The sequence below is a fragment of the Myotis daubentonii genome, chromosome 2 (assembly GCF_963259705.1).
Source record: "Myotis daubentonii chromosome 2, mMyoDau2.1, whole genome shotgun sequence".
In the NCBI taxonomy this organism is placed as follows: domain Eukaryota; kingdom Metazoa; phylum Chordata; class Mammalia; order Chiroptera; family Vespertilionidae; genus Myotis; species Myotis daubentonii.
This window is the reverse complement of record NC_081841.1, coordinates 161,838,174-161,910,262: the sequence shown is the minus strand read 5'-3', so window position 1 is coordinate 161,910,262 and position 72,089 is coordinate 161,838,174. Positions and strand designations below refer to the sequence as shown.

At 38.8% G+C, this 72,089-nt stretch overlaps 1 protein-coding gene across 3 annotated transcripts; it reads right to left on the bottom strand.

The window, feature by feature from the left end:
• Positions 1–17,367: 17,367 nt before the first annotated feature.
• On the bottom strand, positions 17,368–71,317 carry UCHL3 (ubiquitin C-terminal hydrolase L3). Of its 3 annotated transcripts, XM_059684844.1 has the most exons (9): positions 71,263–71,317; positions 53,044–53,172; positions 48,571–48,727; positions 47,807–47,892; positions 45,885–45,932; positions 27,753–27,941; positions 23,611–23,686; positions 18,414–18,472; positions 17,368–17,579 (listed from the first exon to the last, which is right to left on the bottom strand). In XM_059684844.1, the coding sequence occupies exons 2-9, from the start codon at positions 53,116–53,118 to the stop codon at positions 17,496–17,498; spliced, it is 774 nt and encodes a 257-aa protein (XP_059540827.1). In that variant the 5' UTR covers positions 53,119–53,172; positions 71,263–71,317; the 3' UTR covers positions 17,368–17,495. The 3 variants fall into 3 exon arrangements, 2 of the variants coding, with proteins under 2 accessions (XP_059540827.1, XP_059540826.1); XR_009451349.1 differs by lacking the exons at positions 17,368–17,579; positions 71,263–71,317 and adding an exon at positions 26,585–26,737 and having other exon boundaries at positions 18,413–18,472; XM_059684843.1 differs by lacking the exons at positions 27,753–27,941; positions 71,263–71,317.
• Positions 71,318–72,089: the final 772 nt, after the last annotated feature.

Sequence of the window (72,089 nt, the reverse complement as noted above, 5' to 3'; positions counted from 1 at the left end):
TCCTTTATTTATTTTGCCCCTAAGCCATATTTTCTACAGTTCTTAAAATAAAATCAATACTTGTCCTGAATACTTCATATATACCTGATTATTAAGCTACTAGAGGCCCAGTGCACAAAATTTGTGCACGGGTTGGGTCTCTAGGCCAGGCCGGTGATCAGGGCCAATCAGGTTCCCCGCCTCCCCATCTACCCCCCTCCTTCCCTCACCACTAATCAGGCCTGCCGGCCAGGGGGAGAGGCCATGGGAGGTTTTGATCCCCAGTTTGGAATGTGCAGGAAGTAGCCGATCAATGATTCTCTATCATCATTGATGTTTCTATCTCTATTTCCCTCTTCAAAATCAATCAAATAGTGCGACGTTGGTGGTATAGTGGTAAGCATAGCTGCCTTCCAAAATCAATCAAATATATATTTTTAAAATGCAAGGTTTTTAGAGGAAGAAAGTTAGGGTAAGGGAGCTATTGGGGGGAAAAAAGACAGGGGCTGGCATTTGAGATCTTGCTCACATTTCAAATAGGATAACATAAGGTGGTCCTCAGGGGGTGACAGGTGAGGAGTGGCAGTGGGTGGAGCAGGGCACTGTGGGCTGAGGAACAGGCTGTAATGACTGGGAATGTCTGTGACAGTGACACCAAGTGTGAGTTGGGGCCATGGCTGGGATTATTCATCCCCAAGAGGTTTTGATCCTGGCGGGAGGAGAAAAACGGAGATCAGCAGGCCTTTCTTAGCCTAGAAGGTGAGGCGGGGGGCAGGAGCGGGCTGCCCTACTTCCCTACAAATGTAAACAGTGTAACTGGACATGGATGTCAGTCACGTGGCCAAATCAATGCCCAGCCAGCCCTGGTGGCTGTGTCCTGCCGCTCTCTGGCTGTGCTGTGGTGCTATTGGCCAGAAAGGCCGAAGCCATGCCCCCGAGCGCACATAGTATACAAAGGGGCGGGCAGGAAGCCGGAAGCCGGAAGCCGGAAGCCAGAGCTGACCTGGTTTGGCCCGGCAGCACTGAGTCAGCCATGGAGAGGGATGGGGAACAGCTGTTGGCATGACTGGCTTTGGAGTCACCATGAGCCTCAGGACCAAGGGGCCATGGGGTGGGGGTCACTACCATGCTCCGTGCGTGGTTCTTCACAGCATGCCAGCCGGGCTGGGCGGGGCCTGGGGCGGCTTTTCCCTCCTGGAGCCACTCTTCCCAGGGCTGCGGCATCCGGCCGCTTTTTTAAATTCCTTTTTAATGGAAAGCAAGCTCTGGGCTTGCGGTTCCTGGGATCCCTGGGCCATAGCGTGGGCATCCAAGCCTCAGTGCGTCCCCCTCCCCCTCCTTCTGTGTTGAGCGTCAGCCTGGCCTGGGCCTTCTCACAGTCTGTGACCCCTCGGGGGATGTCCGACTACCAGTTTAGGCCTGATGGTGGGGATCAAGCCTAAACCGGCAGTTGGACATCCCCCAAGGGGATGTAGCAGTGTGCCAAGTGGCAGGCAGCCAGGGTAAAGCCCAAACCAGGGCTGGGCACCAAGCATCTCACGCTCATTCTGGCCGCTGTGCCTTCTGCCGCCACTTGGTAGTGCTGCGGTGGATCACCAGCCATGAGCCCGGCTTCTGGTTGAGTGAGCTCCCCTGTGGGAGCACACTGACCATCAGGGGGCAGCTCCTACATTGAGCGTCTGCCCCCTGGTGGTCAGTGCACATCATAGCAAATGGTGGACTGGTCTTTCTGGGCATTCTGCCATAACAGTCGCTGGACTTTTATATATATAGATACCAGAATATGGCCATAAGTGCAGTTATTTTTATCATATTAAATTGAAGAAATATTTACGCCATTTGCCGTTTTCTTATAAAACACATCAATTTATCAAAAGAATGCATTTTTTAAATTATGAGCAGACTAGGAAATATGCTTTGGTCTCAATGGCAAAAAAATATGAATAATGTAACAGCATTAATTCTACACTGTTATCAAATGTGCATACTTCTATGCTGGTGGTGGAAAGGAGGAACTTCTGGATTCAAATATTTAGTATTCAGGGCAGAATAAAGAAAAGTAACTAACACTTAGCCCTAAAGGAAAATTCAAATGTAGTCTTTTGTCATTGTGTACCACTGGTAGTTAAATTCTCAATAGGCAACTTTCCATCAGACAGGTTTTACAACATTCTTTAAGAATAATCTAATTTACAACCTTTGCATGCATGTACTTTGTCTTTCGTGTTTAGGATACAAATAAAGCCTCAAGCAATTTATTTTCATCTTATCCTCCAGAACATGTGTAGGACACAGAGATCTTATCCTTTAAGCTCTTAAAGGATACAATATTGAACATAACTTGAATACCAATTTCGTTTATCTATATATATATAAAAGCCTAAGCAACCATTATGAACAGTCATCTGAATGACCGGTTGACTGGCCACTATGACGCACACTGACCATCAAGGAGCAGACGCTCAACACAGGAGCTGCTCCCTGGTGATCAGTGCACTCCCACAGCCAACCTCCCACAGCTGGACAACCTCCTGTGGTTCCTCCCCCAGCTGGCAGGCCCCGATTTGCCCTGATGGGGACTGGGCAAGATGGCCCCTATTAGCCCCCATTGCTGGACAGGCTGAGGAACCCCACCCGTGCATAAATTCGTGCACCGAGCCTCTAGCATACTGATAAAGGACACAGACAATCAAATGTGTCATCCATATCATTTGGGATTTGTTCTTGATCATGTGGATTTTTATTTCAAGTTATTCAATTTATACACATACCTGTTTTATAGATTAAAATGTTTTTTATATATTTCTAAGCATTTTAAATTATTTTAAGTAATCCATTTTGCAAAATAGCTTTCAGTAGAGGTTATGTAAATGTAATGCCTCTAAACCAAAGATTACCAACCACCTTATCAATTAGAATATAAGATAATGCTCACAATATATATAGCTGTTATTGTCTACATAACCTCCTACAGAATATCTAGGTGTGGAATGTGGAAATGTCAAACTTGGGACTCTCCCCTATCAATTAGGTGGAAGCAACAAACAGGTTCAGGATCATCATCCTAAACAAAGAAGTCAAGAGAAAGATTTAGAATAACTTTTATTGAAAAACAAAACAAGTAAAAACATAACCATAAACTAAGGCATGGTATGCTTATCTGATCCACTGATATCATTGACATCAAAAAAATAAATGCCCTTCATGACATGGAACCTTCAACACCACAATATTTTATGCACTTAAGAGGTCAAAAATTTGAAATCAAAAGAAGCAAAGTAAATGATAAAACTCAATTTCTGCGATCTGAAAAATTCAGCATATGCTACACCTGGTTTTCAGTTGTTCTGTAATTTTGTTGAGAGCACAAGGGACTTCGTTTTAAGATTTTACAGCAGACTTTTATAAGCAAAAAACATTAACTATTGTGCTGCATAATTTTAGTAATTAGCTTATGTGTGCCACGAGATGAAAAAGGTTGAAAATCGCTGTTCTGGGACAACCAAGATGGCGGCATAGGTTAACGCCGGAGATTTCTGCCTCAAACAACCACTTCAAAAAACAACTAAAAGACGGAACGGACATCATTCAGAACCACAGGAAGGCTGGCTGAGTAGAAATTCTACAACTAGGAGGAAAGAGAATATCATACCCAGACTCAGAGGAGGCGCAGTGCTGAAGTGAAATACTCAGGTGCGGAGTGCGCGAGGAGCGGGCTGGCGGCGGAGGGCGCGGTTGTTGTTTTTAATCGGGAGGGAGTTTCAGACTCTGAGCTCCAGATCCGGGTGAGTCTCTAGGGACCCAGACTCAAATAGGAGAAGCGGGACTGTCTGGCTTCGGTCGGAACTCGAAGGCAGCTTTCTCTCCGAGGTTTGCAGCGGTTGCCGGGACTCTGTGAGGCAGAGCCCCTAAGGATGGAACTGAGAGCAGCCATAACTGCTCGCTCAGCCCGCCCTGTTTGATCCCGTTCGACCCTCCCCGCCCAAGCCCTGCACAGAGCCATTTTCCAGATAGCCTCGGGCAAAGGATAGATTAGCACCTCCCCAGAGGACAGAAGTTTTCCCACAACAGACACAGCTGACTCTCACAGCCAGTTGGCCTGGAGGTCAAATCCCCCCAGTATTAACTACAACAATCAAGGCTTAACTACAACAAGACTATGCACAAAGACCACTAGGGGGTGCACCAAGAAAGCATAAAAAAAATGCGGAGACAACGAAACAGGACAAAATTGTCAATGGAAGATATAGAGTTCAGAACCACACTTTTAAGGTCTCTCAAGAACTGTCTTGCTGAAACTGGTTTGGCTCAGTGGATAGAGCGTCGGCCTGCGGACTGAAGGGTCCCGGGTTCGATTCCGGTCAAGGGCATGTTCCCGGGTTGCGGGAACATCCCCAGTGGGAGATGTGCAGGAGGCAGCTGATCGATGTTTCTCTCTCATCGATGTTTCCAACTCTCTATCTCTCTCCCTTCCTCTCTGTAAAAAATCAATACAAATATATTAAAAAAAGAACTGTCTAGAAGCTGCCGATAAACTTAATGAGATCTACAAGAAATCTAATGAGACCCTCGATGTTATGATAAAGAACCAACTAGAAATTAAGCATACACTGACTGAAATAAAGAATACTATACAGACCCCCAACAGCAGACCAGAGGAGCGCAAGAATCAAGTCAAAGATTTGAAATGGGAAGAAGCAAAAAACACCCAACTGGAAAAGCAAAATGAAAAAAGAATCTGAAAATACGAAGATAGTGTAAGGAGCCTCTGGGACAGCTTCAAGCGTACCAACATCAGAATTACAGGGGTGCCAGAAGATGAGAGAGACCAAGATATTGAAAACCTATTTGAAGAAATAATGACAGAAAACTTCCCCCACCTGGTGAAAGAAATGGACTTACAGGTCCAGGAAGCGCAGAGAACCCCAAACAAAAGGAATTCAAAGAGGACCACACCAAGACACATCATCATTAAAATGCTAAGAGCAAAAGACAAAGAGAAAATCCTAAAAGCAGCAAGAGAAAGAAACCCAGTTACCTACAAGGGAATACCCATACGACTGTCAGCTGATTTCTCAACAGAAACTTTGCAGGCCAGAAGGGAATGGCAAGAAATATTCAAAGTGATGAATACCAAGAACCTACAACCAAGATTACTTTATCCAGCAAAGCTATCATTCAGAACTGAAGGTCAGATAAAGAGCTTCACAGATAAGGAAAAGCTAAAGGAGTTCATCACCACCAAACCAGTATTATATGAAGTGCTGAAAGGTATCCTTTAAGAAGAGGAAGAAGAAGAAAAAGGTAAAGATACAAATTATGAACAACAAACATGCATCTATCAACAAGTGAATCTAAGAATCAAGTGAACAAATAATCTGGTGATCATAATAGAATCAGGGACATAGAAAGGGAATGGACTGACTATTCTTGGGGGGGAAAGGGGTGTGGGAGATGCGGGAAGAGACTGGACAAAAATCGTGCACCTATGGATGAGGACAGTGGGTGGGGAGTGAGGGCGGAGGTTGGGGTGGGAACTGGGAGGAGGGGAGTTATGGGGGGGAAAAAAGAGGAACAAATGTAATAATCTGAACAATAAAGATTTAATTAAAAAGAAAAGAAAATTGCTGTTCTAGACACTTGACCTTTATCACATATATTATTTTCAAGTGTTTTATGTCATTCAGAGAATCTTTCATCTTCTTGATGTATTGTCTTTTGAAGCATAAAGATTTAAAATTAAAAAAATTAACTATTAAGGTTAATGTATGTGTGTACAAAGCCTACTAAGTTAGCTCTAAAAACCATTTAAAATGATGACACAGTTTTCAAAGTGATTTTACTTTAACTTCAGTCAGGGATTTTTTTTTTTTTTAATTTTTACAAGAGGCCCAGTGTACAAGAATTTGTGCACTCAGGTGGGGGTGGGGGTCCCTCAGCCCGGCCTGTGCCCTCTCAGGGGATGACCCCTGAGTTTGGGACCCCTCAGGGGATAACCAGCTGCTGGCTTAGGCCTGCTCCCCAGGGGATTGGGCCTAAGATGGCAATCAGACATCCCTTTGGCAGTCTGGCAGCCCAGCAGCCCTCGGGGGATGTCCACTTGCCAGCCGGCAGCAGGCCTAAACTGCAGTCGGACATCCTTAGCGCTGCTGAGGCAGGAGAGGCACCCACCACCACCGCTGTACTGGCAGCCATCAACCTGGCTTGTGGCTGAGCAGAGCTCCACCCATGTGAGAGGAACCTGACCACCAGAGGGCAGCTCCTGCATTGAGCATCTGCCCCCTGGTGGTCAGTGTGTGTCATAGTGACCAGTCATTCCCAGTCCTTCTGCTGTTAGGGTCAGTTTGCATATTACCCTTTTACTATATAGGATAGAGGCCTGGTGCACGGGTGGGGACCGGCTGGTTTGCCCTGAAGGGTGTCCTGGATCAGGGTGGGGGTCCCGCTTGGGTGCCTGGCCAGCCTGGATGAGGGGATGATGGCTGTTTGCAGCTAGTCACACCCCCTTCAGGGTGGGGATCCCCACTGGGGTGCCTGGCCAGTCTGGGTGAGGGGCTGAGGGCCGTTTTCAGGCTGGCGGGTCACTGAAGCTCCCAACCTCTCCTTTTTTTCTTTTTTTTTTATTCTGGGATTTATTTACCTTCTATGGCCGTCACTGGAGCTGAGATCCGGCTTTGGCTCTGAGGCTCGGCTCCAGCTCTGAGACCTCAGCTGCTGAAAGCAGGTATCTGGGTTTGTTTGGGTTCTATAATTGTAACACTGTTGCAGTCCTGCTGGCTCCAGCTCTGACAGCTGAAAGCAGGTTTCTGGAGCTTGTTTACCTTCTATAATTGCAACATAGTTGCTTAGAGTGCAAGCTCAGAGGCCGGCAGCGGCAGGCGGGGAACCTTGGCTTCCTCCATTGCTGGAGCAAGCAAGCCTCCTGTTCACTTCAGCTGCCTGGCTGCCGGCCGCCATCTTGGTTGGCATTTAATTTACATATCTTGCTGATTAGCCAATGGGAAGGGTAGCAAAGTTATGGTTAATTACCATGTTTCTCTATTATTAGATAGGATTGTAAAGAGCACCTGGGAAAGGTCCCTGAGCTGACTGTCGTCTGAGTCCAGTGGCGCCTGGCAGAGCCATGCCCTGAAAACATACCTTGCCAGAGGCAGGTGTGTTGTCAGTCTGAACTTTAGCTCAGGTGCCAGGGGGTGGATTTCATTATCTAAATCCAGCCAGGCACCAGGAACAAACACAATTATCCGGGCTCACCCAGAAGTGACTATTACAAATGAGCCACAAGAATGCACATATTTTCTTTATCTTAAACTTTAGTAAAACTTCCTGGCATCTTATTGTATAAAATAAACATGCTGTATCGGCTCTGGGTCCCTGTCTCTCCATCAGAGGACAGCTGTCCCACCTGGTCCCAGCTTTCCCTACTGTCTTTGTGTCTGTCTCTTTCATTTTCCCAATCCCCCGTTGCCCCTACTCAGGACTCCTGTCTGCTCTCTAGCTGTGCTGGTCGTGGAAAAGAGAGAAATATTTATAATTTATTTTTTCATATCACCAATTTTTAATTGGTTTTTCCTTTACAAATACACCGGAGAATCATGCAATGCTGCCACCAATGGATGCAATCCTGGGCCACAAATCTGCACACTTCTTTGCAACTGGTCCTGTGTTGGCAGAACCTTTCATTTCCTCTTTTTTTTTTCTTTCTTTCTTTTTTTTAATTAAATCTTTATTGTTCAGATTATTACATCTGTTCCTCTTCCCCCCCCCCCCCATAACTCCCCTCCTCCCAGTTCCCGCCCCACCCTCCGCCCTCACTCCCCACCCACTGTCCTCATCCATAGGTGCACGATTTTTGTCCAGTCTCTTCCCGCATCTCCCACACCCCTTTCCCCCCCAAGAATAGTCAGTCCATTCCCTTTCTATGTCCCTGATTCTATTATAATCAACAGTTCATTCTGTTCATCAGATTATTTATTCATTTGATTCTTAGATTCACTTGTTGATAGATGCATATTTGTTGTTCATAATTTGTATCTTTACCTTTTTCTTCCTCTTCCTCTTCTTAAAGGATACCTTTCAGCACTTCATATAATACTGGTTTGGTGGTGATGAACTCCTTTAGCTTTTCCTTATCTGTGAAGCTCTTTATGTGACCTTCAATTCTGAATGATAGCTTTGCTGGATAAAGTAATCTTGGTTGTAGGTTCTTGGTATTCATCACTTTGAATATTTCTTGCCATTCCCTTCTGGCCTGCAAAGTTTCTGTTGAGAAATCAGCTGACAGTCGTATGGGTATTCCCTTGTAGGTAACTGGGTTTCTTTCTCTTGCTGCTTTTAAGATTCTCTCTTTATCTTTTGCTCTTGGCATTTTAATTATGATGTGTCTTGGTGTGGTCCTCTTTGGATTCCTTTTGTTTGGGGCTCTCCGCGCTTCTTGGACCTGTAAGTCCATTTCTTTCACCAGGTGGGGGAAGTTTTCTGTCATTATTTCTTCAAATAGGTTTTCAATATCTTGGTCTCTCTCATCTTCTGGCACCCCTATAATTCTGATGTTGGTACGCTTGAAGCTGTCCCAGAGGCTCCTTACACTATCCTCGTATTTTTGGATTCTTTTTTCATTTTGCTTTTTCCGTTGGGTGTTTTTTGCTTCCTCGCATTTCAAATCATTGGCTTGATTCTTGCGCTCCTCTGGTCTGCTGTCGGGAGTCTGTATAATATTCGTTATTTCAGTCCGTGTATGCTTAATTTCTAGTTGGTTCCCCAACATAACATCGAGGGTCTCATTAGTTTTCTTGTAGATCTCATTAAGTTTATCGGCGGCTTCTAAACAGTTCTTGAGAGACCTTAAAAGTGTGGTTCTGAACTCTATATCTTCCATTGACAATTTTGTCCTGTTTCTTTGTCTCCGCATTTTGTTATGCTTCCTTGGTGCACCCCCTAGTGGTCTTTGTTCGCAGTCTTATAGTTAAACCTTGATTGTTGTAGCTAATCCCAGGGAGGGTTTGACCTCCAGGCCAAGTGGCTATGAGAATCAGCTGTGTCAGCAGTGAGAGAACTTCTGTCCTCTAGGGAGGTGCTAATCTAGCCTTTGCCTGAGGCTATCTGGCAAATGCCTCTGTGCAGGGCTTGGGCAGGGCGGGTCGCACAGGATCAACAGGGTGGGCTGGAGAGAGCAGTTATGGCGGCTCTCAGTCCTGTCCCCAGGGGCTCTGCCTCTCTGAGTTCCAGCACCCGCTGCAAAGCTGCGAGAGAAAGCTGCACTCGCTCTGACCGAAGCCAGACAGTCCCGCTTCTCCCGTTTGAGTCTGGGTCCCTAAAGACTCGCCTGTATCTGGAGCTCAGAGTCTGCGACTCCCTCCTGATTGAAAACAACAACCGCACCCTCCGCCGCCAGCCCGCTCCGTTCCGCGCACTCCGCACCTCAGAATTTGACTTCGGCACTGCGCCTCCTCTGAGTGTCCACATGCGTTTCTCTTTCCTCCTAGTTGTAGGACTTCCACTCAGCCAGCGTTCCTGTGGTTCTGGGTGATGTCCCTTCCGTCTTTTAGTTTTACTTTTGAAGTAGTTGTTCAAAGCAGCAAACTCCGGCATTAACCTATGCCGCCATCTTGGTTCTCCCCTCATTTCCTCTTTGTTTACTATGACCCCCGCATTATCTTCAAAATAAAGAAACGCGCCATTTTTTCTCCGGTATGACTTTCGTTGTTGAATTACCACCACTGGATGTACCTCCTTTCTGAGCTCTGGTTTGCCTTTTTTGACTGTGGCCATCACCATGCCACCCACACCGGCAGCAGGAAGTCTGTTCAGTCGTCCCTTGATCCCCTTCACAGAAATAATATACAAATTTTTGGCTCCTGTGTTGTCAGCACAGTTGATCACAGCTCCTACCGGAAGACCCAGGGAAATCGGAATTTCACCCTGGAGGACCCACCACATCCCTCTCCGGCTGGAAGGAGAGCAAAGCGCCCCAGCTGTCCATGGCCACTGTTCCCTGCGAGGCCAGCAGCCACTACACAGCAGATGGAGAACGATCACCCAGAGCCAAAACCTCACCTCCTCAGTCAGGGATTTAAATGATATACAGAAAATTGGGACTAAAGTTATTTGCCTATTCAAAGTATGAATGTATGTGAGCATGAGTGTACATATATATACACTAGTACATACACATATGTACACATGCACATGTTATTTCCCAGGTAATGTGTGTGTGTGTGTATATATATATATATATATAGGCTTTCTCTAGAAGAAATACATTTCTATAAATAGAAAAGCTTAGGCCCTGGCCAGGTAGCTCAGTTGGTTAGAGCGCTGTCCTGATACACCAAGGTTATGGGCTTGATCTCCAGTCATAGCACATACAAGAAGCAATCAAATGTGTAAATAAGTGGAACAACAAATTAATGTTTCTCTCTCTCTCTTCCTCTCTGATTTGATTTATAAAATCAATAAATTTTTTAAAAATGTAAAAAGTGATGAAACTCTCTGTGTCCCCACCTGTTGCTGATGGAAGTGGGCTTCTTGCAATGTAACGAGGAATTTTTTGAGACTTGCATGAGAGAATGAGTGATATTTATATACATGGAATTAAATCTCTGAGTCTCCAAGATCTCATGTCTCTGTCCTGCCAAGGAAAAAGTCCCATTTCGTCTTTAGCAAAGCTAGGATTAAAGCCATTGCCCAGAGTTTCCATCCCATATTTGCAGGGTATGAAAGGTTTAACATGGTGGTGCATGGGTAGGCTATATAGCCATCTCAGACGGTGATTTAAGAAAAATTGAATTTAAGGAAAAGGGGATGGGGGATAGGATGGCCGAAGGGAACGGCTGAACAGTACAGAGCCAAGGGAACACTGGGTTGATGACAGGAGCTGGAGTTTCATCCTTATATGCAGTCAATGGCGGGAGGCTGAGTCGGTGAGCTTGGTGTGGATGGAATGCAGGTGTGCAATCAGGTGTCTTTAGGACAGTTTAATTCTTTATATGGTCTGATTTCTGGTCTTTGTTCTCCTGTGGTGGGAAGCTACAAATGGTGACTAAGAATCATACTGCCCTATAGTCCTAACCCAGTCCTGTCCAGCATCTGGCTAGGTTAACTTATGTTCCCAGATGTGGTCATTGCATGTGGGGTCCACATGGCCATGGGCCATACATCCTCTAGGACTATGAAGAGTACATAGGTGAGAGCATGGAAGCAGGAGCAAAGCCAGATGAACGAGAGAGAGAGAATTCCTTTGTCTAGGGATTATGTATTCCCAAATTTTCATGGGCCCCCACCCCTCTAGCCAATGACCTTTGCTCCCAGGTTAGACTGACAGACACGTATTTTCCCTGCATCAGTCCAACTTTACTTTGTATACACCCATCTTCCCCTTTGTCCAGTCCCTTCCCCTATTGATTTGCAGGGAATGGGCCCTTGGTTCCCTGGGGAGAGTGAAATTGCAGCTTCCTAGTGAAGATGCCCAGATGACCATGCTTATAATGTCTGGCCTCCTTTTGCTCCCTATTATTAAGGCAACAAAACTATCCCCCTTTACAATTTTCTTGCAAGTACCAGTATAAGAATTTTTTTAAAAAATGTTGATTTTAGAGAAATAGGGAGAAACATAAATGTGAGAGAGAAATATCGATCAGTTGCCTTTCACACGTGCCCCAACCAGAGATCCAACTCATAACCTGGTATGTGCCCTAACCGAGAATCGAACTCACAATCCTTTGATGGGCCTGAGGATGCTCCAACCAACTGAACCACACCAGCAGGGCAAGAATCTTAAGCTTATAGATGCTTTATTTTGAAAGACAATTAATGGCTAAAAATCTCTCTTAAACTGTTTAAAGTAAACAAGCAGGTTGTATTTCATATACAACCCAATGATAAAGCTTACTTAATAAGTACTATACACAAATAAAATTTCTTTAAATAATTTTTATATATTAATGATGGTTTCCATTTAAGATATATTAGTTTGAACTTTGGTTTTAATCACAAATGAACATGGAAAATATTAGGGGTTAAATATTGTGGAGTTCACAAACGCTCCTGTTTCAATAATATAAAGCAAACCATTACATCTGATGAAAGGTGATGTTTAGTCAATTTCCAAAAGTCCACCAAGTGAAAACATTTCAAGTTTCAGTTCCCATTTAAGTTTCATTGCCCCGCATGTATTTTGGTCATTAACAGCAATATCCTACCTAATAATAGACAAACATGGTAATTAATGGTACCTCCGACATGCTTCCCATTGGCTAATCAGGGCGATATGCAAATTAACTGCCAACCAAGATGGCGGCCGGCAGCCAGGCAGCTGAAGTGAACAGGAGGCTTGCTTGCTCCAGCAATGGAGGAAGCCAAGGTTCCCTGCCTGCCGCTGCCGGCCTCTGAGCTGCACTCTAAGAAACAATGTTGCAGTTATAGAAGCTAAACAAACCCCAGAACCCTGCTTTCAGCCAGCCGGGCCTCAGAGCTGGAGTTGCAACAGTGTTTGAATTATAGCAGCCAAACAAACCCAGATACCTGCTTTCAGCAGCTGAGGTCTCAGAGCTGGAGCCGAGCCTCAGAGCTAAAGCCGGCTCTCAGTTCCAGTGACAGCCATAGAAGATAAATAAATCCCAGAATAATAATAAAAAAAAAAGAACAAAAGGAGAGGTTGGGAGCTTCAGTGACCCGCCAGCCTGAAAACGGCCCTCAGCCCCTCACCCAGACTGGCCAGGCACCCCAGTGGGGATCCCCACCCTGAAGGGGGTGTGACCAGCTGCAAACAGCCATCATCCCCTCATCCAGGCTGGCCAGGCACCCAAGCGGGACCCCCACCCTGATCCAGGACACCCTTCAGGGCAAACCAGCCGGTCCCCACCCGTGCACCAGGCCTCTATCCTATATAGTAAAAGGGTAATATGCAAACTGACCCTAACAGCAGAAGGACTGGGAATGACTGGTCACTATGACACACACTGACCACCAGGGGGCAGATGCTCAATGCAGGAGCTGCCCTCTGGTGGTCAGGGCGCTCTCACATGGAGGAGCTCTGCTCAGCCACAAGCCAGGTTGATGGCTGCCAGTACAGCAGTGGTGGTGGGAGCCTCTCCTGCTGCCTCAGCAGCGCTAAGGATGTCTGACTGCAGTTTAGGCCTGCTCCCGGCTGGCAAGTGGACAACCCCCGAGGGCTGCCGGGCTGCCAGAGGGATGTCTGATTGCCATCTAGGCCCAATCCCCTGGGGAACGGGCCTAAGCCAGCAGTTGGTCACCCCCTGAGGGGTCCCAGACTGTGAGAGGGCACAGACCAGGCTGAGGGACCCCCTCCCCGCCCCAGTGCACAAATTTTTGTGCACCGGGCCTCTAGTACAGAAATGAGCCACAACTTGATCACTCTTAGTGTCTCTTTGTAAGTTTCCATACAAATTTAATCTCTTCTATAAGTGCTAAGTTTTAAGAAAGTGATTAAACTAAGTATTGATAGAAATAGAGTTGGAGAAGGACTAAAATTCTAGATATAATCTAAGAAGGGAGAAGCAAAAGAAAATTTTCAAGATTTATATTCCACAAGGGACTGTGCCAGAAGCCAATTCCAGCATGTCATAATTGCAAGAGTTTCGTCAAAAGATTGATGGAATTTGGGGACTCAACAAGGGCTGAGTCACATATATTATCATCTATTGGGAATCATCCCCAAACCTGAAAAGGGATGATTGCTTGCTGCCAGACAGCTCAGGGCATCTTAATCTACATGTCATTGCCTTCTACTGGCCAAACACTTGAACAGCCATAGGCTAATTCCCCTATTCTGACAATGCCTCTGTATATAAAACCCTACCCTTTGAAGTGTATATCTCTGCCTCGCCTACAGGACAATTTGTGTTAATAAAAAGCATGGGGTCCTGAGACGAGGAGATCTTAGTTTCTTTAGCTAGGCTCCTCTGATCCCCAATGCCTTTCAAAATTATATTTCGTCTCTGGACTCTTTAAGTTATGCACAGCCCCTTCTCCAGATTGCTGAACCCTTCTTGATGCTGGAACAAGAACCCCGGCAGGACTGTTATCCTAAAGTGTGTGCAAAAGAATGCTAGCTCTAAATGTTGCTCCATAAAACGTTTAGAAATGATATTCATAAGACACAGAATTTTTTTTAAAAAAACTTGAATTCTTCAATTGTCCCCACTTAATATATCTACATTTTAAAAAGTAACTTTAACCCAATATTTTCAAAAGGTACTTAATCTCAACCCTTTCTTATCCATTAACAGTGGGCCAAGACAGTATTTTCATATTAAATACTGAGAAACTATGTAAATTCTTAGTGAGATGCCATTAAGGCCCTATTAAGAAATCATATAGTATGAGAAATCTTGCAGGGCAACAGGTAGAAAACTGCTCAGAAATATTTAAAATATTTAAGATAATATGCAAGACAGATATGAATACAAAATGCAAACAATGTAACAAAAGAATATAATACTAGGTGGTTGTTAACTGGCATGACAAAAGCATCAGCTACATAATTTATCGAATTACTTCAGATTATTTCTCCATTCCTACTGCTATCGCTTCATTCAAGGCCTCTTCACCATAGGAAGTTGGTAAATCTTCCTCAGTATAGTCCCAAACTTAATATGTATGACTCACTCAGGGATCTTACCTAAAATGCTGTAAGATCTTACTGATTTAGTAGGTCTAAGGTGGGGTCTGGAATTCTTCATTTCTAACAAGTTTCCAGGTAATATTGATGCAACCATACTTAGAATAATAACAAAGATCTAATCCATTCTGCAAGCCATGGCCCTATTACTTTGCCTAAAATACCACTTACATCATGATACTGTCTCAGGAATCTACATTAACTTAGTGGATCCTATATAAACATTTACACTCAATTTTATCAAGAGCTTCATTCTGGACCAATTTAGTCTTTCTCCTAAAAGTTATACTGATTCCAGCCAACCCAATTCAGCTCTGCTTTTTTAAAAATTTTTTAAGGTAAAATGAATATACAGTGAAGTACAGATTTTAAATGGATTAATTCACTGAGTTTCTATACATGTATACAACTGCGTAACCAATACACTCCCCCAAAATGCTATAGGAAGGACAGTGCCATCACACAACCCTATTTTGACCCAGCTCTGTAAATAACCCTGCCACCTTCCCACTGCCTCCCACCTATCCTTTCAGACTCAACTGAAACCCTTCCTTCTTCAAAACACGCCCCAAACCCACTCATAGACCTCTATCTAAATTACTACTATAACATTTCCCCCTCATCCATGGAGCATATGTTCCAAGACCCCAGTCAATACCTGAAACTGTGGATGACAGCAAATACGTTTTTCCTCTACATACTTATCTTTTCACCTATAGGAAGCACTTTATGGGTTCTCTTTGGCATATCTGAATTACCAGCATCACTTCTCTTGCCCTTTGAACACAAGCACTGAGATACCATGATGGTGGAACTGCTGAGAAGGCTAAGTGGCTAATAGGCAAAGTGCAAACAGCGTGGATGATGCACAAAAAGGGATGATTCACGGCCCAGGCAGGACAGAGAAGGGCAGTGTGAGTTTTCATCATGCTACTCATAATGGTGCACAATTTAAAACTTATGAATTATTTCTGGAATTTTCCATTTAATATTTTTAGACTGTTTGACCATGGCTAACTGAAACCGTGAAAAGCAAGACCTCAGATAAGGGAAACTACTGCATTTTTCACGACTTGGCCATCATCTCTAACTGAACAAATGCAGTGGGCTCCACTCTACCTCTATTCTCTTTTTTTTTTTAAAATATATTTTATTGATTTTTTACAGAGAGGAAGGGAGAGAGATAGAGAGGCAGAAACATCGATGAGGGAGAAACATCGATCAGCTGCCTCCTGCACACCTCCTACCGGGGATGTGCCCGCAACCCAGGTACATGCCCTTGACCGGAACCGAACCCGGGACCCTTCAGTCCGCAGGCTGACGCTCTATCCACTGAGCCAAACCGGTTTTGGCAACCTCTATTCTTACCCCACCCCAAAATATTATCCACAGAGAATTCAGTGACCTCCTAAAAATATACATCAAATCAGGTCACTCTCTTGCTTAAAACCCTCCAAGGGTTTACCATCACAGCTGTAATAAATCCAATGCCTTTTCCTGTATTTCTGTATCACTAAGCCCCTCCTTTTTCTCCATTACTTCTTGTATTCTGATCACATGAATCTTCTTTCTAGTCTTACAACACAGTGACATATTCCCACTTTAGGGATCTGCATTATTACCTCTTCTCTTCCCCACCACCTTTCTATTAGTGGCTACTTTTGCTATTCAGAGCTCAACTTCGAAGTTACCTCTTTACAGAAGCCTTCCCTGACCACAAAATCTAAAGTAGACACTCAGACTGTCTAACACAAATCCGACTTTAATTTTCTGCATAGCATCTACTGGTGGCATGTATTTTATTAATGTGTTTCATTTGTCTCTTCTCACAAAAAACATAAGCCCCCTGACGATGGAACTTGTCAACAGTGCTCACAGGTGTAACTCCAGCACCTAGAACACTGTCCAGCTCATTGCAATTAGATGCTCAACAAATGTTTGCTAAATAAATGTTACCACGTGATATACAGAGGGTGTCCCCAACAGGTGTATACACACTTTGAATGATTATAGTCAGTGTTTATTAACATACAGTTCATTTTCAAAATTTAAAAGAATCTACAGAAAATAATTTTTTTTGTCAGTGCCTGTTTTCAAACTGATAACCGTTCTGGTCCAGGCACTGTTGATAATGTGAAATCACAAACATCAAGAATCATTTCATTCGGTATTTGTGTCCCCTCCATTTGGTGACTGTTGCCAGTTTTGTACAGTAAACTTTACCTTTTATATAAACCCATAAAAAAGTCTACTGGGTAAATTTTCTTTGTTCAAAGCTTCACCCATATTTCAATCAGTTAAACCTGAAAAGGAGTGAATATGAAGTGAGTTATTAGCTGTTAACGTATGTATACATTTTTGGGAACACAGGGTGTCTACAAAATATATATACACTGAATTAGTATAAAGGCAGTGTTTGTACTTCAATCATATTTTCAAACTTCCAATAGCATTTAGGATGAATTTCCTTTGTTCAAAGCTTAGTCTGGCTGAAAAGAAAGAAACATCAATTGAGCTATCAGCTGTTAAAAGTGTGCATACATGTTTTTGGGACACTGTATATACACACTATGCAGATGGAAACTGTGTCTGTGTCCCAATACAAAACTTACCATAAAACTTTAAAGAGAATAAGAAGGTTATTTCTAGTCATCAACCAAGCTAAATCCTTCACAGGAAAGAAAGGGAAGAAAAGAAATGCAGCTTAAATTCAGGACAAAGTATATAAAACACAGATCAAGTCAAAGTTTAATTCACATAAAGTTTAATCAGTCAAGTTAATGAAAATATCAAAATTTTTGAGATAGTGTATGGCAGCAGAAATGAAATTTTTGTTGCAAATAATACAGTACTTGGTGTTTCCATTATTGACAAACTATGCTGCAGAAAGAGCAATTGCATTGAATCTCAATTCATCAGGGTCACGTTCCATAAACTTCTTGCAAACTTCTATGGCATCCTATAGGGAAAAAATATAAATTTTCAGTTTATAAACATGTGTTTTACTTGCAAATCATAAGTGTTTCATACTTTCCTAGTTTGGACTAACGTTACACTGCACACTTGTTTTTCCAAATGAAGAACAACTAAAAGCACACCAGAAGAATGAACATTTCGTGGCCTAATTAGCTTAGTCCAAAAGTATAAGATACAGTAAGTATTCTTTCTTAAAATCCTTTTAAGAAACTTTTAACTTGACAATTACATTTCATTGATTCTAAGCCACACAATTTGTTCATAAATTTAAAAATCTCTAAAATCAAGATCAAGATACAAATGATGGTATCATGAATCTAATGAAATATGGGATACAATGTGCAACTCTTTCAAAACTATTCTTGCCTTTTTCTTCTTTTTTAAATCCTCTCCCAAGGAAATGTTTTTATTAATTTTTAGAGAGAGGAAGGGAGAGAGAGAAACATCGATTGGTTGCCTCCATACACCCCCAAATGGGGATAGAACCCCCAACCTAGGTATGTGCCCTGACTGGGAATCAAACCTGCAACCTTTTGGTGTATGGAACGACACTCCAACCAAATGAGCCACTCAGCCAGAGCAAAACTATTCTTGCCTTTTTCAAATTTGGTACTTGTTCACACAAAGAGCTCTGAAAACTTCTTTATTTGCTATAGGTTAACACTAGCTCAAATTTTTCTTTTTGGATATTTTCAAGAGAGCAAGGACAAGGAAGTATCCATATATAGATAAAATGTTATACAAGTAAGTTTTAGAGATGTTTCAAAGATAACCAGAACATTAATAACACTTAAAGAGGGCCAAGTTTTACTCTTACCTCTAATAACGTTTCATCACTAGTTTCACCATGGTTAATTGGAAATGGTTTCCGTCCATCTGTAAAAAATAGACAAACAGTTGAATGTTTAGCTGTTTGTACAAGACAATGTACTTTCAACTTCCACTTTCCTCCTCTCACAGTGAGGCAAAAGTTAAATGATTATATGTCCTAAAACAAATATTTTAAATGTGCTACCTATGAATATTCTTTAACATTAAAAGTTATTAGATTAAAAGTAAAGTTATTAGAACCTTGCTTCCATGTTTGAAAACCTAAATTATCTTCATAAATAGAACTTATTATAAATACATATTGGCTTGATTTAATTTCCTAAAAAGAATACGAAAAATAAGTCAGGGTTTTTTTTAAGTTAGGATCTGTTTTTACCCTCAGAAATATGGGGAAAAAATTATTTCTTCACTTTAAGAGTTAAATCAGAAGGCTTCTAAGACTGACATGTTTACATCAACAAAAGGGAGCCATCCCAAGTTTTATATATTACTACTAATTGTGTGCCTTCAAGGTAGTAGTATAGAATAATAATCTAAATAAACTAGGATTACTTTACTGACCAGCAAAAATAACTAACTGCAACTATAGTCACTTGAATAAACTAGTAATTTTTCAATAGTATGAAAAAGTCTAGAATTATATAAACTCATGTTACCCAAAGGTAACTAATAACTCTACACAAAGTAGGTTTACAAATGTTTGAATGGAAAATATTACAATAATTAATAAATAATAATAGAAGAATAAACTCTGTGTTTTGCATACTTAAAACTGTAAATTTACTTTTGCCCCATCCTGTGCATCAAAATTTATCATCTCAAATGTCTTATAAGTGGCACTTCAAGTACAAATCATAAAACACAATCCCTTCTATAACTCTATGGTTTCTAAATATAATAAAATTTTTAGTCAATAAGTATATGTAGTAATAGACTTAGACTAATAGATACCATATTTAAAGAAAAACTATAAGCAAAAATTAAACAAACAAAAAAATATGGTTACTTAATTATTTTTTTCTTAAAAACCATGTGTTCTCTTAATTACCATTTTCTTTTTGATTCCTTTAATCTTTTTGAAAAAAAAAACGTTTTTTCAATTACAGTTGACATTCAATATTACATTAATTTCAGGAGTATAGTACAGTGGTTAGACAATTATATACTTTACAAAGTACTGCTGCTGATATTTCCAGCGCCCACCTGGCACCATACACAGTTATTATAATATTATTGATTATATTTCTTTCTAGAGGCCCAGTGCACGAAATTCATGCACTCGGGGTGGGAGGGTCCTCTCAGCCCAGCCTGCACCCTTTCGCAGTCTGGGAGCCCTTGGGGGGTGTCTGACTGCCGGCTTAGGCCCGCTCCCCATGGGCCTAAGCTGGCAGTCGGACATTCTTCTCACAATCTGGGACCCCTTGCTCCTCACCGCCAGCCTGCTCGCTGCTCCTTAGCATTGCCACACAGGTGAGAGAGGCTCCTGCCACTGCCGCTGCACTCATCAGCCATGAGCCTGGCTTCTGGCTGAGCGGCACTCCCACTGTGGACTGTGGGAGTGCACTGACCACCAGGGGGCAGCTCCTGCGTTGAGTGTCTGCCCCCGGTAGTCAGTGCGCATCATAGCAACTGGTCATTCTGGTTGTTCCTCCAGAACGGTCGCTTAGGCTTTTATTATATAGACTAGAGGCCTGGTACAGGAAGATTCTTGCAAGAATAGGGCTTCCTGCGGCCGTCTCTGCCGCCCCGCTTGCTTCTCTGCAGCTTTGCTCCCTTCTGCAGCGCTTGGCTTCCTTCTACGCTGTCTTCAGTCTTTGCTCTGCGCCTACATATGCAAATTAACCACCATCTTTGTTGGGTTAATTTGCATACTCACTCTGATTGGCTGGTGGGCATAGCAGAGGGACAGTCAATTTGCATGTTTCTTTCATTAGTATAGATGCGTACTTCATATTCCTGTTACTATATTGTAACTGCCAACTGGTACTTCTTAATCCATTCACCTTTTTCACCCAGCTCTAAATGCCCTTCCCATCTGGCAACTATCAATTTGTTCTTTGTAAGTACGAATCTGTTTCTGATTTGTTGTTCCATTTATTGTTTGGTTTTTTTTTAGATTCCACATATAAGTGAAATCACATGGTATTTGTCTTTCTGACTTATTTAACTTAGCATAATACACTCTAGGTCAATCCATGTTAGTGCAAATGGTAAGATTTCATTCTTTTTTATGGCCAAGTAATATTTCATTGTATATATATGTACCACATCTTCTTTATCTAATCGTCTGCTGATGGACACTGAGATTGCTTCCATATCTTGGCTATTGTAAATAATGCTGCAATGAACATAAAGAAGCATTTATCTTTTCATATTAGTATTTTGGATTTAATAGGATAAATACCCAGAAGTGGAATTGTGGGGTCATACTGTAGTTCTATTTTTAATTTTTTGAGGAACCTCCATACTGTATCCTATAGTATTCCACTAACAGTATATGAGGGTTCCCTTTTCTCTGCATTCTAACACTTGTTTGTTGATTTTATTGATAGCTATTCTTCTTTAAAATTTTTTAATTTTATTTTTTAAAATAGATTTTTATTGATTTCAGAGAGGAAGAGGGAGAGATAGAAACATCAATGATGAGAGAGAACCATTGATTGGATGCCTTCTGCACACCCCCCACTGGGGATAGGGCCTGCAACCCAGGCATGTGCCCCCAACCGGAATCAAACCTGGGACCCTTCAAGTCCACAGGCTGACGCTCTATCCACTGAGCCAAACTGACTAGGGCTTGATAGCTATTCTGAAAGGTGTGAGGTGATAACTTATTGTGGTTTTAATTTGCATTTCTCTCAAGATTAGTGATTTCTCTGATAGTTCATTATTGGTGTATAAAAATGCAATCGATTTCTGAATATTAACTTTGCGTCCTGCACTTTACTAAATTAATTTATCAGTTCTAATAGTTTTTTGGTGGAATCTTTGGGGTTCTTTATTTATAGTATCATGTCATCTACAATTTTTTATTCAATAACTCAATTCTCTTCTTGCTCAAGATTCCTTTTGAATTTATTAGGAATCTATATCAGGGTTACTGTCCATTTCCCTTGCAACTGCCCATCCACATTTGTCTTATAAGTTTCCCCCTGCTCTCTGATATATCAAAGATTATGACTATTCTTTAGAACTGAAGTTCTTTAAACTCCTTTAGAGATTGCTATCTCCAAAGGGCTCTAATTCTCCATCAGCCATACTGATCATTCTTGCTAAAGAACACCTAAAACAAACAAGATCTCATCTCAGTAGTTCTGCCTTTCTTTTCTGATATTCTTACTTCAAACCAATTTTAAAATACTTCTGTGTTGATCTTGGCATGCTACAAAATAGGACATTCTTCATATGTAGCTTACCTTTGATATATGTCTTTCTTTCTACTGCTAGCTAACTATTCAAATTGAGTTTTTTAGACAACTCTTTGCTTCCCATTGATCATAGATTTACTTTTTCTAAGTATCTTTTCAATGTTATTGTTTATTTTATTACTAAGTGTTTCATCCTGAAAGTCACCATTACTTTTTAGTCCCTAGTTATGGATAATATGTATCGTTTCTCTGGCCTTTTCTAAATCTACTTCCTTGAAGTCAACAGAATGTGTCTGGTAAGTCTCAGCACTCTCTTTATTTCCATTTCTACTAGTTATTCTTTATTATTCAGAGTGGAAATGAAGTTTCCAGCAATCAGTCACACAACTGAAATCCCCAATCACTATTACACCTTATCTCTATATAAATTTTATAGACTGACTTAGCAAATATAAATTTTATGGAATAAATTAGTGAAGCTCTGAGATCTGTTACATACTCCCATAACAATTTCTTTTCATTTTAGTTTGATTCCTACTGAAATCATTTGACTATAGAAGACAACCATCAATTTTTATAAATATGTTATTTCCTTTCCTGTTCCCCTTTAATAGAGCAATTTCTTTTTAATAAATTATATAATTTTGTTAGCATATTTCAAACACAAAATCCATCTAAATTTTATGGACCTCATTTGCAGTTGTAATCTGAGTTCTTTCAAAATTCTTTGTCCTTAACTTACATGAATGTCTATCAGCTATGCTGTACACCTGAAACTAGTACAAAAAAGTGTTGAATGTAAACTGTAATAAAAAGATTTAAAAATTTAAAAAAACTCTGTCTTTAAATAAGTTAAGAAAATTAAAAGTGGCAAGTTAATATTGAAAAGTACTTCACTTTTTTGTTTCTTCATTTGCCCGCCCCTCTTTTTTTTTTTGAACACAAGAAGGTCTCATGGAGAAGAACAAGGACTCATAAGTACTAAAGTACTATAGATCAATTATGAAGGAGTCATAAGAAGTTCTCTATCTAAATGAAACAATTAAAATTATGAAGATTTCCTCCAAATAGTCCCTGAAATAATCTACCTGGAGTTAAACTTTTTAAAAACTAAGTGCCAAAATTCTAAGTAATTAATCATGTGTAGTTTGACATATGCCTTAGGAAGTTGTTGCCAGAAAACAGACTCTTGTAAAGTCTTTTAAAAAGTCAGATGTAGCCAGCCAGTGGGCTCAATCCCTGGTTGGGGGTGTGCAGGAGGCAGCCGATCAATGATTCTCTTTCATCACTGATGTTTCTATCTCTGTCTCTCCATCTCCCTGCCTCTCTGAAATTAATAAAAATACATTTTTTTAAAAAGTCAGATGTAATACAAAGGGATAGTACAAAAGCCTGAAAACTAGTACTACTCATTACCAAATATAAAAACTAGACATGAATATTACACTATGTCTTAAAACTAGTTTCAGGATCAAAATGGCTTATGCAGATGTTGATGATATCTATCTCAATAATATAGTAAAAAGTGCTGGGAGTGATTTACAGGAGTTCCCTATAATGATTTTTACTTTACTGCTTTGCTAAAATGTAAAGGTGGTATGCAAACATTTTGAATTGTAAGTTGCTTGAACACCAAAGAAAAATTTGATTTTTTCTAGTAAGAAGTCTTAAATGAAAAACTTTCATTATGCCAGTTCAATGCTATAACGCAATCAATTAATTTAAGTAAATAATAAATACCAACAATCCCGTTTATCACAAGTACAGACTTTTTCATTTCCAATTTCTCTCCCCAGAGTAAATTTTTAAAGTTCTTACCTAATTCATAGAGATGCCCATCTACGTGAACTAATGCAATAAAATGAAGATCTACTTTTTCATCTATATTTGGTGCCTGCAATAGGAGGAAATATACATATTACATATGTTTATAGTCAAACGAATCAAGCAAGTACATGTAAACACATACAAGTATCAAATCACATCAGAGAACATTTATCCAAAATAATTAAAGGCTTAACCTTTGATATAGTGGACAATGAGTAAATATGTTTACGTTTATAACAACGTGCTCACCCATCAACAAGAAAAATGTCAACTACAAGCACATTTTTCTTAATCTCAATAATCTAAATATCTAAAGCTTTGTTCACCTTCAAGGGCCCAGCACTTCACACAATGCCTGGTATATATAGTAAATGTGCAATGTATACTTTCTGAATGAAATAAATGCATGAAGTGATTTGTCTAATTTTTGAAATTTGAAAAAGAAAACCTTTTACATTTTAATAGCATAAACAGAGTTTTAAAAACTCTAAGTTTTAAGACTTAAAGAAAGTGAGTTCTCCCCTTAATAACTTGACTTTGATAATATTATTTTTTTGAAAAATAGAACATAAAGAGTTTTAGAGTAAAATAAGTATCTTTACTCATCCTACATTCAAAAGGTTTATAAATGAATAGACTCAGGAGAATAACCCAAAAGGTTAAAGGGGGAAAATAAGGATAAGAGCAAATTAAAATAAACTAACTGTAGCCTATAATTTTTCTCTTGCTTTCTTAGTAAACGCTTGGAAATTAAAACTATTTTGGCTTACCAAATTCAATTTTCATGAGCAATATCTGCTACATTTGTTAAACATTCAAGTAACTTATGCAAAGTCAATACATGATTCACTCACACTGTCTTTAATACGCAGTAACTACAGTTAACACAAATATGTGTTAACTATTTATCGAATCTAAATGGTGTGAAATGAAGTACAATCAGTGTTAAATGCAAGTACACATTTTAGAGACAAAGTTTTCACAAGGCATAAATCAAATTACTTCTCATATTATGTAACATCCTGTAACACAATAGTAGCTTAACTCTAAAATGTGTATTTTTTTACTCGTTAGTAATTACATAATTTTAAGTAGTTGTAATATGAAGTTTTCAGGTGCAGAAATTGAAAGATACAGAAGAAACATTATCTTGGATTTACTGAATGCTCTTAAAACATTTACAGATAGAGTGACTCATGTAATCTCACATTATTCTTCAGGAATTATTTTCTTCAAGTTTATGAATGAGAAAACAGCAACAAAAACTGATGTGGCAAACTAGCTCTTCCTGGCTTCAACATAGAACTAAAGAATTCCAAAGTTGGTAGCAATCAAAGTCATCTAGGTTACTGTTGTTAATCTCCTCTCTACCACAGCCCGTACTTTTGGTAGACCCTCCAACAACAGGGAACTGTCACTAGACTTTGAAGCAATCCATTCCATCTTTGACCCTCATACTGAAGCTAAAATATGTTTCCCAGTGTTTTCCACCATCTTATAAAAAGTCTAATAGCTCCTGAGCATGATGTTTCTTCAAATAATTAAAGATGGTGACAATGAGTTCCCTTACTTTCCTGGTCAGAGAATCAAATGTATTACTGATTGCTCAATCTAATACCAATGACCAAAAGAGAATTCAAATTTTCAAGGCTAAACCTAGGCAATTCTACAAATGATAAATTCAATTCCATAAAAAATGCCAGAAAGAATTGTTTATCCAACTAGGAAAAGGTCTGGTTTTCTCATTTTAAGATACGATTCTCCAACAGGATATTAAATCTTTTGATCTATGTTTTCAAAAATTTTAAAATATTTTAACACCATTTCTTCTAAGCATATTGCATCTTATAGCTTCCATTTTTCTTATCTTGCCAGTAAATATAATTGTGCTAAAGATAAAAGTAGTATAATTGGAGTCAGAGATATGAACATATATACTCAATCCCTGTAAACACTGATTTTGTTATCTGTTTTGAGGTTTAAATGAAATGTATTACTTTGTAAATTGTTAAGTGATACTAAACATTCTGTATTATTACAATATTAATACTGCATTATCACAAAATCTAAGAAATCACTAAATCTAGTGACTCAAAATTGTGTGTCAGTACTTGCTATGAGCCTTTTCCTTTTGTCTACGTGTAATCTGAAAAGTGCAATTATTCATTGCTTAAAAATGATTCCACCCCAAAACAAGAATAAATAAAAAGCAAATTCCAATAAGTTTTTCATTTAAAAAAAAAATGACCAACATATAATAAACAAAGGGCAAAAACAGAAGCTATAGATTTGGATCATTTTTGCCTACATTTATATATATTATTTTTTATAAAGTTCCCTAATTTAGAATAAAATACTTATCCCAATTAAAAAGTAATATAACAAATTAATTAGATAGAAAGTAAATACTAAACAGATATTTCAAATTATAAAAAGGTATGGTTGAAATTTAATTAATAATTGTATGGTACTTAATATATATTAGGCACTGTTCTAAGTCTTAAATGTACTGACCAATTAATTATCATTTAAACCCTGCAAGGTGGGTAATATAATTATACCCATTTTACTCTCAAGAAAACTGAGGCATGGAAGCATTAAGTAACATGTTCTAGATCACAAATCCAGGCAGTGTCATTCTAGAATCTGTGTGCTTAACCACTAGGCTATGAAAATATTTATGAAGATATAAAGCAATGGAATTAATATTGAGCAAAGATCAAAATTATATAAAAACATATAAACCTGGAAAAAACAAATTTTATGATATGCTCATTTATATTTAGAATAATTTTAAGTACAAAGGAATTTATTCATATTTAGAATCAATTATGCCTAAGACAGACTTTACAAAAATTAGGGTTTTACTCTGATCATTTAATTCACCTTATATCTCCTACTGTACAAATTGGCACAGTAGGGAAACAACAAATATGATAAATGAATAAAAATGACAAATACACACTGTGACCCAATGAAGATAATGAAACACAGAGACACCAGTTTTGTTGATACTCAGCAAAAATCAAAGGTTCTTTTGATGCCCATACTGCTATTTGGAGGAAGCAGATGTTTAAGGAAAAGTGCCACGACTCCACTTCAGAATTTGAATATAGCTCTAGAAGAGTAAGTAAAGGGAGGAAAGAATGTTTGACACCAATTTTTTTTTAAGCATTAAACATTACGTGTAATCAGACTTCCTTTGGCTTTGAAAGTCATGATGATTTATAGAAGTGTCAAGTTTCTTATAAATGTATGGCATATACCAAATCTCTCAACCAATCCAAAGTCATTGCCACTAATAGTCTAAAACATCAGAAAGACAAGAGCTGTAGTTGCTGAAACCTGCAGTTTATTTCAATTATGAAAATAATTAGAATTCTATCATCAACCTCAACATTTAAGAAAATTAGCAAGATTATAAGAACATATACATACACTTTTAAATAGTTTGCTAATATTATCTACTCAAGAAGGAGAAATCCTAAAATTTGTGGGAAGCCTACATCAATTCACAAGGAAAAAAACCTTTGCCTCTTACTTGGAAAGATGTTCTTTAAACTGAATAGGCAAGGAAGATTGGATCAAGATTAAACCAAGTACCTGAGCCACCTCAAGAAAAAATAGCTTAGATGAAACACCCTACACCATGAAGTATTAGATTAAGGATAGAGTAAGTAAAGCACCCCAGAGCATGACAAGAGCCTAAAGTCATGTTCAGAAACATGAAAAAAAAAAAAAAAAAAGAAATGGTATAGAACTCAGAAGGTACACAGCATTTGTTGACCCGAGTCAACTAAATGAAATCAGAAAGATGAAGGGTAAAAGAATACATATTCACTTTAATGAATGATAGGAACGTAAACATTATCATGAATGTCAATTAACACTCATCAAAAGGCAGGCATTCTTGCATTGGTAGGACATGAAGTGGAAAGATGGATTTCACCAAGGCATTGGTGAAAGTCAAGCTAGACTGCAAAGCATGGAGGTATGCTTGCAATTTTACTGGGAGGGAAAACTAATGGTTGAGTGAACCAAGAGAAAAGCATTTCGAAGACCGAAGAAGTTTAAGGGGAAAAATGGACTGCCCTTGTCACTGGAAGAAGAGATGGAAGATTGACTACACTTACAACAGAATGGAGACCCAAAGATGGTAGGCGTAAGAAGGGTCGCCAGCGACGAAGACGGAGAGATGGACTGGTAGCCTTTGCAGGGTCTACATGGTTACGTTTGACCCAGGGCAGGGATGCATGGTGACACAATGATGAGGCCTTCGTTCTGCAGTGGCTACAATGAGGCTGTGATGAGGATGGCGAGGACTACATAATTAAAAAAGAGAACATTTTACTTAGACCACGTTACTTGGCGATCATTTATTTTTAAAAGCAACGTATGGTCATACTTGTATTTATATGGTCTAGCACTTTTAATCAACCATAATCCAGAAAAAAACCATAAATGAATATTGATTAAAAGCAGGTAAAGTGGAAATATATAACCAAGGTATCAGGGTATATGCCATAGGTTCTGTAAGTGCACATCTAAAATATTTACATATCCTCATATGCATAGCAGACTGGTGGAATTGATTATTCAAATTCTCTAGGAACAAAATATAGGCTGCAATTTAACTGTTTGATCAATCTGATTAATAAAATCTGCCATGAAATTTCCTTTCTTAGTTGGACAAGGCAAATAATACCTCTTTTGTGTGTTTGTGTGTGTGTGTGTGTGTGTGTGTGTGTGTGTGTGTGTGTGTGTGTGTTTTAACCTGCTCCCTTGAGTATATACCTAAGAATTCATCCAGGGACATTTGAATGAATTGAAATAAATAGGGATAGTATTACACATGTTTCCTAAAGGAGTGAAATGTTACTAATCAAAGCCTTCTTTTGGAAAAACAAACAAAAAACACTCAACATCTTATCCAGCAAGATGTTCTGTTATAGATAGTATTTTAGAGAAAGCTTGATAAATGACAGTACAAGTTGAAAGTGGAACAGCAGGCATCAAGGAAGAAAGAAAGAACAATCGACTTGAGAGGTTGCCAACTCTAGTCTCGGTGACTTTGGGTAAGTCATTTCACTTCTTGGAGCCTCAATTCCCTTGTTTATAAAGTGAAGCATTTAGTCTTGATGATTTACTACTTTCCTTCCAGCTTTAAAAAAAAATCTGAGAATTTAAAAATTGTAATTATATGAAATTAAGTAATATAATTTAATACTGTAAAATACTGCAGAGCATCATAAATGACACTTTTTAAATGTATTTTTTAAAAAAACATATGAGAACACTCAGTAACAGGCATACAATGATATCTTATTTCTTTTTTGTCTGTGTTGTTTCTACCTAAAGCAGATTATATTGACATTTCCTAAATATAAATCACTGAATAAAATGAGCAAGAGCTCTTGTCTGGAAAAAAAAAAAAAAAAGCACCCAGCTGGCATGGCTCAGTGGTTGAAAGTCCACCTATGAATTAAGAGGTCACGGTTCGATTCCCATTCAGGGCACATGTCCAGGTTGCAGGCCTGATCCCCAGTGTGGGGCTTGCAGGAGGCAGCCAATCAATGGTTCTCTCTCATCATTGATGTTTCTATCTCTCTATCCCTCACCCTTCCTCTCTGAAATCAATAACATTATTTTTTAAAAACTCACTAAAATGGAATTATATCGAATTGTTTTTAAAAAAGAATATACATGAAATATGTAACATACTATCTTCTTACTTTGGCTGACAAGTTAAATGAAAGCAATCATGGCATAACAATAGTATTAGTTAAAATATGTATCACTTATTTTGTGCCAGACACTCTCTGAAGCACTTTATATGTATTAGTTTATTTAATCTCCCAGTAACCCATGAGATAGGCACTATAATTATTCCCATTTTACAAATGAGGAACCAGAGTACACAGAAGTTAATTAACATGCACAGGGCACATTACCAGTACACGGCAGGGCTGGGATTCAAACACAGGAAATCTGGTTCTAGAATCCAATGCTCTCAATCACTGTGGTGTACAGCCTAAGTGGCCAAGCGGAAGATTTAATACTAAGTTACTAGACCACATTCTAATGAGGGGGTAATCCTCTTAAAATTAGGTATTTTGAGAGTCACCCTTTCATACACCAAATACCATAAAAGACAAATCTGGCTCAACAGTTATTCATTAAATGAACATGCTTGTGATAACTAACTTTTTATGTTAATCAATCCAAATGAAAACTTTATAACTGTTACTCCAATAAATAACACCAGTCAGTACATGAAATAAAAAATATTAATTTAAATCAGCATGAAAAAATTAAAAGCACTTATTACCATAATGAGAAGAAGCAATTAAGTCCTTGCTTAGTGATAATGGATTTCATTAACCATGACTTAGTCTCTTTAGGAAAATGAAGGGGATTTCCCTGAATACTTTCTGAGGCTCATTCAACTCTGAAAATTCTATGATCCTACTTAGTACTTTAAAAAATATATATGTCTTTATTGATTTTAGAGAGGGGGGGAGAGGGATAGAGATAGAAACATAGATGAGAGAGAAAGAAATTGATTGGCTGCCTCCCACATGCCCCCTACTGGGCACCAAGCCTGAAACCCCGACTGGGAATCAAACCAGGGACCTCTTGGTTCATAGGTGGACGCTTAACCACTGAGCAACGCTGGCCAGGCCTAATTAGTACATATTTTTATTGATTTCAAAGAGGAAGGGAGGGGAGAGAAACATTATTGATGTGAGAGAATCATTGATCGGCTGCCTCCTGCACAACCCCTACTGAGGATCAAGCCCACAACCCGGGCATGTGCTCTGACTGGGAATCGAAACCTGACTTCCTGGTTCATGGGTTGACACTCAACCACTGAGCCACACCAGCTGGGCAGTTGGGCTGTTTTAAAAGCAGCCCAAGGATCTAGATGACCTGCCCAAAGCCATAGAACTAGTGACTGTCAAAGCCAGAGGCAAAACCCATAGCTCCTGGCTCTAATTTCAGTGTTTTCATTACACACAAAAGCACCCACCCACCTACTAGCAGTCAAGTAATTTAATTGATTTGGAGGCAAATCTATTACTACTTCTATCTATAGACCCCAACCACTATTCAAATCTTTCTATTTTTCAAACTTATATTTAGTTCAGAAACAAAAAACACGTGGGTCCTAAAAGGCCAAATTATTATTCCTTCAACATTAATGTGCATGTCACTTTGTACATCTATATATATAAAAGCCTAAGCGACCAAATGACCAATCGCTATGACTCACACTGACCACCAGGGGGCAGACACTCACCACAGGAGCTGCCCCCTGGTGGTCAGTGCGTTCCCACAGCGGGACTGCCAATCAGCTGACAGACGGGCACCAGACACAGAGCTCACAGCTGGCTGCTGCAGCCCAAAGACGGCAGCAGAGCGGCAGTGAGCCTACTAAGCGGCAGTGGCGGCGGGAGATGCAGTGAAGCCGGGACGAGCGAGAGCGGCAAGCAGGAGCAGCAGGCAGTGTTGGACTGCCGGTTTCAACCTGATCCCTGCAGAATATGTCAAGGAACCCCACCAGTGCAAGAATCCATGCACTGGGCCTCTAGTGTAAAAATAAGTCAACAACTCTTTAATCTGTTCGATAATAAAAAAATGAGAAATGCCATGAAGGCTAAAAATTAATGAATTGAACCTTTAATAAAAAGGTGGGGGAGTGTGTCCGTCTACCAGATGTACCAGTTAATAATGCAGACTTTTTTCAATAGATGGAGTTACACATATGTTGATATATATATATGTGATTTGATATGTATGCTATTTTGTTGTATTGACAGCAAGCTTCAAAACTTCATATGTCAAATTTGCTGAAGGTGTTAACATCATAGATATTTTCATGCTTAAAAATGTCGAATTTCGTGCCAAAAAAAGAGCATTTGCGGGAAGTTTTAATTCATTACTTTATTTTGAAGAAAAAGTTATCATATACTTCGGGAAGCTTATGGTGAACATGCTCCATCTCAAGATACTTGTGAACGCTGGTTTAAACACTTTAAAAGTGATGATTTCGATGTGAAAGACAAAGAACATCTAGGTCAACCGAAAAAGTTTGAAGACCAATAATTACAAGCATTATTGGATGAAGATGCGTGTCAAACTCAAAAACAACTTGCAGAAAGTTTAAATGTTGCTCAGCAAACAATTTCCGATCGTTTACAAGCAATGGGAAAGATTTTAAAGGAAGGAAAATGGGTGCCACATCAACTGAACAAAAGACAAATGGAAAACTGAAAAATCATCAGTAAAATATTGCTTCACTGTCAGGAAAGAATCTTTTTTGCATCAAATAGTGACTGGCGATAAAAAGTGATTTTGAGAATCCCAAATGCACAAAACCATGGGTTGATCCAGGTCAACCATCAACATCGACTACAAGGCCAAATCGCTTCGGAAAGAGGACAATGCTCTGCGTTTGGTGGGATCAGGAAGGTGTGGTGTATTATGAGCTTCTAAAACCAGGTGAAACCATTAATACTGATTGCTACCGACAATAAATAATCAATTGGAACCACGCTTTGATCGTGAAACAACCAGAATGGGCGAGAAGACATGGCAAAGAAATTTTGCTTCATGATGACGCACCATCACACACTTCAAAACTTTAAAGACACATTAAAAGATCTTGCCTGGGAAGTATTAACCCACCCGCTGTATTCACCAGACCTTGCTCCTTCAGATTACCACGTGTTCTGATTGATGGCACACGCACTTTCTGAGCAGCACTTCAAAACGTACGCAGAAGTGGAAAACTGGGTCTCTGAATGGTTTGCCGCAAAACAAGAAAAGTTCTATTGGGACGGTATCCACAAATTACCTGAGAGATGGGGGAAATGTGTAGCTAGCGATGGACATTACTTTGAATAAAGCACTTTGGATGTTTCTCTTGAAATTATCGTGTTTTCTTTGATAACACATCTGCATTATTAACCGGTACACCTGGCAAAAAGCCAGCTTACTTTTTCTTCAGTTAATGTACATGCTCTGTGTGTATAAAAAAAAAAAAGAGAGAGATTGCTCTTTAAACTATCTAATAAAAACTGAAGAATTAGAAATGCAGTAAAGGCTAAAAAGAAATAAGGGAGGGAGATCAACCAAAGGACTTATATGCATGCATATAAGCCTATCCAATGGACACAGACACCAGGGGGGTGAGGGCATGACTGGGGGGTGGGGGGACTAATGGGGGGAATAAGGACCCCTATGTAATACCCTAATCAATAAAGAAAAAAAAAGATACAGACCTTTTTTTAAAAAAAGGAGGCCTACAAGTATTTCTTTTAAGAAATCAAGTGTTTGCCCTAGCTGGTTTGACTCAATGGATAGAGCATGAGCCTGGGGACTGAAGGGTCCCAGGTTCGATTCCGGCCAAGGGCCCATGCCTGAGTTGTGGGTTTGATTCCAAGTAGGGGGAGGGCAGGAGGCAGTCAATCAATGATTCTCTCGCATCATTGATGTTTCTATCTCTCTCTTCCTCTCCCTTCCTCTCTAAAATCAATTTTTAAAAAAATAAATAAATATAAAGAAAATTAGATGGCGGAGGAAAAACCAAGATGGCGGGATAGGTTAATGCCGGAGATTGCTGCCTCGAACAACCACTTCATAAAACAACTAAAGACAGAATGGACATCATCCAGAACCACAGGAAGGCTGGCTGAGTGGAAATTTTACAACTAGGAGGAAAGAGAATATCATACCCAGACTCAGAGGAGGTGCAGTGCTGAAGTGAAATACTCAGGTGCGGAGTGCGCGAGGAGCGGGCTGGCGGCGGAGGGCCCGGTTGTTGTTTTAAATCGGGAGGGAGTTTCAGACTCTGAGCTCCAGATCCGGGTGAGTCTCTAGGGACCCAGACTCAAACAGGAGAAGCGGGACTGTCTGGCTTCGGTCGGAACTCGAAGGCAGCTTTCTCTCCGAGGTTTGCAGGGGTTGCTGGGACTCTGAGAGGCAGAGCCCCTAGGGACGGAACTGAGAGCAGCCATAACTGCTCGCTCCGCCTGCCTTGTAGATCCCCAGGGACCCACCCCGCCCAAGCCCTGCGCAGAGCCATTTGCCAGATAGCCTCAGGCAAAGGCTAGATTAGCACCGCCCTAGAGATCCAGCACAGAAGCTCTCCCACTGCAGACACAGTGGACTCTCATAGCCAGTTAGCCTGGAGGTCAAATCACACCCACTACTGCCGACAACAATCAAGGCTTAACTACAACAAGACTGCGCACAAAGACCACTAGGGGGTGCACCAAGAAAGCATAAAAAATGCAGTGACAAAGTAACAGGACAAAATTGTCCATGGAGGATATAGATAGAGTTCAGAACCACACTTTTAAGGTCTCTCAAGAACTGTCTAGAAGCCGCCGATAAATGTAGTGAGATCCTCAAGAAATCTAATGAGACCCTAGATGTTGTGATAAAGAACCAACTAGAAATTAAGCATACACTGACTGAAATAAAGAATATTATACAGACACCCAACAGCAGACCAGAGGAGCGCAAGAAGCAAGTCAAAGATTCAAAATGCGAAGAAGCAAAAAAAACACCCAACTGGAAAAGCAAAATGAAAAAAGAATCCGAAAATACGAAGATAGTGTAAGGAGCCTCTGGGACAGCTTCAAGCGTACCAACATCAGAATTATAGGGGTGCCAGAAGATGAGAGAGACCAAGATATTGAAAACCTATTTGAAGAAATAATGACAGAAAACTTCCCCCACCTGGTGAGAGAAATAGACTTACAGGTCCAGGAAGCCCAGAGAACCCCAAACAAAAGGAATCCAAAGAGGACCACACCAAGACACATCATAATTAAAATGCCAAGAGCAAAAGATAAAGAGAGAATCTTAAAAGCAGCAAGAGAAAGAAACCCAGTTACCTATAAGGGAATACCCATACGACTGTCAGCTGATTTCTCAACAGAAACTTTGCAGGCCAGAAGGGAATGGCATGAAATATTCAAAGTGATGAATACCAAGAACCTACAACCAAGATTACTTTATCCAGCAAAGCTATCATTCAGAACTGAAGGTCAGATAAAGAGCTTCACAGATAAGGAAAAGCTAAAGGAGTTCATCACCACCAAACCAGTATTATATGAAATGCTGAAAGGTATCCTTTAAGAAGAGGAAGAAGAAGAAAAAGGTAAAGATACAAATTATGAACAACAAACATGCATCTATCAACAAGTGAATCTAAGAATCAAGTGAATAAATAATCTGGTGATCATAATAGAATCAGGGACATAGAAAGGGAATGGACTGACTACTCTTGGGGGGGAAAGGGGTGTGGGAGATGCGGGCAGAGACTGGACAAAAATCGTGCACCTATGGATGAGGACAGTGGGTGGGGAGTGAGGGCGGAGGGTGGGGCGGGAACTGGGAGGAGGGGAGTTATGGGGGGAAAAAAGAGGAACAAATGTAATAATCTGAACAATAAAGATTTAATTTAAAAAAAACAAACAAAAAAAAACAGTTATAAAAAAAAAACCTAAAAAAAAAAAAATTTTAAAAAATCAAGTGTTTGATAGGTTAAATGCTTAAATTTAAATTATTCTAAAATGCTAAAATAAAGTTAGTAGATTTAGGCTTATACCCAAAACTTTTGCTCATTTAAATGGGGAAAATCCTGTTACTAAAAAAAAAAAAAAAAAAAAAAAAAAATCATTATAACCATGTAATTTCATCAACATATAGGGACAATTAGCTGATAGATACGTAAAATAATTACTGTCTTCCAAAATATACGTAACATGACTAGCAAAAAGACTAGTTGGTTTATGGGTAAGCTTTTATGTTTAGCCCAGCTGGTGTGGATCAATGGTTGAGCATCAAACTATGAACCAGGAGGTCACGGTTCAATTCCAGATCAGGGCACATGCCTGGGATGCAGGCTCAATCCCCAGTAGGGGGTGTGTAGGAGGCAGTCAATAGATGATTCTTTCGCATCGATATTTCTCTCTCTCCCCCTCTCTCTCTCTCTCTCTCTCCCTCTCCCTTCCTCTCTCTGAAATCAACAAAAACATATTTTTAAAAAACCTGGGATAATATCTATCTTAAGGAATTGAGATGATTAGAGCAGGGTACTTATAGGGCTTAGTATAGTGCTTACCTCATAAGATGCATTCAGTAAATGTTAATTAACATCATTATAAGATGACAGACTTTCAAAAGCAGTGAAAATTAAGATGATGACAAACCATGGGAAAAAACTGAAAAACACCTCAATTCCCATTGCATTCACCCAATACATGACATTAAAGAATAGTAAAGACCTACACAGTAGCAACCCAAAATGATGCCCAATGTTTTCAGCAACGCCAAGTATCTCATGATGAGAGTTTTTTGGCTCAAGTACCAATAATATTTGTGGCTCTCTAGTAGAGAGCAATGTGCACTTTCTTCACAATACCTTTTTTCATTTACAGGGTAGAAATGGAAATAAAATACTGAAAATAATAAAATTCAATGTTTTAAAAGAATTTTAGTTTCTTATTAGATGATCATTAGAAATCATGATTCCTTTTACTGACCTGTTGATAAAATAATAAACTTGATGGTGACAAATTTAAATTATTTCCATGTACTTTCAGTGGTACATCTTTTCAGATGTTAGAAATACCACTGAATCTAAAAAATGATACATGGAAAGGAAAAAATCAGGAACTTCTCTAGGGCTGCCAGATGCTATGAAAAGAAGTAAAATTATGATGTGTAAGCGTACGTGAGGATATGGATGTGTATAGATATGTGAGAACATGTACACATATATAAAACTATTAGTTTAAAATCAAAATTCTAAATTCTAAATGGATTTCTGTAGACTTCAAGTAAATGTCAAGTATAATACACTGCATTACACAAAATTTAAAGTCCAAATTTAAAACAGGAAAGTAAAACCAGATTCATGCAAAAGATGCAAACTTTCCCACAGAGTATCCATATTCAGTTGGCAAAGATGTCTAAGTAAAACATGGGCTAGGTAACAAAATATCACTACATAATCCACGGAAAATTTGTATAATGGCAAATTTCTTCATTTTGCTCAGTTAATAAATCAAGATGCCCACAGGTTTCGAGACATTCTTGGTATTTTTCCCTAATGGTTTAACAATTGTGTTTTCTCACTTCAATTTACAATTCTCCACATAAGAAATCGCTGTTAATACAATGACCTATATCTGTAAATGTTACATTAAACAGAAATGTTATTACTTTTTAAATCTGAGAATAGCCCCAAGTAAGAGTCTCCTTTACTACAAATGAAAGAAAAACAAAAACCTTAAATCCTAACATAATCTCTGCTTTGGAAAGTTGTGGTTTAAACCAAAACAAACAGAAAAACCCACCATCCTCAGTTATAACTTCGACTCTATTTTTATCGCTGAAGACATTTTTAGATGGAAGAGTTACATCTAGTCAGATATGTAAGAGTAAACTGATGAGTTCAGTCTAAGAAATCTACTTTAAAATAATAAGTTTAATATCTCCATTTTCAAATCAGATATTGGAAGAGAAAAAAAAAGGAAAAGATGAAGAAAGAATAAAAAAGAAAAAAGACCCTTTCGATCAATTTCAGGACACAACATTTGTTAAGGAAGAAAAACAAAGTGTAAACAGGATGTAGTAGTAGTAGTAACTACATTCTTAACTTTTCAACAACCAATTTAATCCATTTACACATCGTTATTTAGTGATATGAGATAAAGAACTGATCACATGCATGGAAAAAGATGTCAGTGTTCTGAAAGAGAGGAATTAAAAGAATCATTTCAATATTTCCCCTTATAACTAGTCCTAATTTGTACTCCATCTTTCAAACTGAAGTCTCCCACTCAACTCTACACATACTCTAAACATACCTGTATTCAAGGAATGATATGCAGAAGCAATGACAACAATAAAAAAAGATAAAAGAGTGACAGAGGCAAAAGGTGCAAGAATAGGAGTTCCAGAGCATTTCTCAATTTTAAGAATGAAGTTGCCTGAAAAAAGATTTCCAGTAAGTCTTGTTGGAATGGTGTATGGAAAGTATATGGAAAAAGAAGAAAAACCAGAAAGTTGCAATTTCAGACTTCTTGACAAAACTGGACTATATAGCTTAAAATGCATGATACTTTCATCAGAGTTAATTTACTATTTCCATCTGATTCTCCCAAGATAATCAGGAACTTAAATTCCACATTATACAAGAACTAAGTTTCTTCTTAATACCTTCACAGTTTCTTCCAAAATCAAAGAAAGAAGAAAATAAATCCCTAAAATAGGGGAAAAAATGTGAGCATCTTAACTCCTTTAACTCTAACATAATTGAAATAACTAAAAATTATACTTCAGAGTAAAATGAAGCCATGCAAACTATACTTACTGGTATATTACACATCTAATAAAGATAAAACTTGATCTTATGCCCACCCCCTCTGAAAATTTGCATTGATTGGGCAAAAAAAGCCAACTACATACACACAAACACAAACACATGACTTATCTTTAATTGTGCATACATCTACAGGGTGAAGCAAAAGTAGGTTTCCAGTCGTTCATATGAAAAATAATACAATAATTATTAAGAATGTGTTTTGCATAATCACAGCTATAAAGCTACTTTTGCCCCATGCTGTATATGAACACATACTTGAAATCAGAATATACCCATTGCTTACCCAATAGTCAAATAATCCTTCTCTTATAGGATAATACTAACCAAAATAGACTACACATTTCATTAAATTAATTACAATTTCATGATTTAAATTTATTTCATAAACTTTTACAAAAGATCTTTGAAAGATCATTAGCAATCAAACATAATATTTCCCTCTATCAAACAAGCCAAAATTTAAAATCTAAAAATAGAATTAAACACTGGCAAGGTCTATTTTTGAGGCTACCTCCAGTGAAATAAGAGATCCCTGAAGACACAAACTGTTTTATTCAGGTGTACATACAGCTCCTAACACAGTACCGGCATAGTAGGTGCTCAAACAGGTTACCTGGTTCATTAAATGAAAGACAATTTCATATTATTTAACAAGAACCTTAAATATGTTCATTTCTTTGACTCAAGGTAATTCTACCTTCAAGAAACTACCTTAAAGAGAGATCTCAGAATGAGTACATGTATAAATAAAGATATTCAAGGAAGTTATATTTTTAACTTGAAAATGAAAACAATTTAAACATCGAAAGTTAAAAAAATTATGCCCCGCTGGTGTGGCTCATGGTTGAGTGTCTACCCAAGAACCAAGTGGTCACGATTCAATTCCTGGTCAGAGCACATGCCCAGGTTGCGGGCTCCGTCACCGGTAGGAGCATGCAGGAGGCAGCCATTTATGAAGTTTCTCACTCATTGATGCTTCTATTTCTCTATCCCTCTCCCTTCCTCTCTCTCTAAAAATCAATTATATATAAACTAAAAGTTAAGGGAATTACAAAGTAAATTATGGTTCAATGAGAGTATACAGCCATGAAAAATTATTTATGAAAAGGTTTTGATGAAACAAGAAAATGCTCATGATAAAATGTTAAGAAAAAAAACCCCCACAAAATGTTGTGATCTCAACTGTTTTAAAAATGAATTTTGAAAAGATTCAAACTAAATAAAGTGCTAAAAATGTGTTGTATTTTTTTGCTACCTTTCCCATATTGGCATACTGTTTTTAATTTAAAAACAGAAATAAAATAATTGTGGCAGTTTCTATTATTTTTCATTACAAATTGACATGGAGGTTCCTGAGCAGATTTACATTTTTTTAAAGCCAAATAAACAATAAATCAAGAGATTTCTACTTATAGCTGGGTTAGCTCCTAGATTAATCCAAACAAATCTCAAAATTTAGAAACTGCTTTTTAGATAAGTATCAATGAAGTTAAAGTAAAGTCTGAAGGCAAATAAAATATCCTTTTGGATTTCTTTCCTTGCCTTCATATTTGACTTGAAGATTACTTCCATTTTCTATCATTGATCTTTGTTCATAATTCAAAAAAATACTTACATTTTAATTTCCTCATATCCCATCGTTTTTATCTTTCCCATCTTAAGTGAAATATAAAAGCAGTAACTTTCAGTATAAGTTAATGACAGTGGAGAGCTACTGTCCAAATTTCTGAACAATCATGGTGGAATAGGGAAAAATATACAATAAACAATTACTCTATAGCAGCACGCTACTGCTAATCCTCCTAAAAGACTACTGTATTTTGGTGGCTCAAATTACTGATACCTCATTTAGTATATGAATCTCTACATACAATAAGGCTCCTGCCTATTCCATTCCCATGAAAATGTTCTGAAAGAGAGCATCAATGATGCCAGTGATGAATGCCATTGCTACTGCACTGTTATTATTGCTTCACTTCCTCTGTCCACTCCTTTATCACCCACATGCCCCAGGATTTCATTGTGGTTCACCACTATTCTCCCTCTATAGAATTATCAAGGTTCTATTACCCAAATACAAAAGACTAGATATCTCCCCAGAGCTTTAGACTCCATATCCAATTCTACCCAGATGACCCTTAAACTCAATATACTGAGTACTAAACACACCATCTTTGGCAGTTCCTTACTGTCTATAAAATTCTAGCTGCCCTTTGATTTGACTTCATCCTTTTTGGTTTCATCCTCTACCATTCATATCCATTTTTCTGAATGCCTAGTAAAATATAAGTACGACTTAATTTTTATTGAAGGCCCATTATATACCAGGCACCGTTCCAATTACTTTATGTGATTAACTCATTACTCTTCACAGCAATTTCATAAGTAGATGCTATTATCCTCATTTTATGCATGAAAGTACCATGCCTAAGCTACTAAGCAGTGGAGTCATATACAAACCTACATCCTATGCTCCTTACTTTTACACTATCTAATTTCTCATAAATGTCTATATATGCCAAGCACTGTCCTGGGTTGTCAGGTGAATGACAAAAAAAGGTATATGCCCACATGGGACTCATATTCTAGTAAATAAAAAGAATAAACAAAGAACAGAAGAAACAAATTATTAAAAAGCACCAGAAAGAAAATAAACAGGATTTTATAACAACAAATAAATTCATAGTGGACATACCTAACAATGATAAAAGAAAGCCCCTTTGAAAATTACTTTTAAGATAAGACTTAAGCATGAGAAGGTGCTGACTATGCAAAGAGGAAGGGTATATCCAGAAGATAACTTGGTCATTAGAAAACACAAAGATGGGCCTAGACTATAATAATCTATATTTCAACGTGGCTCAATGGTTGAGAGTCAATCCATGAATCAAGAGGTTACCGGTTTCATTCCTGGTCAGGGCACATAACTGGGTTGTGGGCTCGATCCCTAGTAGGGGGCGTGCAGGAGGCAGCTGATCAATGTCTCTCTCATCCATGTTTGTATCGCTCTCCCTTCCTCTCTCTCTAAAGTCAATAAAAATGTTTGTTTGTTTTGTTAAAAAAGGAAGCACAAAGATGGTATTATGGACTGTATTATATTGCCCCAAAATTCCTATGTTGAAGCCCTAACCCTCAGTGTGACTGTATTTGGAGAGGGCTTTTAAGGAGGTAATTAAAGTTAAATGAAAGCAGAAGGATGGGCCCTAATTTGACAGCACTGGTGTCCTTATAAAAAAAGAAAGAGACCTTTCTCTCTTTCTCTCTCCCTAAGCACAAAGAAAGGCCAGGTGTGCACACAGTGGAGATGGCACCTGTCTATAAGTCAGGAAGAGCGGCCTCACCAGAAACCAACCCTGGTGGCACCTTAATATTGACTTCTATCCTCCAGACCTGGGAGAAAATAAATGTCTGTTGTTAAAGTCGAGTCTTCAGTGTTCTGTTATGGCAGCAAGTAAATAAAAACAAATGTGAAAAACCTAGATATTTATGGAAAATGACAAAACCAGTGTGCTAGCATATAGAAAGCAATGGAGATAATACTCAAAGACTTAAGCACCTAGATGTTAGATCAGTGATGGTGAACCTTTTGAGCTTGGCGTGCCAGCATTTTGAAAAACCCTAACTTAACTCTGGTGCCATATCACATATAGAAATTTTTTAATATTTGCAACCATAGTAAAACAAAGACATATTTTTGATATTTATTTTATATGTATAAATGCCATTTAACAAAGAAAAATCGACCAAAAAAATGAGTTTGCGTGTCACCTCTGACACACGTGTCATAGGTTCACCATCACTGTGTTAGATAGACCAGAAATGAGATGATTATCAAAATAGTTCCTGCTGCAGGAGTTTTAAGCTGGTTAAGTCTGGATTTGGAAATGTATGATTTGGTTTTTGTTCTCTCAGTGACTTGGAACCACTGAAATAAAGGGGTGGACAAAAGTACATTCATAGTTGTTCATATGGAAAAATACACAATACAAGAATAAATTCTAAAAATCGTGCACCTATGGATGAGGACAGTGGGTGGGGAGTGAGGGCGGAGGGTGGGGCGGGAACTGGGAGGAGGGGAGTTATGGGGGGAAAAAAGAGGAACAAATGTAATAATCTGAACAATAAAGATTTAATTAAAAAAAAAGAAAAAAAAAGAATAAATTCTGTGTTTCATGTACTCACAACCGTAACCCTACTTTTGCCCATCCCTGTACAGTGACTAGAATATAACAATCTATATTCCACAAAACAGCCCCACACAACAAAGAACTGAAACTTTCCAAAAATGTATAGTGCCCTATTGAGGAATAAAGGCTAATGAATATGTTTTCTTTACTAAGGGGCTTACGAAAAAACAAGATTTAGCCTTTTTTTTTCTTTTGGTAGTTCTTACACCACTAAGGATAGTTCTGAGCCAATTCTGGTGAATTCATAAATGTGTTGTGCCTATGTGCAAGGAATGGTGTTGGATATTTTGGAGAAAGCCCAAATGAATCAGATACCAACCCGAGGCCCAAGAGCCACAGTAAGAGTGATATGACACCACATTTCATCAAAACTAAGGCACCACTGGTTATAAGATGTATAATTTATATTATAAAATGATAACATAAGGGAATTCCACCAAATAAATTATGATGTCAACTATAAGACATCCTAATTTCAGAGCTGCTAAAATGTGCAAAAAATATACATCTTTCCCTGGCCGGGTGACTTAATTGGTTGGAGCACTGTCCCATATACCAAAGGGTGGCGGGTTTGATTCCTGGTCAGGGCCCATACCCAGGAAGCTACTGGGTAATATTGTTTTATTACCCAGCAGGTTCAATCCCCAGTCGGGATGCATACGGGAGGCAATTGATCAATGTTTCTCTTTCACATGGATGTTTCTCTCTATCTTCTCTCCCTCCCCATTCCTTTCTCTAAAGTCAATAATAATATCCTCGGGTGAGGATTAAAATAAATAAATATATCTTAAATAAATGAAAATAGTTAAAATGCAAATAATAGGAGTCATATAAAAGAGTCTGTAGAAGGGATGGATTGCTTTATGAAGAAAGTGGTATTTAAGCCCAAGCTTGAAGGGCAGGTAGACCTAGGAAGACTAGAGATTGAAAGAAGGAGTATTTTTAGGAAGAGGGAATTGCAAGAGGTAAAACACAGCAACAATAAAGTGAGGGATGGCTAGAGAGAAATAATTAAAAAGAAAACACTGTTGAAAAACTGGAAGGGCCCTAACCGGTTTGGCTCAGTGGATAGAGCGTCGGCCTGCAGACTAAAGGGTCCCAGGTTCGATTCCGATCAAGGGCATGTGCCTTGGTTGCGGGCACATCCCCAGTAGGGGGCGTGCAGGAGGCAGCTGATCAATGGTTTTCTCTCATCGATGTTTCTCTCTATCCCTCTCCCTTCCTCCCTGTAAAAAAATCAATAAAATATATTTTTTTAAAAACTGGAAGGACAAAGGTTAAGCAAACCTTGTATACAGGTAAGTAAGGAGGCTAAAGAGACTGAATATTATTACATATGCTTGGGTAATGGTTAGCAAATGCTTTTTCTTTTTTTTTGCCCCAATACACTTTATGGCTATAACATACACCAAGAATGGGAGATGCAAAACTCGCAGAAGAGATTAATTCTTGTGGGAATACAATTTGAAAAAGCCATCTAGAATATCCTAACTTCTCCATCCACCTTACCTTGAGAATCATTTAGGGAATCCCTAGAAAATTTCAGTAGCAAATGATTCAGGTTATATTTCAAAAAAGATAATCCAGCACAATTGTGTAAAAATGAATGAGAATTAGAAAAAACACTAAAGACTGAAAATTTACATAAGCAGCTAATTTTCCAGGCAAGAAGTTAAACAAATTTAAATTACATTAGTATTAGTGGGGAAAATGTATGGTAGACAGGGAAGAAAATGTGTAAGACACAGGACAATAAACTCACACAAGAATATGTGCATTCTAAAATATTAGTCATTCAGTTTAGATCTGGAAAAAGAGATCTGAACATTATCTAACATGAGGCAGTAAAGCTGTAATTTGGATAAAGCAACTAAAAGGTGGCAAGAGAAGTATCCTGAAGACACTTTTTAAAAAGTAAACAAGTATTAAAGCATTTGGTTCCTTTATTACAAATAACTGTTTTCATAGTTTACAAATCTCATGCTGATCATCATCATCATTACTAATTTTAACCCTATAATTTTTTTACTTTGGTTAATCCTCCCGAGAGGATAATTTTTCCCATTGATTATTAGAAAGAGTGGAAGGGAGGGGGGGAGACACAGAGAAACATCAATGTGAGAGAAACACATCCACTGGTTACCACCCACACGCACCCTAACAGGATTGAGCCTGCAACTGAGGTATGTGCCCTTGACCAGTATTGAACCCGAGACCCTGCAGTCCATGAACCGACACTCTAAGTCTAACCACTGAGTAAAATCAGCTAGGGCTTTAAATTAAAAACAAAAAAGGAAAGCATACCAGGATCATATAAAGCAATTAAAAAAAAACAGAACATTTCATTAATTTCCAATCTGGAGCTACTTAGACATTCTTTGCGTGCATGTGTATCTGTATGTGTGTGTCTGTGTGTAAACAGTCAAAAAACCAAAAGTCCACATTTCTGAAAGCAGAACCTGACAGCAACCAAGAAGGTATGATATAATTAGGAAGAATTAGTGTTTACATTTCTAAATGGTTTTATTATAAACATTCACAGTTATCCAGTTTAATCTATGAAAAATTGTTGTTATACCGTAGTATCAAATTGTTGTCTCCTTAAAAAATTTTAAGTAGTAGGAATATTTAAGTTCACTATTTTTAAGTCAGGTATTTAAAAAATATTGTTAAGACATAAAGGGCAATGTCAGCTTTGTACATTAAAAAGTATGGTTTAGAGTCACACATGGGGGTGAAAAAGAAAAACATCTATAATCTTCTGGTGTTAAATGTGTTATAAATATACCAAATGACTTTAATTAAATTATAGTCACTTAGATTAAAATACCTTTTCACAAACTTCCCCCAAGAGTGGGAGTGTGAGGTTGAGAGAAGAAATGGAAGGAGGGAATGAGGAAAACCATTAGAATGAAACAAGGGGGTGAGAGGAGGAGGGGTAACCTAGAAGAACTCACTAACAGAGTAAAGATGGTGAAGATCATCGCATTGCCCCAAACAGATTTACTGAGCAAAGAGAAGGATGCAGCTTTTTGCTAGAAGCTGGGTGTGATAAAGACTCTTAAAAATCATACAAGTTATCCATCTGTACTACAGTGCAGGTATTTTTCTCAAAATATGTGCAAGTCAAAGGAATCTCATAGGGCAGTGATTTTCAATATCACAGAATTATTAAAACATGCAATACCTATTTAGTCAGGACTACTGATCTCTTCTCCCTTAGACTTACAAATAAAAAAATGACACAAGCCAACACAATAGCTGTCTGGTATGAATGAACCAAAATTAGACCTATCTTTTTTGTCAGATTGGCAAAAACATATATTTTGGGGTGGCACAGAATTTTAGTAATTAGTTTATATGTGCCATGAGATGAAAAAGGTTGAAAATCACTGTTATAGGGAAGTCACAGGCCATCAGTTACCCAAAGCAAACAACACACAACCTGCAATCTATCTAAATAATTAGACAAACTGAGATGGCCGATATAAATGTGCCTGTTAACAATCTGTCAAAATGTGTTTTTGTGCTACTTCATGACTAATTTTTGCATAAGAGCCAATTCCTTCAAAGGAAAAAAAGAAGTCCAATGAATTTTTTTAAACTACATGTTATATAATAACCTTGTGGTTAAATTTACACATGGCAGAGGAGTTTTGAAAAATGTGAAATACCTCAGTCTGACCTTCATGGGCACTGGTCTCATGAGTAACTCGAATAGCCTGTAACAGGAATGCAAGGTGTTAATAGGGGGGAAAATGACTATATCCTACTTTTTAAATGAAAACAATACTAAATACTGATGAAACAACAAATTGAAGTAAATTCAGGAAAAGTTTAATTTAAAGTATTTAAGAATATTTAAGAATGAATTGCTGTACTTTCCAACCCACAAATCTCTGAAGACTTAGGATATTGAATATTGAATTATTTGTAATTTCCAGGTGCAAGTGGGAATCCTAACTTAATTGTTAGGACTGACATTTAACACTTTGTTCAACTGAGACTCGAATGAAGTAAGCATCTCATGAGAGAGACGGGAAAAGCTTAGCTCATCTGTTTCTTCAGGTTACATGCTCCTCTGCAGCTCTGGCTGTAGTTATGCTTAACCATGCAGCTTCAGGCAGAAGTTTAGAAATGTGGAGCAAAAGCATGCATTTACCAGGAGCTAGAGAGTTTAGTTTCCTGAACTTAAAAAAAAAAATGCTCTTATAATAATACCCTCTATTAGCAAAGTTGAAGAGAAATAGGTAAAGTAGTAAATTACAGATGAAAGTACAATCTCAATGCATGGCAATTTAGCCATAATTATCAAAGCCTTAAAAACATGCAGTTTGATTCAGCAAATTCTCTTCTATAAGTTTGTGTATTTACATATAATTGTATATAAGTATATATCTTTATGGATGGATATTTGCAAAGATTTAGCTATTTGCAAAGATTAGGACTATTGATCTCTTCTCCCTTAGACTTACAAATAAAAAAATGGTTGTATTTTTTAAACAGTGAAAAGAGAAAAAAATACAGTAATTTATTTGTTAAATAAAATACTACACAATGGAAAGCTATGCAGCCATTAAATGATGATGTCAAATATATACTTACTGGTATGTAATACGTTTGTGATAAGTTAAGTGAAAAAAGCAAGTTATAAAACAATATTACAGTGTTATCAAATATTCGTTTTTAAAAAGTGTGTATATACAGATATGCTCCCTATAAAAAATATCAATGGTGGCCACGTCTCATTGGTGAGATACTATTGACTTTTGTGTTATTTCATTTTTATGTATAATGAAGATGTTTTATGAGCTCTGCAGGTTTTTTAAAGAAAAACACAATTTAAAATAATCAAATTATATTACAATGGTAAAAATAAATAATCAAATCAATAAATTTACTGGGAACAAACTCTGCGTAAAGCACTGTTCTAGCTGAGTAATATATACACCACACTGCTTCTATTTTCAAAGAACTTACAATTTGCTTAATGTTACCAATAGGTAGAAAGCCTAATATAATATCGTATGTCAAGTACAACTGAACAATAAATTTTAAAAAAGGTAAAATGCCTTCAAAAGAAAAACAGATTTCAAAATTAATAAAATTTAAATACCATTCTAAGAAAATTTTATGAAATGGTACAATCATTTAAAACTAGACTTTGTGGCCTGTCTTCACACATGCAAAAATATTATGCTGATAAAAGAAGTAGAGTATGATCTAACATCTACCCTTAAACCTTTGTTTTTTTTCCATTGTCTACAGCCTTACTCCAAATTCCCCGGGAAAGACATACAGAGCATATATTTATTGGAGGGAGGGAATGATGAGAAATAGTCTATCATAAGATATTTATAAACTTGTAAAACAAACTGCTTTTTCTCTCTCATTCAGCTCTGGATATAGAAATGAAGCAGTAGTTTATGGATATTTCAGTACTGTTACCTGAAACATAAAAAAATGCCTTTTTAATGGATGCAACCAAATCCATAATTGTTCAAAATGACAGCCTCAAGACAAACCCCCAAACTGAATCTACAATCCCATAAAACTTTGCCCACATATAAAATCAAGACAAATAGAAGGTACCGACGTCATAGTTCTCCAGGTATCTGGCTCGTTCTTCAGGGCTCATTGACACAGACTCCTCTAGGAATTTTTTCAAGGTTGATCCAGATTCTGAGAATATTAAACAAGATAAAATTAAAAAGGCTTGATATCTCAAAGAGACTGGTACTAGAAGCATGCTGCCTATTTTTCAGGTAAAACCTTTTCACTGTTTAATTAGGCATGTAAGAATATTGGCCTAAATGATAAGGCTTAAGTTGTTTGTTTCTTAAACCTCCGTTTATCAACAATATAAAAGAATGAGAAGGATTATTAGTTCTTCTAACAGTATATACATCCCCATTATAAATGAAAGAAGGGAGGAAAATAGTCTATGTAGTACTTTGAAAGAAAGAATTAGAGCACCACCTAGTGCTCAATAAGTTAGCTTATACTTTAAGGCAGCGGTTCTCAACCTGTGAGTAGCGACCCCCTTGGGGGTCGAATGACCCTTTCACAGGGGTCGCCTAAGACCATCGGAAAACACATATATAATTACATATTGTTTTTGTGATTAATCACTATGCTTTAATCATGTTCAATTTGTAACAATGAAAATACATCCTGCATATCAGATTACGTTACGATTCATAACAGTAGCAAAATTACAGTTATGAAGTGGCAACGAAAATAATTTTATGTTTTGGGGTCACCACAACATGAGAAACTGTATTAAAGGGTCGCGGCATTAGGAAGGTTGAGAACCACTGCTTTAAGGGATGAAAACAGCAGCAGTGAAAAGTTATTTACCAAAATGCATCTTGTCTTTATTGTTGGCAATAGCATGGATCAGTCCAATTGTTCCACAGGCATTGCTGATTGTTTGCTTCATGAAATATACTGATGATTTAACATCTTGTCCCTGAGATTTTATTTTTTCCTCCTCTTCTGTTCTGAATACTTCATACTATTAAAGAAAAAGCCAATAGTCAAAATATGAAAATAATATGCTAAGAAGGACTTAAACATAAAATGTCAAAAATTCTAACTGTATGGGATATCTTACTAAAATACTGCTTTCAAAAGAATAAAGTAGATTTACATATTCTTACTTAGAAATTTATCTATGATTATAGAGTTCTTGTAGGTCAATATACATTAATAAAATTCTTATTTATATTTTTAAAATATTTATTTTATATATCTATTGAAAATCTGAAAGGATATAAAAAATTTAACAGAGATTATCTCTGGGATAAGAGGTTCCTAGAGGATTTTTACTTTCTGCTTTTTATAATTCTATATAGTTGAATCATCCTATCATAACAAAATTCACACTATATTTATAAGCATACAATATTCAAAACAAACATTCACCATTATTTCTAATAACTGGTTGTAAAACCAATATGGCATAATGATGAATGTCAAAAGTGTGAGCTCTACATGACTGCCATAGTTCACATCCTTGCTTTGCCATTATTAGCTGCGCAGCTTTGACAAATTATTTTCAAAAGTTTAAAAATGAGTGAGGAGAGAAGGGGGAGAGTATAAAGATGACTTTATTGTTTTGTCTATAATTTTCAAATTCCAATAGAGTAAGGAGTCAGCAAACTAGAACCAACAGGCCAAATCTGATCAACTGCCTGTTTCAAAAGTACAGTTTTTTTTTATTTTTGTACTGTCTACATCACACTAAAAAGTTTTTGCACACAAAGGAATCCATCAATAACATGAAGACAACCTAATGAATGGAAGAACATATTCATAAGGAGTTGCTATCCAATATTTATAAAGAATTCATACAACTCACCATAAAACAAACAAATAACAATCCAATTAAAAAATGAGCAAAGAACTGAACAGACACTTCTTCAAAGAGGACATACAGATGGCCAAGAGACATATGAAAAGATGTTCAAAGTCATTAATCTTTAGAGAAATGCAAATTAAAACCACACTAAGTTATCACCTCACACCTGTCAGATGGCTACCATCAATAAATCAACAAACAACAAGTATTGGCGAGGACGTGGAGAAAAGGGAACACTTGTGCATTGTTGGTGGGAATGCAGACTGGTGTAGCTACTAGGAAAAACAATATGGAGGGTTCTCAACAAACTAAAAATGTTACTGCCTAACGACCCAGTGATTCCACTTCTGGGTATATATCCGAAGAAATCCAAACACTAATTCTCCTCACTCATTTTTAATCTGTGTTCATCACTGCAGTGTTATTTACAATAGCCAAGATATGGAAGCAACCCAAGGGCCTGTCAATAGACAACTGTATAAAATGTTGTGGTACATATATACAATGGAATACTACTTGGCCATAAAAAAATGAAATTATTACCATTTGCAACAGTAAGGATGGTCCTAGAGGGTATTATACTAAGTGAAATAAGTCAGTAAGCGCAAGACAAACACCATATGATTTCACTTATATATAGAATCTCAAGAAAAAAGTATAAACATACAAAATAGAAACAGACTCAAAGATGCAGAGAACAGACTGATGGTTGCCAGAGAGGAGAGGGGTTAGGGGGTCGGGTGAGAAAGGGGAAGAGATTAAGAAGTACAAACTGGGCACTGACCGGTTTGGCTCAGTGGATAGAGTGCTGGCCTGCGGACTGAAGGGTCCCAGGTTCAAGTCTGGTCAAGGGCATGTACCTTGGCTGTGGGCACATCCTCAGTGGGGGGTGTGCAGGAGGCAGCTGATCGATATTTCTCTCTCATCGATGTTTCTAACTCTCTATCCCTCTCCCTTCCTCTCTATAAAAAAATCAATAAAATATATTTTTTTCTAAAAAAAGAAGTACAAACTGGTAGTTATGTTTTCATAATAAATTCTGAACCATTATTTCATTCATATAAGTTCAGTTGATAAAAACTGAAATGTTCAATATAGTAAGGTCTTATCCTGATATGTTTGTATGGTTCTACAGTTTAGTTTCTTGTTGCTGTTTAATATTATTGTTCCTTGCTAACAAAGCAAAATATTTGATAACTTCACAAGATTTAATGCTTAGAAGAAAAATCATAAAATGATACAGAGCAAGTCTAGAAAAAAATAAAATGTAATTATGGCAGACCAAAGTAAAAACACATGGTGAAGAGACAATCAAAATATCAGAAAGAAATAATTTATAGCCTTTCCAACTATGATTCCTTGGCTGGTAAACTCAACTATAAAGTACACATTTAAAACCATAATTGACTTTATTTAAAGGGTAATGAGGTACCCATGACAATTCTTTTGCTATTAATACACTTAAGCCATTTGCAACAACATAATCAGTTCCTAAATTAGAACACAGAAGACCAAAACACTTTGTATCTCTTAAAACATCCACTAGATATCCTTGGGTAACTTTAATATGTCACTTAGGAGCTGAAATGGGGAACCTACCAAATTGTAAGAGACATGAAAAAGTAACAGATACCACTGTATTTGCTACTTATGTAAGTATTTCTATAAGTTATTTATAGATTATTCTAGTACTTACCAGTATCTATTAATAACTTATAGAAGTGTATGTTCTTTCTAGCAATAGACACAATAAGCGTTTTAGTGCTAATGATCCATTTACATGAGGAAGGCCTACTGATAAGGATAGCTCTCTAATACTGATGGCCCACTAAATAAAGAGCAAATCTTACTTATTCCTTTAAATAAAAAGTAGGTCATAAAAATAAATGGTTTGGAAAATTTCCAATTCAGATATAGACTCACATTTATATCACACCAACTAAAAAAGCCTAAGCTTTAAGAAGCTGACTTTTTTTTTTTTTTTTTTTTTACTGTTCCTTACAATTGGGATCCTGAGGTAGGTATCTACTTGCTTATTTTAGCAATCTAAGAAAGGGAAAGTTAACACTGGAGTAGAAGAGTATAAATTTAAGTATTTGTCCTACTCTACCTCAAATTCCAGAATAATCACAACCACTAAAAGTAGGTGTTCAGTCTAATACTGGATAACCACAAGAAATTTCTAACTCTAAATTTCTATGAATAGTACAAACAGCTAATATGAAGAAATATCCCTTCTTTAACTAATTTGTTTTACAGTACTCCTAACTAAAAAAGAGAAATATTTCAGTATTTTTTATTTTATCTTGAACTGAGGTTAATTAGCTTTGGTATAAAGAAAATGATCCAGGAATTTCTAGGACTGAGCAAAGCCTAACTCTTAATTTCTGTGAGACACAGCTCCTTCTATTACTGAAAAATAAGATGACCTGAGCATTTTATGCCAAATCATCAACACTCATTTCTCATATATCTTCCCAAACATTTACTTCATTTTTTAAAACTACCAAGTTCATCCTATTGTTTCTAAGTTTAAATAAAAATCAGAAAGATTTGGACTTACAAGCTGTATTAAAATGAACTTAAATGTTCTGGCTCCATAATACATATATCTATATGACATCATTCTAGAAGGCCTGAAATACAGTGACTGGAATTTAAATAGAAATCTAATAACCATCTATAATTCCAACACATCCTAAATCTGCCAATTAAACTATGTTTAATCTTAGTGTTTCCACCCAAATCAAGTTTATCCTGAAAATAATGTAACCCATGCCCATTAGTTATACGTATCACCTTAAAAAAAGCAGATTTCTTTTTACATATATTTTTAGATTTACATATTTTATACATTGAACATTTGAACATATTCTTTACTCATATATTTTCTAAGACAGATTTAAGATCATCATATTACTTAACATTTCTAAAGTATATACATCAAGCCCTGGCCAGTGTGGCTCAGTTGGCTGGTCGATGGCCCGTGCATTAAAGGGTTACTGGTTCGATTCCCGGTCAGGGCATCTGCTTGGGTTGTGGGCTCAATCCCTGGTAGGGGGCATGCAGGAGGCAGCCAATGGATGTTCCGCACTGACACATCAATGATTCTCTCTCCCTCTCCATTCCTCTGTCCAAAAACCAATAAAAAATTCTTAAAGTATATACATCAAAATGTGAATAAATGTCACATCAAACCATAGTTGAGGCAATCTCACTAAATTTTTTAAAAGAAGAAAATTACACAAGTTTAAAAGACTAACTCAGGGTTTTATTGTCAGTCTATAAATCAAAATCTAAATATCATCTCTTCAATAAAACTAGATATTTAAGGTATCCCTGCTCCCTAGATTTCTTCTTTTTATGCAAGAAGGGAGTCATTTGTTGTTAAAGAAGAGCATAATATTTAATAGAACAATAAAAGAGAACTTTGCATTTACTGAAAACTTCATATCTTACTTAACAATTACCTTTTCTGTAATAGGGAAGAGAAGTAATACTGCACACACTGGTCTTGGTACCATGCTAAGGAGTTCAGGATCCATTCCATATACATCGACAAATTGCCATTTAGGATGCAGGCCTAATTGTTTGAGAAACTGGTAAAAGAAGAGGGAAATATATATATATGTATATATAGTGTTAATAAGGAAATAATCAACATGAAAATACTGTGTATCTATACACTAGTATATAAAAGCCTAAGCTACCATTACAAACAAACAACCTGAACAACAGGTTGACCAGTCGCTATGACGCGCACTGACCACCAGGGGGAAGATGCTCAATGCAAGAGCTGCCCCTGGTGGTCAGTGCACTCCCACAGCCAACCTCCTACGGCTCCTCCCCAACCGGCACTGGCTGGCCGGCCCAACCTCCCGCAGCCCCTTCCCCTGCCCGGCCAACCTCCTGTGGCCCCTACTCTCGGCTCCCCCCCCCCCCCATCAGCTCAGATTGGAGAGGACCAGCCAGCCAACCTCCTGAGGCCCCTTCCTCCCCCGGCTGGCCAACTTCCTGCGGCCCCTCACCTCAGTCGGCTGGCCCCCCTGACTGGCTGGCCAACCTCCTGTGGTCCCTCCCCCTTGCTGGCCAGCCCCCAATAGGCCCCAATCACCGGCCAGGCCAAGGGACCCCACCTGTGCATGAATTTGTGCACTGGGCCTCTAGTCTAATACATAAAAGGGAATGTAGGGTACAAATATTACTGATATTCAGTAAGAATGAAGTAGGTTTCCCATAAATAGGGGATGATACTAAGCACAACGTTTTTCAAAATCCATTACTTTGGGATGGAATATAGTAAGCCAGGATTTCACCAAACCCATACAAGTCCTAGTAGATAATTATTTTAGAAGATCAACACAGTTTATCCTACTTGCCTGAAGTTTAAAAATAAATAGGTAGATATCATAAATCATATCAGTAAGTAAAGATTATATAAAGCCAAAAAAGTCCAATGGACTTGCGCAAACACCAAATAATGCTTGATATAAGGAGTACACTTCAGGCTTCCTGACCTCTATTACACAATGAAACCCAGTCAACTGTACCGATTATTATATCTGGCAAAACAACTATAACAAAAGAATAGTGGTTTGTTTTGTTTTTTGTTGTTAATCCTCACCCAAGTATATTTTTTTCATTGATTTTTTAGGGGGTGGGGAGAGGCTGAGAGAGTCAGAAACATTGATGTGAGAGAGACACATAGATTGGTTGCCTCCCACATGTGCCCAGACCAGGCCGGGGATCCAACCTGCAATCAGGTACATGCCCTTCACTGGGAATCGATCCACGACCCTTTGGTGTGCAGGCCAACGCTCTAATCACTGAGAAACACCGGCCAGGGCAAGAATAGTGTTTTTTTATTAAGATTTCATAGGAAAATAAAATGCCAGGCCCTAATCTACTGCAGAGAGAAAAAAGAAAAATGTAATAATGAGAATTATGTCAATTTCACAAATTCTTAACAAAAGTCTATACTTAATAAAGATGATTTTTTAAAGTGTACTATCACAAAATAAGTTTCAGATGACAGAAAAAAATGAGAAGAGGAAACAAAAAAATCATGTTAAGAATTCATCATTATACCTTACCTCAAAAATACATTATAGCATCTACTGGTCTAACATCATCAGTCAGCGTGTCTCAGTGGTTGAACGTTGGACCTATGAACCAGGAAGTCACGGTTCCATTCTGGGACAGTGCTCCTGTCTGGGTTGTGGGCTCGGTCCCCAGTAGAAGATGTGTAAGAGGCAGCCGATCAATGGTTCTCTCTTATCATTGATGTTTCTATCTCTCTCTCCCTCTCCCTTCTTCTCTAAATCAATAAAAATATATTTAAAAAAATAAAAAGGTGCCTTAGGTATTTCTCCCTAAAGAATGGTCACATGTTCTTAGATCATCAGATCAGATCTTGCTAAATCAGCAATTTTCAACCTTTTGCATCTCATAGCACACACAAACTAATTACTAAAATTCTACAGCACACCAAAAATATATTTTGCTATTCTAACAAAAAATAGGTATAATTTTGATTAAAAAAATAATAACAATAGTAATTACCTAACCTTTTTGCTTCAAAGTGACTTTTACAAGAATCAGGTGTCTGCCCAACCGGTATGGCTCAATGGTTGAGCATTGACCTATGAACCAGAAGGTCACAATTCAATTCCAGGTCAGGGCACAGCCTGGGTTGCGGACTCAATACCTAGTAGGGGACAATGCAGGAGGCAGCCGATCAATGATTCTCCCTCATTTTTGATGTTTCTGTCTCTCCTTCTCCCTTCATCTCTGATTCAATAAAAATATATTTTAAAAAATCAGGCATCTGTATTTAGATGTAAGTATTTCTGGTAACCAACCAGATGCAACATTATTATGCAACATGACTGATACGATGCAACTTTATTATATGACCTATATATTTATGGTTTAAAACAGGTCATTCACACAGGACGGCTACTGTTGTGTTGGCTATTGTCATTTTCTTATTTCACAATCTAAGGGAAAAGAGGTCAGTGTCCCTGACTCAGTAGTCAGGTATTGCATGTTTTAAAAATTCTTACAACTTACTAGTTGAAAATCTGTGCTAAACTGATGGGAAGTAAGCCATGTTTCATAAACAGCATTATTAATCTCACACACAGGTATTCCCATCCATTTATCAGCTGTAGGGAGCAGCTCTACGGTTAAGCCTCAGACTGACCTGTGGCAAGGCCACAAACAAATACCAGCTTGGAGGGCGGAGCCCTCTTGGCTTAATTAAGCTTAACCTTATAGCCCTCCCTAGTTCCTTCCTAGGTAGCTAATAGGCTGTGGAAGGTGCAGCAAGTGCTGCCAAAACAAGGTGAAACTCACAAGAACATTTTAAACATGTTGACCACTGCCCTTGTTTTGATCTCATAAAACCTGGTAGCAGATTGGGTCTTTCTGTGTCCTCATCCAGGCACTGGAGATCCACTGAGCCCCAGCTGTATTCTCTTTGTCTTCTTTAATCCTTCACTGCCCCTCTTCAGGCTCACTGAACTCTTGGTTGTGCTGGCCCGGCACAATCAGCCAGTAGAAGAAACTCTACTTAATGATAACATATTGGTCAAAAATAAGGTCTTAGATATGTGTTTATTTAAATATATATTTTTTTTATTGATTTCAGAGAGGAAGGGAGAGGGAGAGAGACTTATCCACTGGCTGCCTTCCAGGCATGTGCCCTGTCCGGGAATCAAACCCGGGACCCTTCAGTCCACAGGCTGACACTCTATCCACTAGCCAAACTGGCTAGGGCTATATATTTGTTTTTATTTGTGTCACATTAAAGAGGTAGAAAAGATACATTTGGTTGTTAATCTAAAATCAGGCATTCATTTAATCAACTCCAAATATTACCTGCACAGGACTGACAGCCCTAACCCTGATAAGAGGATTTAAATGTATATGTTAATGTTATGTACCCCTAAAAGCCATATTGTAATCCTCCTATCTAATAAAAGAGAAACATGGTAATTAGCCTTACAACCGCTACCCTTCCCATTGGCTAATCAGGGCGATATGCAAATTAACTGCCAGCTAAATGGCGGTTAACCAACAACAAAGATGGCAGTTAATTTGCATATGTAGCTGCAATGCTGGGAGGAGAAAGGGGAAGGACTGAAGAATGGTGATCTGCAACCCAGGCAGCAGGCAAGAGCTGGGGGGTGGGCAAAGGCCGCCTTCAGCCTGTGATCGCCATCGGAAAGCCGGTTGGGGTTGCTGGCTGACCTGCGCCCACCATCGGAGGGCAGGAGGGCCGGGGCACAGGCCAGGCCGCAACCCCAGATGCCCCAGGGGCCAGGGTTGCCGGATGGCCTGCACCCAGTGATTGCCATGACGATCAGAGGGCAGGAGGGCCAGGGCGCAGGCCAGGCCGCAACACCGGACTCCTGGGGCTGGCGGCTGGCCTGCGCCGGGAGATCGCCATGGTGATCAGAGGGCGGGAGGGCCCCCGGAGCAGGCCAGGCGGCAACCCGGAGCCCCCAGAAGCCGCCTGCCAGCGCCCATGTGCGGCAGCAGAAACCGACAGCCCGAGCCCGTGTGCAGCCTCTGAAGCCGCCTGCCCACAGCATGTGCAGCCACAAAAGCCACCTGCTGCCGCCTGTGACCTAATACGGTCCCGGGCTGCAGGCCCGTGCCTGTGTGTGGCTGTAGAAGCCACCAGCCCTGCCCGTGTGTGGCTGCAGAAGCCACCAGCCCTGCCCGTGTGTGGCTGCAGAAGCCACCAGCCCGTGCCTGTGTGCAGCCGCAGAAGCCCTCTGCCTGCGGCCCAGGACCCATGTGCAGCCACAGAAGCCGCCTGCCTGCCGCATCCCACCATGATCCACTGAGTTATGAGGCCAGAGAGCAAGGAGAACTTCTGCCCCTGAGTCAAAGTGGGGAGCGGAGGACACGGCCTCCCCTTCTAAAGTCGCCAAAGGACAGGATCTAACCTAAGCCACATCCTCTGAGACAGCCAGGCAGGCACCACTGACCCTCTCTGCAGGCTGGTTCCCCCTCCCCCTTCCCCTGTCCCTGCACAGCTCCCATAGCTCCCCACTGGCTGAGTCAGGCACAACAGGTTTGCAGCCACAGGGGCGATTTAGCAGCTAATGAAAAATGCGAGAACGGCCCAGGAAGAGGGCAGTGGTCAGAAGGACTCCATACCCTGGGTGCCTCCTCCCAATAGGCACTGGGGAAAACAAAGTACAGAGACTGAGAAGTAGAGACATGCAGAAAGGAAGAAGGAGTCAGACAAACAGCTAAATGGGGCGACAGATCAGAGGAGACGTCTGGGATTTGAGCTGCAGCACAGAGGGTGTGGAGGTATTTAGCCTTTTGCCCTACGGTGCCATTGAGAAGGGACAGGACCCTTTGGAGGTACCTGTAAGGAGAGGGGAGCAGGACCTCTCCCTCCTCCAGATTGCTACCCTCCAGTGCCAGCCCCCTGCGAACTTCATCTCAAAGTGGAGCCTGGATAAAGCACAGGTTGGGGGTGCTGGATGAAATACAAGGGGGTGATCTGTGAGTCCTATGTAAATTTGTACATTCAAATATTTATGTTTGTGTACATATTTGGTGTGAGTGTATGATGAGCCAATAAACCAGACTGTGTGGTCTTGTTTAAAAAAAAAAAAATGCGAGAACGAACAAATGAAGCAGCAACTGCAGTGGGGAAAAGAAGTTCATCAAATTCGTTGTCGCTGAGAAACTGAGGCAGCCAGCACAGGCCCCTGCACAGGACGAGGCTTCTGCTTCTAAAGAAACGTCCTGGGGTTAGAGGTGAGGGGGTGCTGCCTTTCCCATCTCAGAGCTCTAGGAGTCTGTGCTCCCCCTCCTGGTATTCTTAAGACCCAGAGACCCCTCCCCAGTCCAAGCAGGAATGTTCCACGCTGACTGCCTCCAGAAAGCAGAGAACAAAGAGGCACTTCTTGACTTCAGGCCTCTAAACCAGTGGTTCTCAACCTTGGCTGCACATTAGAATCACCTGGGAATCTTTTTAAAATCCTGATTTCTGGGCCTCATCCTCTGGAAATTCTGTTTCTTTGTTATGGGGTAGAGCCACAACATTAGTGGCTCAATAAAATATATTTTGAAAAAAAAAGAATAAGCTAAAAATTTATTAAACTTACATGTAAGACCCTAAACCATAAAACTCCTAGAAGAAAAACATGGGTAGTAAACTCTCTGTTTCTTTGTTATGGGGTAGAGCCACAACATTAGTAACAAAGAAACAGAATTTCCAGAGGATGAAGCCCAGAAATCAGGATTTTAAAAGGATTCCCAGGTGATGCTAATGTGCAGCCAAGGTTGAGAACCACTGCTCTAAACAGACTTGACCACTGCGGGCAAAGACCTGCAGCTGAGAGGGGACAGGTTCTGGGTGCCGAGGTCCCGGCGTGGAAGACCTCCTGGGGGAGCAGTGGATCAGGAAGCCTGTGTGCTGGGTCAGAGACACCCCTGCCTCCCACCTTCCCCTGCCCTGCACATAGACGTGCCTGGACTGGGGTGAGGAGGAGAAGGAGAACTAGAGGGAAGGAACACTGAGTGTTTGTTGGCGGCCATGTAAAAAGGACTGTGACCCTCCCCTCCCACTGAGTCACTCCCTAAGGCAGCAGGAGATGGGGGGTCTGAGAGCAGCCACACAGCTTTGTGGCCGTGACCAAGGCACCAAGATGGTGTCCTTGCAACGGGGCTGAGGAGGTGTCAGAGGACCTCACCCCAGAAAGCCCAATAGCTCTTTGTGTGAGAGAGAGAAGGTGGCAGGGAGGGAGGGAGAGAGCAGATTGGACTCAAGAGGCCTCAAGGCCCAGATGAGGAGAATATACCAGGGATCAGCATGGACTTGAGCTCTGAGGTGAGGGTCAAGGGTAGCTGGGTGGGGGCCAGCCCAGACAGAAGACTGAGGTCCAGATATTCTTGACCCTGCTCAGTTCTTTGGCACCTCTGCCTGAGATATAAACTGTCTGACATGGAAGCATAACTCCAGAGAAGGGGGTGGGGAACCTAAGTTAAATAATATTTTGTTTTTGTTTTTTCACTTGGCAGAATGGGGGCTGAAGTTGAAGTTAGGTTTGGTTACTAAACAATAAAGAAAGCAACATTTCTTGCACACCCGACTGTGTGGTCTGAGTTTGCTGCTGCCTGTAAACCGAGAAAAAGTTATAAAATGAAGTACTAATCTCTAGGGTTTAGGTCAGACCGAGGAGTAGTGCCACTCAGCCAAAAGCTGGCTCATGGCTGGTCAGTGCAGAGGTGGTGGCAGGAGCCTCTCCCACCTCCGTGGAAGCACTAAGAATGTCCAACTAACAGTTTAGGCCTGACCCTTGAGGGCCTAAGCCTTTAGTCGGACATCCCCCGAGGGCTCCCTGGCTGCCAGAAGGATGTCTGACTGCAAGCTTAAGCCTGATCCCCCAGGGAGTGGGCCTAAGTCAACAGGTGGACATCTCCCAAGGGGTCCTGGACTGGGAATGGGTGCAGGCTGGGCTGAGGGATGCACCCTTCCCCCCGCGTGCACAAATTTTGTGCACCGGGCCTCTAGTTAAGTTATAAAACAAGATGGTACCTGTAGCAGGAAATTTCACATCTGTGCTTACAAAGTGAAAGTAACAGTTAAACATTTTAGTGAAAAAAACAGTCTGGACATAACTGGTAAATTAATGTGAAGTAAGCAGCAAACTTACTCCATGTCGGCCAAATCTAACAAGTATAAAAAGTACCAAGCTCCAAAGGCAGCAGCTGTAGTGAGACTGAGTAGTATCAAATTGCAGACACAATTAATGATTAAACAGCCAATTAAATTAAATACAAAAATGAATTAAATACAAAAGCTATCACTGGAGTCATAGTTTCCTTAACATGTTACTCATATCGCCAATCAAATGAGATTGATATAAAGTTCAATTAAAGTAATATCTATTAAGTATATTGGTTGGATCCTCTACCCTCCCCCCATTGTTACGGGTAAGACTCAAACAGGAAGTCATCAGATGAAAAAAATGAATAAAAGCAGCTATTAATAGTAAATACCTTTGAGAAGTGGAAAAAGAGTGGGGAGGTAAGTCTTCAACTTTTACCTCTTACTTTAAATCTTAAAGGTGTTGTACTTTTATCATTTAAAATAAACCCTTCTGTGGGTTTGATGATTATATGCAAATAGAGAAAAATTAGAAGAAAATTCTCTAAAATATTAACAGCAGTTAGCTTGAATGGTGTGAACTCAACTTTTTACTTTCCAGTATTTTTAAAAAGTGTAATTTTGTAATAGCTAAATGCAGTTTCTAAGTTACAAATCAATAGAACTGATACATGTGTATTTTATTGAAATTCACAAAACTGGATGAAAACCCCAAAAAAGTCTTAGAACTATACCAGGGGTGGGCAAACTTTTTGACTCGAGGGCCACAATGGGTTCTTAAACTGGACCGGAGGGCCGGAACAAAAGCATGGATGGAGTGTTTGTGTGAACTAATATAAATTCAAAGTAAACATCATTACATAAAAGGGTACGGTCTTTTTTTAGTTTTATTCATTTCAAACTGGCCGGATCCGGCCCGCGGGCCGTAGTTTGCCCACGGCTGAACTATACCCTCCAAAAATCTCTCTAGAGTCTAGACTACTCACAAAGAAAAGTATCTTATATATGCATTTGCAAAGCTCCCTCTATACAATTAGCATACTGTTTGCATGAAGCCAAATAAAGACTCTTATAACGTCTAAGACCAGTCTTCTGGCTTTTCTAAATACTGGGCAATAGAATAACAAAATATTCTGACTGTTTAGCTCACCAAATTTTCACAATGCCTCTAAAATACTGGCCAGTCAAAAAAAATTAGTAAATAACAATATCCTTGGTCAACTTATCCTTTTTATTCAATGGCCCAATGATAAACTTTCCACCAGATGAAGAGTATTTAAATTACTTATAATGATTTTTAAGATTTTGATGCATCAGAAACCATTTGCGGAGTTTTAATGCACTTCAACTTTACTGCAACGGGAAAGGGAGGTTTTATTATATCCTTTCACCAATAAGAAAACTGAGTTTGAGAGGTTACATGATTTTTCAAGGTCTCGCTGCAAGAATCCACATGCAGAACTCCGGATGTGCTGGCACCCGTTTACTTCTCGAGCCACATTTCTCACTGAAGTTTCTTTTTGTACCTTTTTTCCTAACTTGAGCCACAATGAAGTCTTCAAGTTCTTAAAGGGTCCATAACCATTTCTTCCCTCCAGAGTTCTGCACACAAATTGCAGTTCTCTATCTAAACACTGTTGGCCTCTGCCCTGATTTACAATGAATTGTCCCTCAATCTTTAGGTGACAGTCAAATAACAAAAAAATCTGATTTTGTAATTTTTAATAGAAAAATTAAATTTACTCTCCTTTCAAATTTGTTCTAAAGCCACTTTCTCTGGTCTTTAAGACCTAAGATCCTGGACAGCAATAGATTCTTCCTTATTACAAATTCATTAATGCTGTGGGTTATGCCAGAAATTATACTTATTTAGTAATTGCTTGATTTAACTATTATTAAAAGTATACTACAGTGGGGCCTTGACTTACGAGTGTCCCGACGAACGAGTTTTTCGAGATACAAGCCGTCTCTCGGCCGATTTTTTGCTTTGAGTTGCAAGCTAAAATTCGGGTTACAAGCCAGCTTCAGATACCCCACCGCTAGTTGGCGCAGCGAACATCACAGTGAACACCACACCATCAGCCCAGCATCACTTGTCTCACTCGTTCACTTTTTGATTTGACATATGAGTAATTTGAGTTACGAGCTCCATCACAGAACGAATTAAACTCATAAGTCAAGGCCCCACTGTAGTAGTAATTGCTAGATACAAAACTAGGAGCATAACTAATAGTTAAATGAAAAAATGATGGTTCTTAAAACCTGGAAACTAGCAAAATTAATTTTAACAGAGATGTAGTAAAAAAAAAAAAAAGGAAATTAAAGTACAGAATAGGCAAAGACTGAAAACATTTTATGTGGGAATTAAGAAAGGAGTTTATTTCTCTGAAGGCTCAATATGGACTGACTACACAATTGTCAACAAAAGTAATGCAATGCTAGTCTGCTATAAAAAGACGTATTATTTTAATTTTGTATCCTGCTATTTTACTGAATTCATTTATCAAATGACATTTTTCACAGAACTATTATAAATAATCCTAAAATTTATATGGAATCACAAAAGACCCCAAATAGTCACAGCAATATTGAGAAAAAAAGAACAAAGCTGGAGGTATCACACTATCTGATATCAAACTATCCTACAATACTGTAGCAATCTAAACAGCATGGTACCGGCATAAAAATAGGTACATAGATCAATGGGACAGAATAGAGACCCATGCTGATATAGTCAAGTAATCTATGATAAAGAAGGCAATATACAATGGGAAAAAGATAACCTCTTCAATAAATGGTGTTGGGAAACTGAACAGATACATGCAAAAAAATAAAACCATATATACTATATACAAAAAAATAAAACTTTGTTACACTATATACAAGAATAAGCTGCCGAAACCGGTTTGGCTCAGTGGATAGAGCGTCGGCCTGCGGACTGAAAGGTCCCAGGTTCGATTCCGGTCAAGGGCATGTACCTGGGTTGCGGGCATATCCCCAGTAGGAAATGTGCAGGAGGCAGCTGATCGATGTTTCTCTCTCATCGATGTTTCTAACTCTCTATCTCTCTCCCTTCCTCTCTATAAAAAATCAATAAAATATATTTTGGAAAAAAAAGAAAAAAAAAAAGAATAAGCTAAAAATTTATTAAACTTACATGTAAGACCCTAAACCATAAAACTCCTAGAAGAAAAACATGGGTAGTAAACTCTTTGACATTGCTCTTAGTAATATTATTTTGGATATATCTCCTCAAAAGAAAAAATAAACAAATCGGACTACATCAAACTAAAAAGTTTTGCACAGCAAAGGAAACCATCAACAAAACAAAAAAAACAACCTACTGAATGGAAGAAGATATTCACCAATGATACATCTGATAAGAGGTTAATATTCAAAATTTATGAAGAACACAAACAACTTACCACCAGAAAATAAACAATCCAATTTAAAAATGGGTAGAGAACCTGAATAGATATTTCTCCAAAGAGTACATAGAGATTGCCAATAGACATATGAAAAGATGCTTAATTGTTCCTCAATCTTCACTAATCTTCAGAGAAATGCAAATTGAAACCTCAATGAGATATTCACACCTGTCAGAATGGCTATCATCAATAAATCAACAAACAACAAGTGTTGGTGAAAATGTGGAGAAAAGAGAACACTTCAGCGGGATTGTGAACTGGTGCAGCCACAGTGGAAAACAGTATGGATGTTCCTCAAAAAATTAAAAATAGAACTACCTTATGACCCACCAATTCCACATCTGGTTATTTATCAAAGAAACCAAAATGCTAATTTGAAAAGATATATGAAGTCCTATATTCACTGCAACATTATTTACAATAGCCCAAATTTGAAAGCAAACTAAGTGCCCATTAATAGACAACTGGATGAAGAAGAGGTGGTACATATACAATATACACTGTACACATATGGGTATATACACAATATAAATATTACTTGGCCATAAAAAAGAATGAAATCTTACCATTTGCAGCAACATGGATGGACCTAGAGGATATTATGCTAAATAAAATAAGTCAATCAGAGGAAGACAAATACCACATAATTTTACAATTATGTGGAATCTAAAGAATAAAATAAATGAACAAAACTGAAAGACTCATAGATAAAGAGCATAAACTGATGGTTGCCAGATGAGATGGACCGGGTGAAAAAAGTGAAGGGATTAAGAAGTATAAATTGGTAGTTATAAAATAGTCATGGGATGTAAAGTACAGCATAGGGAACATAGTCAATAATCCTACATAATAAAACCCTAATATGCAAATCAACCGAACAGCGGAACGACTGATCACTATGACATGCACTGACCACCAGGGAGCAGACGCTCAACACAGGAGCTGCCCCCTGGTGGTCAGTGCACTCCCACAGGGGGAGCACTGCTCAGCCAGAAGCCAGGCTCCCGGCTGGCGAGTGCAGCAGCGGTGGCGGGAGACTTTCCCGCCTCCGAGGCAGCGTTAAGGAGCGGGCCTAAGCTGGCAGGTGGACATCCCCTGAGGTGTCCCAGACTGTGAGAAGGCGCAGGCTGGGCTGAGGGCCCCCCCCCCCCCCGCCCGCCAGTGCACGAATGTCGTGCACCGGGCCTCTAGTATTGTAATAATTACGTATTGTGCCAAGTGTGTACTAGACCTTACGGGGGGCTAGAGGGGGGGAGGTAATTACTTTGTAAATTATATAAATGTATAATCACTAGGCAGTACACTTGCAACTATTATAAAATAATATTGAATATTAACTATAATTGAAAATGTTTTAAAAAAAGAAGTCATAATATCAGCTCTGGGAGGCCTATTTTATAAAGGACAATGACAAACAGAAGCAAGTTCAAAGGAAGGTGACCAAGAATGATAAGGTTTTAGAAGACATCACAGCTGGAGAGTCTAGGCACATTCAAAAAAGCTTTAAATTATTATGATCCTTAGCCCCAGATATTTTTCAGTAATATCATGAAAGAGCAATTAGATTTACTCTGTACAGTTTCAGTGGGAGGACTGATGGGCAACTGGAAGAAGTTACAGAAAAAGATTTTGTTTCAATAAAAATAAATATCATTCTTCTAGCTCGTATTATGTACTACTCTGTAGGGAGCAGCTATAGGGTTAAGCCTCAGACTGACCTGTGGCAGAGCCATAAACAAGTCCCAGCTTGGAGGGCAGAGACCTCTTAGCTTATTATGCTTAACCTTATAGCCCTCCCTAGTTCCTTCCTAGGTAGCTAATGGGCCTGGGAGGTGCAGCAAGTGCTGTCAAAATAAGGTGAAACTCACAAGAACACTGTAACTATGTTGACCACTTCCTTGTTTTTTCTCTGACTATAAAATAAAGCCTCAGCTTGCAGGCTGGGTCTTTCTGTGTCCTCATCCAGGCACTGGAGATCACCAAGCCCCAGCTGTATTCTCTTGTCTGCTTTTCCTTAATCCTTCACCGTCTCTCCTTAGGCTCGCCAAACCCTTAGCTGTGCTGGTGCGGCACACTACTCATTATTATAAGAAATTAAACCACCTTATAAGATTGAATGCTGCTCATTAAAATATTAAAGATGCATGACCACATTAAAGATGATTTTGAGAAAGATTTTCTGGAGCAGCTGTATGTTTATTCATTCTCCCACTCACTATATGTAGAGAATACGCTAGCAGCCAGGCACCATTCTTGGTACTTCAGACATGTCTTTGCTCTGACAGAATTTACATTCTAGTAGTAGTATACACCCAATAAGCAAGTAAAGACATAAACAAGATAATTTTACAAGGCAGTACATATTTTGAAGAAAATAAAACAAGACACAATGTCAGTGCAGATTTGGGGGGTGGGGAGGAACTTTAACTGCTAATCAAGAAAAGGCTGAGGATATGATTTCAAATTAAACCACAAATGACAAGAAATAAACAGCCATGAAACAACCCAGATCAGAATGATTCAAGCAAAAAGTGATCAAGTGCAAAGACTCTGAAGCAGGAATGGGTATGGCACTCAAAGACAGCTCAGCACGTGTGGAACAACAGTGGGCAGTACTTCCTCATCAGACCACAGTAAGAAGTTTGGAAGACCATTTTGTGTTCTGTTTTAAGCAGGGAGTCAAAAGATATCATTTGCATTTTTAAAAAACCACTTTGGGTACATATGGAGACTAGATTTTAGGGAGGTGAAAGGAGAAGCAGAAAAACTAGTTAGGAGGCTCCTGCAGTTGTCTAAAGTGAGGATGATGGTAGTTGGGGCTGTAGTATGGAAATGAAGAAAATGGCCAGATTTGGAATAGAATTTCAAAGAAAAGTCTACAAGGCTTGTAGATCAACTGGATGAGAGAGGTTAGGGAAAGAACAACATTTTAAAAAACTAACATTCACAGAGTGCATGCTTTGTTCTAGAAATTGCTCTACATACTTTACATATAGTCATTTATTTAATCCTTACAATTTTACAAGATCAGGAGGGATTATAAGAAACGAAGGTACAGAGGTTAGGGAACTGCTCATAGTCTCACAGTCCAGGTAAAACCCAAGATATCAAATCAATACAATATAGCCTCTCCAAATTAGCATAGTTGTGAAGAAGACTCAATGACACTGACTTGGGCATTAGATAAAAAGGCAGTGCCCTTGGAAGCCTGAGGAAAAAATGCATTTGGAGGACAGGTGAGAGGAGGTTAAAACCCAATTTCTTTTTCAGCCATGTTAAGTCTGAGGTATCTATAAGACATCAAAATGGAGATATCAAAGAGGTAGTTGAATATACAGGTTTCCAATTTGGTGGAGAAGTCCAGGCTTAGAGGAAATATGATCAACTATGTGATGACTGATAGTATTAATGCTAGACAATAGAAAACATCACTAGTGAGAGAATGCACATACAAAAGATTACCAACTAGGACATGGTTCTCAGGAACTCCTTAGAAGTTGGGAGGGAGATGATCTAGCAAAGGTGAATCTAGGAAACAGTCAGAGAAAAAGGAGGAAAACCAGAATTATCACAGAAGCCAAGAAAAGATGATGTTTCAAGAAGGATGGAATGGCCCTAACCCAGGGGTGGGCAAACTTTTTGACTCGAGGGCCACAATGGGTTCTTAAACTGGACCAGAGGGTCGGAACAAAAGCATGGATGGAGTGTTTGTGTGAACTAATATAAATTCAAAGTAAACATCATTACATAAAAGGGTGCGTTTTTTGTTTGTTTTTTAGTTTTATTCATTTCAAACTGGCCGGATCCGGCCCGCGGGCCGTAGTTTACCCACGGCTGCCCTAACCGGTTTGGCTCATTGGATAGAGCGTCGACCTGCGGACTCAAGGGTCCCAGGTTCGATTCCGGTCAAGGGCATGTACCTTGGTTGCGGGCACATCCCCGGTAGGGAGTGTGCAGGAGGCAGCTGATTGATGTTTCTCTCATCGATGTTTCTAACTCGCTATCCCTCTCCCTTCCTCTCTGTAAAAAATCAATAAAATAAATTTTTTAAAAAAGGATGGAATGGCCTACTCTATCAAATGTTGCTGAGAGATCAAGAAATTTGGGGACAGAAAATGACGAATAGATGGCAAAGTGATGATTAGTAAACTCTACACAAATACTTAATATGAAATGGTGAGGACAGAAAAAGGAAAAAAAAATTAAAAATAAATTCAACCACCAAATAAAGCGTTTCTTAAAAAAAGAAAAAAAAATGGTGAGGACAGAAACAAGTCAGATAGAAGTAAACACAGGAGGAAAATGATGACGAGAAAGTAGCAACAGCTCCTATGAACAATTCTTACAAAGAAGGGAAACAGGTATGAGACAGTAGCTAGAGGAGGATAGAGTAACAGGGTTTTCCCCTAAGATGGGATCTACTAACTAGAAAATCTTTGTATGTTTATGGCAAAAGTCCAGCAGATGATCTTTAATTCTTTTCCCAACTCTAAGCATCTAAGCTAAATATAATAGTTATATTAAATTTATTTTCCTTTGGATATTATACATTATGCTAGAAAATGTATTACCTCTTCAATAAAATCACATTTAGGGATATTTTTAGGGGACTTCCATACCAAAAAATTATTGGTTCTAAAACACAACAATATTTAAAATATACATAGTGTGGCTGTGTTGTACTCAAATCACAAAACAAAATCAGAATGAAAATCTAGTGCACTCATAAAAAGAAATGTTTGATTGCCTACATCACAGACTGGAGGTTTTGTGTGTTTTTTTAAGTTATAATTCTTATGCTTACTTACCTGAAATCTGCTACAAGCTTCTATTACCCCTTGAAATGTACCCTATATAATAAAGAGCTAATATTCCAATGGTCATCACACCCTCACGCCAGAATTGCTCAGACACTCAACACTGGGGAGAGAGGAATCGGGACCAGCCAGGCACAAATGAGCTCATGAGAGAGGAATGAGGACCAGCCAGGCACAAATGAGCTCACGAGAGAGGAATGGGGACTAGCCAGGCTGTGGCCCAGGAGAGGGACAAGCTGCATGCCCCACGGTCCCGGGCACCAGCGCCTGTGGCCTGGGTGAAGCTGCCCACCCATGGTCCTCTGCGGCTGCGGCCAGCCTGGGCAAAGCTGGCCCAGGTCCTGGGTGCCTGCAGCCGACCAGAGGGAGGGAAGCCCGAGTCCCAGGTGCCTACGACCAGCCGGAGGAGGGAATCCTGGGTCCTGGGTGCGGGGTGAGGCAGAGGTGGTTAGGGGTGATCAGGCCAGCAGGGGAGCCATTAAGGGTGATCAGGCAGGCAGGCAGGCAGGCGAGCGGTTAGGAGACAGCAGTCCAGGATTGTAAGAGGCAGTTGGACATCTCCCAAGGGGTCCCGGATTAGAAAGGGTGCGGGACAGGCTGAGGCCTCCCCCACACCCCAATGCATGAATTTCATGCACTGGGCTTCTAGTGTGTAAATAAAAGATGCTTAAAATTTTTAAATAAATTTTCTATTACTTAATTCATTCTAGGTAAATCCTACCTGTATCATGACAAAATATTCTTAGAAGGGACTGACTGCATATTAACCAACAAAAGAAATCACTGCTTAACATACCTAGAGACACATGGTTACTAGTTAATGTGTAATAGTTAATAATGATCAGGATGTTATCCTGTTGATCATTCTTATACAAAGTAGGCATCATTAGAGCAAAACCAGTATTTGCTCAAACTAAAAGTACAATAATAATAAATGCAACTCCCAAATGGTAACACTGTGAAACTGAGATAAGTGAAAGGCCTTCTATTCCATCAACTTGAGAAAATTAGAAAAGGTATAGATGGATACTATTGTTGGGTTTACCTGTGGTTTAATCCTAGTAATTCTAAGTTAGTTAATTAAATTTCTATTCATTATCTATCCTCAATTTTATGACTAATACAAAGAGAATAAAGAAACAACCACAAAAATTGTGGCTAAAACTAATCACTGCCTAGATACTTGCACATTCTCCCACTATAAGTGCATCACTTCTTTTATAAATTATTTTAAAACAAACTGAACCATAACAAAGCATGCCAGAAACAGAATACAATCATATACAAATAACATTCCTCCTGTTTATAACACCTCAGAATGGCCTCCTTGTCACCATCTAACCTGTGATGCTTTCTCTGATTTCTTCATCACAGTACCCTGTTAATTTCTATCATTGCACCTATACTATTGCTAATTATTTACTTACTTTTCTGTCTCTTCCCATTGGACTGAAAAGCAGAAAACTATGCATGTTTTAATCATCAAAGTATAACCACCTCCTGCTCAGGTACCTGGTATCAAAAAAGATGCCACCACCTGGCCAGTATGGCAAGGGATTGAGGGTCGAGCCATGAACCACGAGGCCAGGGCTCGATTCCCAGTCAGGGCACATGCTCAATCCCCAGTAAGGGGCATGCAGGGGGCAGTTGACCAACGATTTTCTCTCATCATTAATGTTTCTCTGTCTCCCTCTTTCTGAAATAATTTTTTTTAAAAAAGATGCTCCCAAAATACTATTTAATTAATGTGAACAAGTGAATTTTTTTTATAGTTTACAAGGTTACCTAGGAACAAAGCCCAATAATAGTTGAATCACAGAATATATTTCCAGTAAAACAAGCTTACATCTTATTAAAAGAAATAATATAATTTAAAAATAGTTGTTCTTTAGTCTGTTAATATAGGTAATTACATTGACTGACTTGAATGGTGAACCAGCTTTATAATACCAGGATAAACTATTTGGGTCAGGATATAGTATCCTCTTATATTCTGTTGGATTCTCTTTGCTAATATTTTGTTGAGGATTTTTACATCTATGTTCATGGGGGATATTGGCTTTCAGTCTTTGCTATTATGGTTTGTCTGGTAATGCTGGTCATAAAATGAGTTGAAAAATGTTCCTCTTCTTCTATGTTTATGTAGAATTGATATTATTTCTTCCTTAAATGATCATCTCAAGAGACGCAGAAAAGTCATTTGAGAAAATTCAACATTGATACATGAATAAAAACTCTCAGCAAACTAAGAAGGGAACTTTCTTAACTTGATAAAAAACTACCAAAACCCTACAACTAACACCTTTTATGATGACAGATCAAATGTTTTCCCCTAACATCTGCAACAAGGCAAGGATGTTCTATCTCCAACCTTCAATGTTGTACTGAAGGTCCTAACCAGTGCAATAAGAAATAAAAGGCACACAGATTGAAAGGTGGAAATAAAACAGTGTATTCATTGAGAATATGATTGTCTATATTGAAAATCACACAGCATCTAAACAGCAAAGCTACTAGAATAAGAGACTTTAGCAAGGCAGTAGGACACAAAAGTCAAAATATAAAAACGAGTATCTTGAGCTCTGTTGCCGAAATGGCACTCAATCCAACAGAACAGCATCTCAGACATGTCGAAAACGATGTTTTGATCCCTAAATTTATGATAAAAGGCCCAAGAGAGATGTTCTGAACAAGTTCAAGATTTACCGTATGTGCAAGGAATCTGGAATCCTTAGTAGCAAAATGCTGGAAAGAAAATTCTGCATTGAAAGAATGTCCAACGGCTTACTACAATGATCCTACCTTTTATGAAGAATGCAACATGGAATGCCTGAGGGAAAAAGAAGAATTCAGAAAAACTGGAATTGCTATCAAGGCTACAGACACTTCCAACAAACACACAGACAAATATTCAAATGATACTCAGTAACTCTATTCATGGAAATCACAATTACCTAAGATAATGGACACAAGGAAGTATATTTGCTTTATCCTTAATTTTGGAAATATTAATTTTATCTGAAATAAAGTTTCTTTTTCATTAAAAAAAAAAGTACTTCTACATATAGTAGTGGAAGATTAGAAATTAAAACTTTAAAACAGTGTAACTTACAATAGCACCCAAAAATCACTAATCACTTACTCCCAAATCACTAATCACTTGGGTATTAATCTAACAAAACATGTGCAGTAACTACATGCTGAAACTACAAGCCACTGTTGTAACAAGTCAAATAAATGATGAGATGTACCATGTTCATGAATTGCAAGACTCAATATTGTTAAAATGCTAATTTCCCCCAAAATGTAGTTATAGATTTGGGCACACATTCACCATCAAAATCACAATAGGACTTTTTGTGGAAATTGTCCAGCTGACTGTAAAACTTATATAGAAACGCAAACTAAAGTAGCCTAAACAATTTTGAAAAGTAAGACTTACTATAAAACCACAGTAATCCAAACAGTTTGGTATTGGTGAAAGAACAAACACATAAATCAATGGAACCCTACACTCTCCAGATACATGGTAAACTGATTTTTCACAAAAGCTGTACAACAAGTTTTGGATTAAGTCTAAGAGAAATAGGCTTCTTTCCTACGGCATTAAGTCGCAAGTTGCAAAAATG

Excerpts from the sequence above, each read along its gene's own strand:
- UCHL3 (XM_059684844.1), bottom strand. The coding sequence starts at position 53,118 with ATGGATCCTGAACTCCTTAGCATGGTACCAAGACCAGTGTGTGCAGTA. Across the intron at positions 47,893-48,570 it reads TAAAGACAAGATGCATTTTG|AATCTGGATCAACCTTGAAA; the intron begins GTAAATAACTTT and ends TAATATTCTCAG. Across the intron at positions 23,687-27,752 it reads CTTTGGGTCTCCATTCTGTT|GCACCAAATATAGATGAAAA; the intron begins GTAAGTGTAGTC and ends CTCCTATTGCAG.